At 34.2% G+C, this 72,089-nt stretch overlaps 2 protein-coding genes and 1 pseudogene across 2 annotated transcripts; 1 reads left to right on the top strand and 2 right to left on the bottom strand.

Annotated features, from left to right (window-relative positions):
• Positions 1 to 25,675: 25,675 nt before the first annotated feature.
• On the bottom strand, positions 25,676 to 26,942 carry LOC120122109 (annotated as a pseudogene).
• A 739-nt stretch (positions 26,943 to 27,681) lies between these two features.
• Positions 27,682 to 29,212, top strand: LOC120122083 (uncharacterized protein At4g15970-like). The gene is made up of 4 exons (XM_039141324.1): positions 27,682 to 27,982; positions 28,087 to 28,449; positions 28,529 to 29,010; positions 29,154 to 29,212. The coding sequence occupies exons 1-4, from the start codon at positions 27,827 to 27,829 to the stop codon at positions 29,161 to 29,163; spliced, it is 1,011 nt and encodes a 336-aa protein (XP_038997255.1). The 5' UTR covers positions 27,682 to 27,826; the 3' UTR covers positions 29,164 to 29,212.
• Positions 29,213 to 34,776: 5,564 nt separating this feature from the next.
• On the bottom strand, positions 34,777 to 40,109 carry LOC120122115 (microtubule-associated protein 70-2-like). Its single transcript, XM_039141352.1, has 11 exons — positions 39,657 to 40,109; positions 39,425 to 39,510; positions 38,239 to 38,304; positions 37,987 to 38,157; positions 37,704 to 37,874; positions 37,425 to 37,580; positions 37,176 to 37,322; positions 37,019 to 37,090; positions 36,413 to 36,928; positions 36,148 to 36,329; positions 34,777 to 34,957 (listed from the first exon to the last, which is right to left on the bottom strand). Exons 1-11 carry the CDS (start codon positions 39,913 to 39,915, stop codon positions 34,918 to 34,920), a joined length of 1,866 nt encoding a protein of 621 aa, XP_038997283.1. The 5' UTR covers positions 39,916 to 40,109; the 3' UTR covers positions 34,777 to 34,917.
• Positions 40,110 to 72,089: the final 31,980 nt, after the last annotated feature.

Raw genomic sequence — 72,089 nt, 5'->3', positions numbered from 1 at the left:
TAACTTTTAGTTGATAGTCATCTTCCACACATTTCGTATACAAAGCTATCTTCAAGTCTTCCTTTGTATCAAAACAATCATCTTTCTTGATACGAATAATTTTTTTGTTACAATCAACTGCTATCTTTACCAACTCTTCTTCCGGTATCTGAAGTAATTCTGGCATATTCCAGTTATACTCCCGTGGCATTTTCTTCGGGGACTTTTCTTTGGGGATTCCTTCTTCTTCTTTTTTCTTTTTTAGGGTTATATGAATTACAGAATGGATGTTCAATATGTTCATTCACAGTAAGTTGCTCCTCATTATCATCAACAACATCTTCCTCGGCAGCGGCTGTTTCATTATCAAAATTTGGGTATTGACCAATATCAAAATCATTGCACGCAGAGTCTGTTTCTTCTTCTGAAACATCATCAAAATCTGAGTATTGACCAAGATCAAAGTCTGTGTATTGACCAAGATCAAATTTTGAATACTAACTAGTACTCACAATTTTTTCTGTTGGCTCATCATCGTCTAACTGGTCAGTACGAAAACTGGAATTTGGTGCTGAAAGTTGATTGGGATTTGGATTAGGGAAAGGTTGTGGGGTTTGAGATTGTGTTTGGTATTGGAAATGTGGTGAAACAAAATTTGCTTGGTGATGAAATTGTGGTGGAACCATTAAATTTTAAGCACCATAAACTATGGTTGAAAAACTTAGTTGATTACTACCCGCTATTGACCCAACTTCACTACTTTTAGGTTCAACAACATATAATGTAACATCATCTTGCGAAACACTAATGTAAGCAATGAATCGTTCAACATCTTCATTATCGGTTAATAAATAAACTTTATCTTTTCTCTGATAAGATAGCCTAAATCCACTTAAGGGCTCTAAATTCAATTTATTTGCAACACGTAACATTAGAGTTTCATAAGTTAACTTTTTTAATGACAGTTTTAGTTGAAGATTCATGGGTAAAGGCATATATATTGTAAAACACCACGAACATTCTCCCATGACCCTCCAAAACACAAATCTATCCAAACATGATCAACATTAGATGATTTCATTATTGTAAATTAATTTACTAAACAACCGAGATGCGAAACTAAAACTTGTTGCCGGATGGGGAAGGATATCGTTGGATATAGGAACGGATGTCACCGGAGAGAGTGATAGATGGAGATGGAATGAGTTACGATTTAGGGATTTAGGTTATGAGTTGCTGCTGCTGCGTAGTTATATACCCAAAACATTTGTGTTGCGAAACTAAAACCTGTTGCGAATTTGAAATTCAGCGTTGCGACAGTCAGAATCGCGTTGCGATAGTCAGAATCGTGTTGCGATAATCAGAATCGAGTTGCGATTATGTATTATCGCGTTGCGATAGTAAGAATCGAGTTGTGATTATGTATTATCGCGTTGCGATAGTCAGAATCGCGTTGCGATAGTCAGAATCGTGTTGCGATTATATATTATCGCGTTGCGATTTACATATTCGCATTGTGATTTTCTAAAATCGCAACGTGAATTTGGAAAATCGCAATGCGATAGTCAAAATCGCGTTGCGAATCTGGAAACTGATTTGAGATACTAGAGATCGCGTTGGGATTTAGAGATCGCATTGCGATTTTGTTGGCCATTTTGGCAAATCAAAAAAAAGTTGGTCAAAATCGTATATTATAAGGAATTTTCGGTCACTGAGGTTATTTTCTCTTCTTTTAATACTTAAAGCATTGCTTTTATTTTTGATTTGCATCTCGTAAATATTTTACTAAACTATTAAAATTTATTTTTGAATTAATCTAAAAGTGTTGATTTTTAAATATGTGGTATCATGGATTTTGTCGTAACGTCTAGGTCGAGTTTAGGATATTACACTTCTATATTTTAAAATTTTATCATTTTAATTTTCGTTATTCTCTTAAATTGTTAGTTTTTATTCTAAAAATGTTGTATTATTTTCTTGTTACCATGATATGATAACAATTTAACAATAATTTATTGTAAGAGGATCAAGCTAGAGTTTAGGACTAGAGGTGAAAACCCTCCTGTGCATAAGAATCAGGGTAACGGTTCACGAGAATTTGAGGATAGTGATGTTGAATATTTGGCATGCACCAAAAGTAGCATGCAAATGTTGAAAAAAAATTAATCAATCCACCAAATACAATTGTCAAAAAGGCAGTACACAATTGTTAAATTTGGACAATGGTTAAATCTTAATTTTAGTGATTGTAATTTAGGGTATTTACAAATTAGTCCTTAAGCTTCAACTATAAATACCCTAGTTCATTTAGCTTCAAAATCATCCCAAATCATTCTAGCTTTCTCTCAATACTAGAGAATTTAGAGAGTTTCTTGAGAGTTGTTTCTCCTTTTTATCAAGAGAGAATTATCATTGTTTTCTCCTTGGTAGATCGAGAGAGGTTGTAATTCCTATTTTCGCATAGTGAAATTCTTCTACCGTTCCCCCTGGTTTTTACCCTATATTATTTAGGGGTTTTCCACGTAAATTTTGTGTCTTCTTTATCTTTATTTTTATTTTCTCAAATTTTCAGTTGCGATTTTGCTCTATCCGATAGCCGTATTCCGCAACAATTGGTATCCGAGCCAGATTTGAGTGTGTAATATCTGCTTATTGTCTTTGTGGTTACCACCAAAAGGTGGATCCTCCAACATAAGAAAGTAAGCAGGTATTACCCATTCCTTGAAGGTTCCAGAGAACTATTCATGATAGTTAAATAGTGGGAGCTATCTGTAATAGAAGCTATGAAAACGAAATTTGATATTGAAAAATTCAATGGGAGAAATTTCTCATTGTGGAAATTGAAGATGAAGGCTATCATGAGGAAAGACGGTTGTCTATCATCTATCAGTGAAAGGCCGGTAGATTTCACAGATGACAACAAATGGATCGAAATGGACGGGAATGTTATGGCAAACTTTCATCTAGCATTAGCAGATGAAGTATTGTCAAGCATCGAGGAGAAGAAGACAACTAAGGAGATATGAGATCATCTCACCAAACTGTACGAGGCCACATCGTTGCACAATAAAATTTTCCTTAAGAGAAAATTGTACACTCTCTGTATGCCAGAATCTACTTCAGTGACGGAGCACTTAAATACACTGAACACTTTATTTTCTCAGCTTACATCCTTAAGCTGTAAAATATGAGAACAAGAACGTGTTGAACTTCTACTTCAAAGTCTACCGGATTCGTATGATTAACTCATCATCAACTTGACAAACAGTAATGTCACCAGTCTAGTCTTCGATGACGTTGCAGCTTCTATTCTACAAGAAGAAAATCGGCGTAAGAATAAGGAAGAAAGACAAGTAAATCTGCAATAAGCAGAAGCGTTGATAACGATTACAACGATGAGAGGGAGATCAACAGAACGTGGCCAAAGCAGCAGTCACAAACATGGTAGATCGAAGTCGAGGAGCAAGAAAAATTTAAAGTGTTACAACTGTGGAAAGAAGGGTCACTTGAAGAAGAATTATTGGAGTCTAAATAAAAACTCCAATCCACAAGGCAATACCGCAAACACTTCAGATGATGGAGATGCTCTATACTGTGAAGCGTCAACCACCGTGGAAGGTAGAAAGAGATATGCAGATATATGGTTCATTGATTCGGGAGCAACATATCATATAACCTCAAGAAGAGAATGGTTACATCATTATGAACCTGTCTCAAGAGGATCTGTTTATAGTTGCAATGATCATGCCTTAGAGATCATTGGCGTGTGAACCATCAAATTGAAGATTTATGATGGAACAATTAAAGTTGTTCGAGATGTGCGATACGTGAAAGGCCTGAAGAAAAATTTATTATCCTATGGATTGTTGGATAATAATGCAAGCAAGATTGAAACACGAATCATGAATATGTTCCATGGAGCGCTTGTGGTGCTGAAAGGCGAAAAGATAGCAGCAAACTTGTACATGCTGAAGGGAGAGACTTTGCTAGAAGCAGAAGCCTCTATTGCCTCATGTAGTTCAGATTCTACAATGCTATGGCATCAGAAACTTGGACACATGTCAAAACAAGGAATGAAAGTCCTTGTGGAGAAAAAGCTACTTTCATGCTTAACAAAGGTATCACTTACTTTGTGTGAGCATTGCATAACAAGTAAGCAGTACCGGTTGAAATTCAACATGTCAAATTCTAGAGGAAAAAGTGTTCTAGAATTGGTTCATTATGACGTATGGCAAGCACCAATTACATCCCTAGGCAGAGCAAAATACTTTGTCTCATTTATTGATGACTACTCCAGGAGATGTTGGGTGTACCCTATTAAGAAGAAGTCAGACATGTTTTAAACTTTCAAAAACTTCAAAGCGCGGGTGGAACTTGATTCTGGAAATAAGATCAAGTGTTTTAGAACAGATAATGGAGGAGAATACACAAGCGAAGAATTTGATGACTTTTGCAGGAAAGAAGGCATCAAAAGACAGTTCACAGTGGCGAACACTCCTCAACAAAATGGAGTGGCAGAGTGGATGAATAGAACCTTGTTAGAAAGAACAAGAGCAATGTTGAGGGATGCAGGCCTAGAAAAATCATTATGGGCAGAAGCAGTCAATACCGCCTGTTATTTGGTTAATCGAGCTCCATCAACTGCTATAGAGCTGAAGACACCAATGGAAATGTGGACTGGTAAACTAACTAATTATTCAAACTTCCATGTATTTAGAAGTATTGTGTACGTGATGTACAACACCCAAGAAATCTCAAAGCTGAATCCAAAATCCAGGAAATGCAAATTCTTGGGATATGTTGATGGAGTAAAGGGGTATCACTTGTGGGATCCCACTTCCCGTAAAGTGATCATTAGCAGGGATGTTTTCTTTTTAGAAGATAAACTACAAAGAAAAGAAGATGATAATAGCGCTGAAAAGTCAGAGACTACACATATACATGTGGACAAGGAGGTTGAACAAGGAGATTCTTCTGAAGCAGAACCAGCACATGATGAACAAGAACTAGAGAGTTCTGAAGCTCCAACAACTTGTCAATCAGATCGTATGAGAAGACGTCCCAATTGGCACTCAGATTATTTTATAGAAGGAAATGTTACATACTGCCTTTTAATAGAGGACGGTGAGCCATCAACATATCAGGAGGCAATAAAAAGCTCATATGCTTCACTATGGATGATGACGATGCAAGAAGAAATCGAAGCCCTTCATAAAATTAATACATGGGACCTTGTCCCACTACCACAAGGAAGGAAGCCAATTGGTAAAAAATGGGTCTTCAAAATCAAACGAAATGGTGACGATCAAGTGGAGAGGTATCATGCAAGACTGGTGGTCAAAGGATATGCTAAAAAAGAAGGTATTGATTTCAATGAAATTTTTTCTCCTGTGGTTTGACTAACAACAGTTCGAGTCTTGGCAATGTGTGCTACATTGAACTTACATCTAGAGCAGCTAGATGTTAAAACAACTTTTCTTCATGGAAATCTTGAAGAAGAAATTTACATGCTCCAGCCTGAAGGTTTTAAAGAAAAAGAAAAGAAGAACTTGGTTTGCAGGTTGAACAAATCTCTGTACGGTCTAAAGCAAGCGCCAAGGTGTTGGTATAAGAGATTTGATTCATTCATTATGTTCCTTGGATACAACAGACTTAATGCAGACCCTTGTGCTTATTTCAAGAGGTCTGGTGATAACGATTTTGTTATATTGATGTTGTATGTGGATGACATGTTGGTTGTAGGACCCAACAAAGATCATATTGAATAATTGAAGGCACAACAGGCTAGGGAATTTGAAATGAAGGACTTGGGATCAGCAAACAAGATTCTAGGGATGCAAATTCACCGAGACAGAACTAATAGGAAGATTTGGCTTTCACAAAAGAATTATTTGAAGAAGATCTTGTCACGATTCAACATGCAAGATTGTAAGCCAATTTCTACCCCTCTTCCTATTAACTTCAAATTATCCTCCAGTATGAGTCCTAGCAGTGAAGAAGAGAGAATGGAGATGTCTCGAGTACCGTATACATCAGCATTAGGAAGTTTAATGTTCGTTATGATATGCACAAGACCAAACATTGCACAAGCAGTGGGAGTGGTTAGTCGGTACATGGCAAATCTAGGAAAAGAGCATTGGAATACAGTAAAGAGGATCCTGAGATACATCAAAGGGACCTCAAATGTTGCATTATGTTATGGAGGATAAAATTTACTTATCAATGGGTATGTTGATTCTCACTATACAGGGTATTTGGATAAAAAAAATCTACTACATGATATGTGTTCAAAGTTGCTGGTGGAGCTGTAAGCTGGGTTTCAAAATTGCAGTCAGTTGTGGCTACGACAACGTAGGCAGAATATGTAGCAGCTACACAAGCCAGTAAAGAAGCAATTTGGTTGAAGATGCTATTGAAGAAGCTTGGGAACAATCAAGAGTATGTCTCTCTGTTTTGTGACAGTCATAGTGCCTTGGATCTAGCAAGGAATCCAACATTTCATTCAAGGATAAAGCACATACGATTTCAGTACCATTTCATTCGTGAAAAGGTGGAAGAAGGGATGGTAGATATGCAGAAGATCCATACCAAAGACAACATAGCAGATTTCATGACGAAGGCGATCAATGTTGATAAATTTACTTGGTGTCGATCCTCTTGTGGCCTGTCAGAGACGTAAGCAACATGATGGTACAAGGTAGAAAGAATGGTGTGAAGATATGATTGTTCTAATCAAATCTTCAAGTGAGAGATTATTGAATATTTGGCATGCACCGAAAGTAGCATGCAAATGTTGAAAAAAAATTAATTAATCCACCGAATACAATTGTCAAAAAGGCAGTACACAATTGTTGAATTTGGACAATGGTTAAATCTCAATTTTAGTCATTGCAATTTAGGGTATTTACAAATTAGTCCTTAAGCTTCAACTATAAATACCCTAGCTCATTTAGCTTCAAAATCATCCCAAATCATTCTTGCTTTCTCCCAATACTAGAGAATTTAGAGAGTTTCTTGAGAGTTGTTTTCTCCTTTTTATCAAGAGAGAATTATCATTGTTTTCTCCTTGGTAGATCGAGAGGTTGTAATTCCTATTTTCTCATAGTGAAATTCTTCTACCGTTGCCTGTGGTTTTTATCATATATTATTTAGGGGTTTTCCACGTAAATTTTGTGTATTATTTATCTTTATTTTTATTTTCTCAAATTTTCAATTGCGATTTTGCTCTATTCGATAGCCATATTCCGTAACAAGTGAGACCCTTAGAATTGATCATGCTGGAGTGAATTGGGAATTACTTCGTTATCTTTGTCAGTCTAAAAGTGCTAGGAAATCCATTTCAATGGAGTTCTTGGCTACGGGGATGACTATATTTATGTGTAAGACCGGATCTGACTCTGCTAATGCTAAGTATTGGTTGAAGAAGCTGTAAAGTCTTTTTGTTGAGATGGATTACCCCTTTGATCGTAAGTTGAAGACTTATGTATCACTTTTGGGCATCAAAGCTCAAAATTAGTGGGAGGCTAAGGAGGATACAATTTTTTCCGGTCAGATCTTATGGAAGTATTTTTGTCAGGCATTTCGATAGTATCCGGTGAAGTGTCGTGATGATTTTCTGAACTTGAAATAGAGCAACATGTTTGCGAAAGACTCTGAGATAGAGTTTTGAGATTTATCAAATATACTTCGGGGATGATTTCTAATGAAAAGGACAATTGTGATTGGTTTCTAAAGGTCTCTGACCTACAATCCAGTCCGGTGTTGCTTTGGATTATGACACATTCAGTAAGTTATTTGCTCGAGCTAGGACTGATGAGAAAATTGAGCCACTAATGTTAATTTCTAAGTTCTAGAATTCTGATAGAGCCCGAAACCAACCAGAACCACCTACTCAGACAGGTCATGTTTAGAATCATTATCATTCTGACTTTGGGATGCCATATTTTAATTAATTGATCTGCCCATATTAAAAATATAGATAAATTGATGCCTAAATTGTAAAATATGAAAAAATAATTAAAAAAATAAAAAATTATATGTACATAAATAAATAATATATATATATATATTAATAATTATTAATAGTATGCATAAAACGTAAAAGATTAGAAAATAAAAATTCAAAAGAAAAATTAACATTAATCTATGCAAAATTAGGATTAAAGTGAAATAAACTTACAAAAATATTAGAGAAAGGTGCGAATCCAAGAGCAGATTGAAAAAATAAATAAAAATCATGAATAAAATAAACGAACTCTTACAAAGAGGAACTTATTTATAGACTAATGAAAAAACCTAAATTAAGGAATATTGCAAGAAATAAATTTAACTTAATCTACAAGATAAATTAAAAAAATAAAATCATATCTTAATTCATTTATATCTCTTTAAAAATTAAATAAATGATATATATAAACCCTAAACTATCTAAAAGATAAAATCTTATATTAATTTATATATTCTTTATTATTTAAATTTAAAATGTAATCTTGGGTACGCACATAAAGATCAAATATCGTCTCCGATACATCCCTAGAAATCTCTCCGATGTACCCAATTAATTTCAGTCGTACCCCTAAAACATGGGACGTCCCTATTTGTGGACACTCATTTTCGTCAGTTTTTTATTTTTATTTTTATTTTATTTTATATATATATATATATATATATTAGTATAGTATAATTTTTGAAAAATATTTTTTAGAAAACAATTTTTGAAAATGTATATATTATATAGTTTTTGGAAAACATTTTGAAAATATTTATTATATAGATTTTGAAAACATTTTGAAAATATATACATAATATATAGTTTTTGAAAACATTTTAAAAACTTATATAATATATAATTTTGAAATCATTTTTGAAAACTTATATAATATATAGTTTTTTGAAAACATTTTGAAAATATATATAATATATAGTTTTTGAAAACATTTTAAAAACTTATATAATATATAGTTTTGAAATCATTTTAAAAAATTATATAATATATAGTTTTGAAAACATTTTTGAAAACATATATAATATATAGTTTTAAAACATTTTTGAAAACTATATAATATATAGTTTTGTAAACATTTTTAAAAAAATATATAACATATAGTTTTAAAATATTATTGAATATATATATATATATTATATAGTTTTTGGAAATATTTTTATATAATATTATTATTATTTATTTTTTTGTTATATATTTTATTAATTAATTTTATTTTATTTTTATTTTTTTTCTAGAGTCCAATGCGTCAATAGTGGGTAAGAGCCTAAGTCAAGGTTCGGGTCTATAACAGGGTCTGACCCAACCCAAAAGGAAACTAGGGTTTCCAGTGTTATTCAACAGCGCCGCACGGAAACACGCGTGGAGCCATGCACCAAACAGCCAGTGGGTTTTCTGGTCGCACCAACGGAACTGGACCATCCCGTAGCGACTGGTATCACGAACGAGAAGATCGAAATAAGAGTCAAGTAACAACCACGACCCCGTCCCATTCGGGACTCAAAATAGCCAAGGCATAGGCTATAAAAACCACGGTGGAGGCACAACAAAGAACCAGAGATAATATCGAACCAAGAATGGGGAACACGAATCAACAATCGAAACCAAGAACCATCAACAGAAAATCGAGAGCACATGCATAACAAAAACATCGAACAACCGAGGGAGGAAAAATGAGAACCAAAATAGCAAAACCACAACACCAAGCAAAGAAATACGCAAAAAAATAGAAAGCCGAGCAAGACAAGAAGCAACCAAACCGACAATCATCGGAAAATGAAGGGTTACTGACGAAAAAGGGTAAAAGCTGAAACTTTTACCTTAGATCTATGATATTTGGGGTTCTTTAGGAGGAATCAAGCTTTGGATTTATGTTTAGGGTGTAGAGTATAACCTTTGGTGAGAGTTGAGGCCGGAGCGGCGGGTAGGCCACCGGACGGTGGCCGATCATCGGGAAAGGGGATAGACATTGAGAGAATTTCGGAGAAGTTGGGAAGATGAGTTTTGAGAGGTATGTTGAAAATGAATTAGAAATGATGTTTTTGAGTATTTATATACCAAGGACCTCTTTGCAATTAGAGGATTCTTAAATCCTTTCTGTCGTCCCTGTAGGTTTGAAGCGCATTGTAATTTGATCACCGTTTGTAATTTAGCTTCTGAATTTTCAATTTAATCCCAATTTATACTTTTTATATTTTTTGAATTAACCCTCTAATTTTTTTCCTTGTAGTTCATTTTTAGCATTAATTTCAGTCCAATTTAATTCAATTTGGTCCTTTTATTTATTTATTTTATTTATTTTGGTTTTTTGTTAATATTTATCCTTTTAACATTTTTTAATTTCAATATTTAACCCTAATTTATTATTTTTATTTATCTTATTTCATTGTTTTTTTATTATTTATTATTTCTACTCAATTTTATTTTTTTATTTATCTTTTATTTATTTATTATTATTATATTAGTATTTTTTATTATTCTTTTTTCATTTTAATTTTAATTTTTATTTTTACAATCTAATATTTTTGACTTTTAGGGATACTTTTAATAGATCAAAGGTAATTAATTTGAATTGAATTTTTAAATTTAAATTTAAATTTTCGCAAGTAAAGACAACCGACAAATTAATTGGTACCGAAAGAGCAGTACAAGGGTGCTAATCCTTCCTTGACTGTAACCGAATCCCGAACCCGACACATTTCTGGTAAAATGCAGATAAAGTAAGATGGTGTCCGATCCACCTAAATGTTTTTAAAAATGATCGATGGCTACTTTAACCACATTTTTCAAGTCGAAGCCCAATTTCGGGCCCACCTAAAAGACGGTTGCGATAGCTTGACGGCTCCACTGGGGACATGTAAGTGAGTCAGGCCGAAATTAATTTCCGGTTGTCTTTTTGAGCGCAAATTGCAAATTTTAATTTTAATTTATTTATTCGATTCCAATTGTTTATCTTTGATTATTTTTCAAATAAATAGTTGTAATGATGTTTTTTAATGATTTCAAATCTTTAACGTTTTTCATCTAAGGCTCTATACCCGAGCTTTGAATCCTTTTAAGTGGTGTGAAAGCGACAGCTTAGTGGGAATTTATTCTCTGTATGGGCCTAGAAAGTAACCTTCGGGATTCATATACCTTATGTCTTCGTGTGAATTTATTCATCGTGCGGGCATAAAAGAATATATCATCTCTAGTTTAACTCAGTCCACATAAGCTTGTAATGGGCTTAGAACTAAGGGTCTGGAAAGCCCAATGGGGCACCAGCAAGGAGAACTCGGGTACCTTCTTTAGAACCTAAACCGGGAGACTACAAGGAGTTAGTGCCCACCCCAAAATCTCATTTCAAACCCTAGGCTATTTCGAGATTATTTCCTGCTTTATTTTCTGATCAGAGCATGTGAACTAGAAATTTATGTGTTTAGGACTTGTTCAAAATCAACTTGCGAGATAGAGATCATGTCCGGGTAGGAATAATAAGCAGGTGGGGTAGATATCATGAGGGGTAGACTTTTATTTTCATTATTTTGATTATTATCCTTACCTCACTAACTCTTTTCATTTTTGTTCTCTTTCATTTTATTTTCATCATTCAAAAGAGATGTTGATCCACCAAAAACGTGTTCGTTAAATGTAAATAATTTGCATTAATGGACAAAGGGGTTATAATACAAGAGATGTAAAGCTCAGAAGTCCGGCTATGGTCAGAAAATACTCATAATGGAACAGGTTTACACCAAGCACATCAAAAGTCAACTTTTCCAAAATAGATTGGCAAAAGTTATAGGGGTAAGATGAGAAAAAGGTTACTGACCTGGGGAGTCCCTTCAAGGACAACAAGAACAAGATGGCAAAGCGATAGTTGAAACTGGAGGCCATTTTTGACGAATTCAAGAAACAAGAAGATAAACTTCGAATAGTTCCTATCGATAGAGGGCTCCAATGGTGTTTCCGTTAGGGAACAACTCAACAGAGAGTGAACACTAGAGATGAAGCTATTCGAGACTTCTTGGGACAAGTATAAAAAGCAACTCAAAGAGGCCGAAACAGTTCGACAGGGTATTTAATCGGATGAAGGTAGAAGATGAGTCAACCTGTTAGAAGTTGTTCAGGGTCTAGAAGAATATACCTTTAAAATGTTTTTTGTCTCTTAAGAAGTAATACTTTTTTCCCCAATAAGGATTATTTATAATAACAGACGTGTTTTTGGATCAATGCCTCAAACATTTCAAGCATTATGCATTCTTTCATATTTTGCATTTTTTTATTTCATTCACATTAACTAACAAGAGATATCTCACAAAAAGGGAACAAACACTGGACATACTACCTCGAGATTGGACATACCCGTTCAAACAAAAAGGAAATAGAAGCTAAGATTGCTCGACTTGAAGAGAACATGCTTAGGTTACGAAAAGAACCAGAAGAAAAAATAAATAAAAATCAACAAAATACCTTGGATTCTATCACTAGGAACCAAGACTTATTGGTTGACCAGATTATTTCAAGGTTGTCTGACCTAAATCGAATGAACACCCCTGGGGTAAGGGCATCTGAGAGGGTAGCTGTACCACCTACTCCACAGTTGGTAATTTCACTTGGAATCTTAATAGGACATCAAGGGGATTCATCTGCCACAAAAGCACAGGCCTTTGTAACCAGCCTTCAGATTATCACCATATTCCGAGGTTTGGTGAGGAAGTTAAAACAAAGATGGTAGAAACGACCATTAAACAATGAGGTAGGTCGAGTCGAAAACCTCCCCTGAAGAAGAAAGAATGAGATATCATCAACATTTTCAACGCTAGTAAAGACGTTACAATCTCCAAATAAAAACCAATTACAGCTGTACCGTCAGGTACTTCTAGGAAAGATTCGAGAGAATCAAGGAAAAAAAAGAAAAATGAGCATTTCGATCCCATTCCCATGACATATAAAGTGCTTTACCAATAGCTGTTTGACACACATGTGGTGTCTCCATATCCAAAGAATCCTCTAAAGCCCTTTACCCCAGGTGGTATGACGAAAATTCTCACTGTGAATATCATGGCGGTGTTCCGGGGCATGCTAATGAATACTACCTCGCCTTTAAGAGGATTATCCAAAGAATGCACAACATGAGCTAGATTTATTTCAATAATTCAAAATCACTTGACGTTGGACAGAACCCTCCGTCTAATCATCAAGAGAATGAGGAGAATGCAATCACCATAGAGAATGGTAAAAAGGCCAAAACCACAGTCTCCGAAGTGAAGTCACCTCTTGCTTGGGCATGGATAAATGATAAATGCAGGGTTTCTTACACCACATCCTAGCACATCAGATTCCACAAGTGGCAGTCATTACTGTTATCACAATGAATATGCACATGATGTACAAGAAGCCATGAAGAGTGAACCAATTGAGAAATGGGGAGCAAGTGCAGATGAAGGCCCTAATCCAACTAATGGGGCATCCTAATGAGGCTTTATTCCATTTTGCAGCATCCTATTTGAACTTTGTTTTTTTTTACTTTCTCATATTTCTTCTTGTAACTTGCTTTTGAACTTTCTCATATTTCATTTTATAAGGACATTTCAATGAATTTATGTTGAGCATTTAATCAAATTTACAACTTGAAATTCTTTGCATATCAAATGAGTTAAGAAACTTTGTAAATGATCAGAGTTATAGATCTTTAATAAAGATACGTGATTAAAATTGGTAAAATAATTACCCTTGAGTTTACCCCAGAAGATACACTCGAACACCCTATCCTACTATTGCAGGGACCGATATAGCCTTGTCCTTTCATAAGGGAATGAACAAGAGGCTTGGTATTAGGTATGTATAGGAGTGGACAACATAGGGCATCTCTTGTGTATAACATTACTGTAGTTTTATTAAGGACATTAAATGATGATTATAATCTTTATAGATGAGATAGTCGAGTAGGTGAATCTAGTTTAGGGTTGTTTCTTGGAAATTGAACTCTAAAGATGAGATTCCTTGACCTTCAACAAACACCAAGACTATAACAGGTTCCTCTTGAAAAACTTAAGAAATTGGATCCGTATACCCAGATTATAATATTATATATACAATAAAGCTTGAGTTGTTCCTCTAAAGTAATTGGTTAAATGCCCCGGCTTTATGGATAAGATTCAGCTAGCCTAGTAAAGGTGATTCTAATATACAATAAAGCTTAATATGTCCCTCTAAAGCAATTGGTTAAACGCCTCGACTTTGTGGATAAAATTCAGCTAGCCTGATAAAGGTGATTATAATATTGAGCTGTCCCTCCAGAGCAATTGGTTAAACACCCCGGTTTTATGGATTCACCTAGCCAAACAATGGCAAATTAAATCTAAATAAGGAGTTTCGGTAAAGATTGACTAAGGGATTTAAGGAACACCTGTTATAGTCAATTTCACACGAGCACTCAGGAATTTCATTCTTAGACCGATATTTCTGCACTGCCTTTGTTAGAGAAGCTTATAAAGCTTGAACAAATGGAAGATTTTAGAGGACCAAAATAGAAGGTCTAGTAATTGATTATGCTAGTTGCGCCATTTTGTCCGCATCCGATTAAAAGGCCAAGCCGAAAAAGGGGGCATGTTGTGATGTTTAAAAAAGAAATGACATATTGGTGGCCAAAATCTTAGAAAATAGGAAGCCAACCTGAAACCAACACATCAACTTGGACATTTGTCAAAGAGTTATAACTCTGAAAGTATTAAAGAGCTATTAATTCATTTGATTTTCTGTGAACTCATGTTTATGATTTGATTCGATTGTGAGCCTGAATTAAGGGACAATGCTTTACAAGATTCTTATATTCTCACATCCTTTTTCCCTCCTAAAATAAGAGAAAGAAAATAAAATCATTTTCAAACAGGACAGTCTCAAATGTGAATGGTCCTGGAAGCTGTTGAGGCTCATTTTGCCTTAATTAAAGAAAGAATAAACAATGTCAAATTTCAAGCATTTCACATTCTGGAAAGCAATCAGTCTGAGTGATCAGATGGAACTTGTAACACTCCCTTGTGACTTTATCAGCAACCCGAGAAGAAAATGGGGCATTGTCGATTATAAGGACAAGACCAGTAGACAAAAATGAGGCTCTATCCAGGAGACAAAACAAGAACTAATTCATATTGCATGCATCTTAGACATACTTAAGAGCATAACATTTATCATTTTTCGCATACATATTTTTTATAGCTTTTAGAGTCATGTTTCGACTTCAAGAGGAAAAATACTCGATTCAAAAGCACCTTTAAAGATCGATGGTGATTGCTTAACTCAACAGCGAGAAGCTACACCTCAATCAACTTGATATATTGAAAGATCGACAATCAACTTCAGACGGGTTCAAGAGCCAATTCAGAGCGGATCCAATTCATCTTAACTCAAACGACGAGTGGCTATTTTCCAGTTAAAATTTCAAGCCAGATTTCAATTCCAAGACAGATGATATCCAACTGACAGACTACCTCACTTGTCTTTCTCACAAGGAGAAGTCACTCGAAGAACATCCCATGTGGCTTTCCCGTGAAGGGGAGTCATCCAAAGATCATCTCACCTGGTTCATACCTGCAAAGGGGAACCACATGAAGAATATATCACTTGGTTTTCCCGTGAAGGGGAGTCATCCTAAGATTGTCTCACCTGGTTCAGACCCGCTAACGGAAACCACCTGAAGAATATACCACTTGGCTTTCCCATGAAGGGGAGTCATTTAAAGAATTATGACCGGCTTAGACACGTGAAGGGGAGCCATTTTTCACTTAAAGGAACTATTTGAAGCATAGCTCAAGGCGAGAAGGGCTATCTGTCAACAAAGACCTTCGAGTTCGATTACATTCAGCTCAGAGGCATATCAAATTTACAGCATAGCTCAAGGCGAGAAAGGCTATCTGTCAACAAAGACCTTCGAGTTCAATTACATTCAACTCAAGGACATATCAAATTAACATCATAACTCAAGGCAAGAAGGGCTATCTGTCAACAAATACCTTCGAGTTTGATTTCATTCAGCTCAAGGGCATGTCAAATTTACTGCATATCTTAAGCCGAGAAAGGCTATCTGTCAACAAAAAACTATCGAGTTCGATTCCATTCATCTCGATGACACATCAACCACATGGTAGCATCGAGAAACAACTTTCTGATTAAAGCCGAGGTCTTTAAGTTAAGAAGAAGATTTGGGGCAACCTCTCAGCTTAGTACGACATAACTCAAGGCGAGAAGGGTTATCTGTCGATGAAAACTTTCGAGTTCGATTCCATTAAGCTCGATGACGTATCAACTACTTTCCAATTAAAGTTTAAACCGAGTTCTTTAAGTCAAGAAGAAGACCTGGGTTAGTTGTGCTTTAGTGACAAGAAACCATCTTCCAGCAGCATAACTTAAGTCGAGAGAAACTATCTGTCAACGAAAACTTTTGAGTTCGATTTCGTTCAGCTCGAGGGCCTATCAACCACATGGTGGAGTCAATGAACTATTTTCCAGTTGAATTTTCAAACCAAGGTCTTTAAAACGAGAAGAAGACCGAAGTTGACTACGATTTGGCAACGAGAAGCCACATTCTGATTCAAATTCTGAACTACGGCTTCAATTCCATATAGTTTCAAGACGGACTCGACTTCGCGACGGAGGAGTTATCCGCAACTCAATTTGACAGGGAGTTATTCCTAATTTCAATATCAGAGTCAATTTCAACTACACAAAGGATAATATTAGACTCAGGGACCCCTTCATACCGAACGAAAATTTATGTCATTTTATCTTTGTCCTATTATTCGTTACACGAAAAAAAAATAAAGAGGGGCAGTTGTAGACACTTATTTTCGTCCAGATTTTTTTATTTTATTTTATTATTTTTTATATATATATATTAGTAGAGTATAATTTTTGAAAATATATTTTTAGAAAACAATCTTTGAAAATGTATATATTATATAGTTTTTGGAAAACATTTTGAAAATATATAATATATAGATTTTGAAAACATTTTAATATATATATATATATATAATATAGTTTTTGAAAATATTTTAAAAACTTATATAATATATAGTTTTGAAATCATTTTGAAAACTTATATAATATATAGTTTTTGAAAACATTTTGAATATATATATAATATAGTTTTTGAAAACATTTTAAAAACTTATATAATATATAGTTTTGAAATCATTTTGAAAAATTATATAATATATAATTTTGAAAACATTTTTGAAAACATATATAATATATAGTTTTAAAACATTTTTAAAAACTATATAATATATAGTTTTGAAAACATTTTTTTAAAATATATAATATATAGTTTTAAAATACTTTTGAAAATATATATATTATAAAGTTTTTGGAAATATTTTTATGTATATATATTATTATTATTATATTTATTTATTTGTTTATTATATATTTTATTAATTTATTTTATTTTTATTTTTGTCCACGGTCCAATGCGTCAAAAGTGGGCAAGAGCCCAAGTTAAGGTTCGGGTCTAGAATAGGGCCTGACCCAGCACAAAAGGAAACTAGAGTTTTCAGTGTTATTCAACAGAGCCGCAAGGAAACGCGCGTGGAGCAACGCGCCAAATGGCTAGCAGGTTTTCTGACCACACCAACAGGATTGGGTCATCACGAAGCGATCGGTATCACGAACGAGAAGATTGAAACAAGAGTCAAGTAACAACCTGGACCTCCTCCCATTCGGGGCTCAAAATAGCCAAAGCCGAGGCTATAAAAACCACGGTGGAGGCACAACAAAGAACCACAGACAATATCTAACCAAGAACGGGGAACACGAATCAACAATCGAAACCAAGAACCATCGACAAAAAACCGAGAGCACATACATAACAAAAACATCGAACAACCGATTGAGGAAAAATGAGAACCGCAATAGCAAAACCACAACAGTAAACCACAACACCAAACAAAGAAATACGCAAAAAATCGAAAGCCGAGCAAGACAAGAAGCAACCAAACCAACGACCATCGAAAAACGAAGGGTCTCTGACGAAAAATGGTAAAAGCTGAAACTTTTACCTTATATCTATGGTGTTTGGGGTTCTTTTGAAGGAATCAAGCTTTGGATTTGCGTTTAGGGTGTAGAGGAGAACATTTGGTGAGAGTTACGACCGGAACAGCATGGAGGCCATCGGAATGTGGCTGACCATCTAGAAAGGGGAGAGACATTGAGAGAATTTCGGAAAGGTTGGGAAGATGAGTTTTGAGAGGTATGTTGAAAATGAATTAGAAATGTGGTTTTTGGGTATTTATATACCAGGGACCTCTTTGCAATTATAGGATTCTTAAATCCTTTCCACCATCCCTGTAGGTTTGAGCGCATTATAATTCGGTCACCGTTTATAATTTAGCTTCCGAATTTTCAATTTATTCAATTTAATCCCAATTTATACTTTTTATATTTTGCGAATTAACCCTCTAAGTTTTTCCTTGCAGTTCATTTTTAGCATTAATTTTAGTCCATAAAGTTCAATTTAATTCAATTTGGTCCTTTTATTTATTTATTTATTTATTTTCTTTTGGTTTTTTGTTAATATTTATCCTGTTATCATTTTTTAATTTCAATATTTAACCCTGTTTTATTATTTTTATTTATCTTATTTCATTTTTTTATTTCTACTCAATTTTATTTATCTTTTTATTTATTATTAATATTATTATTTTATTATTTTTTATATTATTATTTTTTCATTTTCATTTTTATTTTTACAATGTAACTTTTTTGACTTTTTAGAGATACTTTTATTCGATCAAAAGTAATTAATTCGAATTGAATTTTTAAATTTTAATTTTAATTTTCGCAAGTAAAGGCAACCGACAAATTAATTGGTATCGAAAGGGCAGAACAAGGGTGTTAATCCTTCCTTGACTGTAACCGACTTCCGAACCTGACACATTTCTGGTAAAATGCAGATCAGGTAAGATGGTGTCCTATCCAACTAAATGTTTTTTAAAATGATCAGTAACGACTCTAACCACATTTTTCAAGTCGAAGTCCAATTTCAGGCCCACCCGAAAGACGGCCGCGACACTATTACATACCCAAACTATACCATCACATACCAAATCAAATACGTATAAGGTACTTGGTATGATACTAAATTGTCATACCCGTGCTAAATAGATATACTAGAGGTGTCGAGTTCCCTTATAGGCATGAGATGCATGATGATGAAGAAGAAGAAGAAGAAGAAGAAGAAGAAGAAGAAGAAGAAGAAGAAGAAGAAGAAGAAGAAGAAGAAGAAGAAGAAGAAGAAGAAGAAGAAACACATGGTATTTTATTTATTTTTTAATTTTCAACTATTACTTCCGTTAATGAGTTAACGATAGTTAACGATCGAAGGACTAAAATTGAACGAACCAAAAACATAAGAGATTATCCATATAGTTTCCCCTTAATTTAATTAAATATTTAATATTATTTTAAAATATTTAGTAAGTTATTAGAATAAAAATATAATAAAAACATACCTATAGAAAATTAAAACCATTCATCATAAATATCTTCATTAAATAAAATAAAGAAATATCTAAATATTTTATTATAAAAAATACAGTTGGGATTTTAAAAAACTTAAATAAATAGAATTGATTAAAATTAAGAGAAATGTCTAATTTAAATATAATCCAAATTGTTGTACCATGGACTGAAATGAAATGATGTGAAACTAAAATGTTGGATTATTGTACGTCTTTTTTTAAAAAAAATAATATGTTTGTTAGTGAGCGATAGCGACAAGCATGATGATCACATAATAAAGTAGACACCAAGATTTTATATAAAAAATATTTTAAAAAATCTACGGGCAAAAGAGGGCGAATTTTTACTAATGTTAAAAGTATAAAATCCTCTTAAACAATTTATATATAACTCTAATAACTGATATTTGCTTATAGAATTGACTACTAGATTATAAATGGGACTTGTTAAATGGAAGAAATATACCCAAAGTAAATTTTCCACTTTCAATCAATATAAAATATAATAGATTTTTTTACTTTCGATCAAGCTAGATTTTTTATTTTTCCTACATAATTTAAATCAGATTAAATTCGAGTTTAAACTTTAACATTTATCTAGCGTTTCATTTTTAAAACCCATTTGAAGAAATTACTTATTTCAAGAGTTATTTTGTTAAAAATAATTGAAATAATCTAATAGACTAATATTTAGAAAATCTAATAGTCAAAACTTTCACGTGTCATTTTTAAAAAAAATTATTTAATGCTTTTTTTAAAAGTTGATGGAAAAGTATGAGGTTTGTTGTTGTTGTTTTCCTCGTCATTGTCGGTTGAGATTGAATGAACAATAATTAGTTCTAACTTTCGGTTGAACTGAAGTTGGCTATCTCGGGAAATTATCACGTGTGACAGACTTAATATACGGTTAAAAAATGTGTTACCTGTTTTATTATTATTTAAATAACAAAACAGTAAAAAATTTATCGGAAACATTATTATTTCTACCGATTTTGTTATTATTGGACGTTTTAGTTATTTTTTCTATCGATTTTGTTATTGTTGTGCACTTTCAAATGTTAAAAAATATTGATGTTTTAGGTAGAAATAATAATGTTTTAGGTAATTTTTTTACCGTTTTTATTATTTAAATAATAACAAAACCGATAACACTTTTTTTTAATTATATATTAAGGGTGTCGTATTATAGAACTTCCATTCTTTCCCTACCTCTAACAGTTTCAAACTTCAGCTCATTCTCTCCTCTTTATGTTCCTTTGCCATCTTTTATTTTATTTCGGTTATATGTCTCCCAAAACTTTGATGCAATTCCTCCGTGCAACTCTTATTTTCACTGTTGTCACTGCAAAGTGGATTATGAGTTGGATTTGCATCCACAATGGGAACGGTGCAAACGATTGTCTTATCATGGATTTTGAACACGGTAAATAGGGAACATTCTACTAGGATAGTCTTTAATTTAAGTGCAACATCAGTTTGGAGAGATAGCCACAATTAATCAAGGGGATTCAACTATTTCAGTATATTTCACTCTTCTCAAGCTCCTTTAGGATGAGAACAACTCTCTTGTTTCATTTTCTGCATGTGAGTGTGAAGTATCTCTGTCGAACTTGCTGCATCTTGGTTAGCAAAAGCTATTTCAGTTCTCGGTGGTGTTGAATGAAACCTACTCATCTATTCATAGCCAAATTCTTCTTATGAAACCCCTCTCTTCTGTGAATCAAGCTTATTCTATGATAGTGCAAGAAGAATCACAAGAAGTCATCTCTCTAGAGCGCCAATTTCTGAGGTGACTATTATGTTTTTAAATAGCTATAGTGTTTCTGATCGAGGAAGGAAAAATGTTGTTTATGAACATCGTAAGACTAAAGGACATCATAAGGAGTTGAGTTATCGACTTATTAGCTTTCCCTTGGAATTCAAATTCACAAGGAAGAAGGGGGACTCAGGTTGCCGACTAAATAACAAATTCGAAGTAGTTGAGGCATAGGAACACAGTTTCCTTAAGACAGATTTTCGACCACTCCTTGATGTTCAAGATCTTTGCCCGTCTATCTCCCAAGTACAACAACAAGATGATCACGATACAGTAGCACAACTGCAACTATCACGAACTATAACTTGTCTGAGACAATCATCGAAAAAATAGAGAAAAAGAAAAGTTTTTGAGTTGTGTAGTAGGTTTACACAGTATTTATAATGTTTACACATAAGAGAATAATTGGAAACAATATATTATGAAAAGTAAGGCTATTAATTAGTATTAGAATAAAATAAAAAATAATCAATTAATACCACTTTAATTAGAATATATTTGTGAACCGCAAGTTATATCATATTAATATTTGAATTAAAAAGAAATAACATAATATCCTTTTTAATTCAGAATATTCAAAAAAAATGTTACACGTCGTTCAAGTGCGCCCCTAACCCCGATGGGTTCGAAAGACTTAGATTTACACCTCTACACTTGCGCACGAGGCATAGTTTTAAAATAAACCAATTAATAATTAATAAGTTGGTTGATGTATATAAACCATTCAGATGCTTGTTATTCACTAATGTGATATATAAGACCGTTTTGAGCATATGAGATACCGTTGTAAAAATATCATGGAGTAGAATGTAAATCAGTATATTCATTATTCGAATCTCATCTTTACTAATAGAAAATATACCTCAGAGTTTCCAATTTATCACAATTTCTCCAACAACCATATCCATTTCTCACTGCTTTTTCTTTCTAGTTTGCTGCTCAGAAATGGGAAGCCATTCAACACCCCAAATTCAATTTACATCTCCCAAAATGTGCAGTATTGTCAAGCTTCCATTTTCATTAGATCTCATGTTTTTTTAAAACAAATATCACCTGATCCATCAAAACAGAGCATGTTTGTTGCGTTGAGATGGAGACTGTGGAACACCCATTAATCAACAGACAAGAAATCTTTAATGAGGGCAATGGAGACCAACTAATCTTCAATATTACATTGTTTGTAATGATGATTCATATTCATAGTAAAAAAAAAACCAAAGTATATAAAGACTACATCTTGATTACATTAAATCATATAACAATATGAACAAAAAAATAATGAAGAAACAAATACCAATTATTTCTAATCATAGCATGAAATTAGAAGAAGAAGGCAGTGGGAATCTAGAAATGAGGAGGAGCTACATAGCCCAGGAAAGGCATTCCACAAGAAGATAATTTAAAGTCATAATAATCCTCATGGAATGTATCTTTGAGCATGTGAAACCCATGCTTGAGAATCGAGGAACATAATAATTATATCGCCACCACCAAGAGAATCAAATAAGCGCGAAGCATGTATATTCTCCCGCAACTCTTCTTTAATCTAGACAAATAGAAAATAACATAAATTCTGGGGATTCTTTAGTGACCTTGGGTTTTATAAAGATGAAGAAAAAAATTATAGAGTGGGTTTTAGATCTGGAAGAGGGCAAAAAAACATTAGATGGAAAGGGATGAAGAAAAATGAAATCTTGAAAAATAAAGACGTAGGGATTGAAGAAAAATAATGGGGCTTGACGAGTTAAAGGAAAGGTGGAGAATGCACAATAGAAATTGAAGAGAAAGATATATAAAGTAGTTGTCTTGTGGGCAAACGGTGTAGGGATTGAAGAGAAATAATGGGGTTTGAGAAGTTAAGGCAAAGATGGAGTATGCACAATAGAAATTGAAGAGAAAGATCCATAAAGTAGTTGTCTTGTGGTCAAAACTGACATGTCACTACACCATATAGGTTTTTAGCTGCGTTTTTTAGTTCTATAGCGGTGTTTTTCAGCGCTGCTGAAAACTTTCCCAGCGTATGTAAAAACGCCGTAAGAAGTGCCCTACAACTAACGCCACAAAAGGTAGCGGCGTTTGTGAACAAAAAACGCTGCAAGAGGCGATTTTCTTAAAAACGCCGCAAACGGTCAAGCTCAATAGCGCCGTTTTTAAGAAAACGCCGCTAAATACCTAGACTTTAGTGGCGTTTGATTTCTAAAATGCCGCTACATGTTATGATATTTAGCGGCGTTTGTTGTAAAAAACGCCGCTATTAACTATTCATATAGTGCTTTTTTACAAACGCCGCAAATGTATGGTTATTAGTGGCGTTTACTTCACAAAACGCCGCAAAATAACCTAACTTCTGGTGGCTTTTATTTACAAACGCCACTATAGTTAATTGATTTCGCATATATCATTTTCTACTTTATTACGCAAATTTAATATTCTATAGCATTATCTAATAAAAATAAACTTAAAAAGTTTAATTATAACACCAATTATGTAGAAAAATAAATCAAAAATTATAAAATTAAATTAAAATGTAACATAGTTCAACATTGTTCACTAGAATTTAGTCTAAGTTCTTTATCTTTCAATTAAAAAAACATTGTTCACTAGAATAAAAACAATCTTCTAGTTGCAATTTGAATTGATCTGCAACTTCAGTTGATTCTTTTCATCATGAATGTACCTTCAATTCAAACAACAATGAAAACAATGGATTCAGAGACAATATATATTCTACTTCTTGGAATTCACAGATTCCCCTAGCAGCTTATACACATCACCTGGTTCTTCAAGCTTTTGATCCTGAAAAATAATAAATGGCATGGATATAATTAGACAGATAACAGCTAAAACAAACTCCCCATTTTTCTTTCAAGCAGGAAAGCAAGATTAAAAATTCACCATGATTAAAAATTTGCGGTGTTAGGGTGTGGTCCAGTGTTTGAAGTCGTGGTGACTTCAAAGTTGAACACATGATCTCCAGGTCAGATCAAGAACCATACTATAGCTTCATCTCTTAAGATTCTAAAACATGATCTCCATGTAGTTGTAGCCTTTACATTCCCACACTCTTTCATGAATAGTATTACTAATTTCCAGAAATGTTACGAAAAGGTACCTTTTCTGCAGGCCAGAATCTTGGTGAGTTATATGAGTTAAATCATTGGAAGGGGCATTATTTTAAAGCGTCCATTGAAAACATCCAGATTAAATTAAATATTAAAATACCTTGTTTTTAAATTCAAGAATCAAATTCAGCTTTAATTTTTGTGAAGAACGCAATTTACATAACAATTCAAGTTCCCCTTGCTTAAAGGTTTTCTCAAATTAAGTTCCATTTAATTAAAGATGCTTACATAAGACACCAATAAAAAATAGCATAGAATGAACTTAGTAGAATATTTAAAAGAAATAATTAATATTATATAAAGCAAAGAATGAAGTACCTTAGACCAGATATAGTCTTTCTTTGTCTTAATAAGCCTAATTCACTGGCTGCAACCGAGGTAGACCTGTCACCTTCAACCATTCTGTTATTTCTCAGGAATCTACTTCTTAGTAAAGACTGCCAAAATAGGAAGACAAGGGAGATAATTAATGCCAGTAAAACAAGTCCACATTTAGAAATGTAAACACCAATATGGAAGAACACCCACAAAGTTAAATTTGAAATTAAGAAGTTTATGCCAGATAAAAATGCCAAGCTAAACTACAGTTGCCTTCAAACAAATGGAACATCTAAAGGATACATAAGCATTTTTAATATTTCTAACAACCTTTTAGCAGACATTGGCAGCCGTGAGTAGTTCTTATAAAAAAATTGACAACAGTCAATAGTTAGCCTAATTGCCTAATTTCCAGAGCAAACTACAAGCTAAAAAAGTGACCTCGATATCAATAAGAAGATAAAAAGGTAAGTAGTTGGGATAGTGACGCTTCCATGTTGTACTTAAGACATAAAATCAGAAGTCTTCTCTTAGTTCAATGTAATAGCATTCTTGTTTTTCATTCAACATCTGTCCTGGTTAGTATTATGTATACACACTCTTTCTACACGTCATAATATCACAAATATTATTTCAAGAAATTTTACAGGAAAGATACTAATCCATAATGACACATCTAATACCGCTTTTAGAGGATGTATTAAACCTAAAAGTTGAGCTTTGTCATAGCAAGAAAAACACATGTAAATTACCAATGAGAATCTATAAAGACTAAAGCAAACAAATTATCATCTACGGTAAATATAGTTTTCTTCTCTTTTGTTTGATATCTAGGAAGAATATAAAATGAAATATGAACAATTAAAGACACCAACCACCAACAAAAAATGGCTCAACATTTTGTTACAACCCGATGCTCCAACAACCCCTGAAGCTCTGATTGCCTTTCTCTCTCTGCCTTTTTGAGCTTATCAAGCAGGGCCTGTCGACCATATAATTTTCGAATGCCCCTATGCAAATGCTCGGTTCGACCTTCAACATGGTTAACCAGCAATCCATTAAGAATTCGTTCAATTTGACCACCACCATCAGCAGCTTGCTCTTCCCTACTGTCCATTCAAGCACCTCTCCCCTGGCTATTCATTTGCACCCACTCCCTTATAATTCTGACTCTCTCCTGCTCAGTTTCACCAAGCCACTGGGCCCTTGAACTCCATTAAGCAAACTTCAATCCCTGTCACTTATAAATAAAAACAGAACTCGAGAAATTCATTATGAAACCAAAATTTGAACGCCATACCGAGATCATCGAATTCTCGCTCAAGAATAGCAAGATGCAATCTAAGACCTTGTAGACGCCCTCTAGCTGCAATTGCAATTGACGGCGGCATATGCAACCGTAGTTCAGTATGACCCAAAAGTGCACTCGCTGCTGCGGCATGGGCTTGTGCCTGAGCTTGAAGTTGTTGACAGGTAGCATACATTCTTAACATTGTTTCCATAAAAACACACCAACAAACAACCAAAGATGCATGAATAGAGTAATATAAAAACCCCTTAAATTAGTTCCAAAGAAGCAAATACCAAAAGAAATTTAACTACTTGGTGAAGCAAATTACCAGAAAATTAGGTGATATCTGTTGCGAATTCAAAATCATGAATAGCAGAAGGATTGTAGCAACAAGGAAAATATTCAAAAAGAAGAAGACAGGGAGAAATAATTAAGATAAACACAATGATAAACAAGTACCTGTAACGAGAAACGCAAGAGAGTGGAATTGACCGGACTTCCTGCATTGATACGCTAAGAACCGATTAACTTAAATCAAAACATACTTACTGGAAAAAATGAATTAAAAACAATAGAGAATGAACAAAACATAACTGAAAATCAAAAAGCCTGGCCTTTTAACCTCAAGCCAGAATAATCAGTCCGCCTCTCTGGAATAATCATTGGAAATCCACAGTCCGCCTCTCTAGAATAATCTCTGGAAATCCACTCTCTATATCTGATCTAGTTCCTCGGAAGACGAAACTCATCGTTTTAGAGATCCTGGAGCCGCGTTGAGAAAACCTAGGATCATCCTTAAAGGAAGGGAAAAAGGAATGGATTTGCCACCAAACAGCAAACAACAAACGGTGAAGGGACCGAAAAGGTTAGGGAAGCAGAAAAGGTGAGATCGGCGATAAGCAGAAAAGGTTAAGGAAAATGAAAGGTGAGATCGGGCTGGAGGGAGATAAAAATTTTAAAATTTGCGGCGTTTTTAAACTCAAAGGCCACAACTAAATAACCCTATTGTTGAAACCGAAAAAACGTCATTATAGATAAATTTTATTGTAGTATTTTTTTACAAACGCCGCTAAAGTACTAATCTGTCACGGCATTTGTTAAGAAACGCCACTATAATGAACCTATTGCGGTGTTTGTATAAAAACGCCACTAAAGTACTAAACTGTTGCGGCGTTTGTTGAAAAAACGCCATTATAGATGAACCAAATTGCGGCATTTTTATACAAACGCCGCTAAAGTACTACAGTTACTATTTTGTGGCTTTTGGAATGTAAATGCCGCTATATGTTTATAGTTAGTGGCGTTTACTCTCAAAACGCCGCTAAAAACGTCGTCGTAGAACAGTTTTGGTGTAGTGTGTCAGTAGTTAATGGGTTATATAAGTTTTCCGTCACACAAGTTAACGATGTTAACGTCGAGTGACCAATTTGTTATAAATTGATAATGTTAATAACCGATTTGTTATAAATTAATTGTGTTAGTGACCAACTTTTTAGTTTTGAAACTTCAGACGAGAAATCAAAAATTTACTCAAATATTAGTGACTATTTGCGTAGCTTACACTTTTTCTTTTAATTGACCAAGAACTCGGAAATCTGAACAGCCTGTAACTCTTTAGTCTTCGTCTTCTGATTTTTATTCTTAGATAAAAATCAATGGACAAGTTTGAAATTGTTGTTGTTGTGGTTGAGATTCTTCTAGACATCAGTTTGTCCAAACTTTATAAGGTTTTAACGGGCGTCGGTTTCATCCACCTCTCTCCGTTGTACTCCTCTTCCGCCGTCTTTTCCTCTCATCATGTCTCCCAAAACCTCGATCCAATTGCGCCGTGGAGCTCTCTTTCTTACCTTCGTCACCCTTATCGCTTTGGTTCTTTACAGCGCCTCTGATTTGTCGTCCGGTTCCTTTTCTTCCTCCTCTATCCCTTCTTACCTCAACGACTCATCTCTTCCGGTTAGTTAAATTCAAACCGAATTCATAGCAACGACATCTTATTTACTTTTTGCAAATTCAAGTTACGGTCAACGGCGTCCTCATAGGATGTTTTATTACTGCAGGAATCGACCCAAGAGCTTGAAGAAATTTTGAACAATGCTTCCATGGTGAATAAGACTGTTATTTTAACGACTTTAAATGAAGCCTGGGCGAGCCCAGGATCAATTTTCGAGCTTTTCCTCAAGGGCTTTGAGCTCGGAGATGGCACGCATAGGCTTTTAGACCATCTGGTGGTTGTTGCCTTGGATCAAAATGCATACAATCGTTGTCTAATTGTACATAAGCATTGCTATGCTCTTGTCACCGAGGGTGTTGACTTCCACCAGGAAGCATACTTTAGGACCACGCAATACTTGAAGATGATGTGGAGAAGGATCGATTTCCTCCAAACTGTCCTCCAGCTGGGTTATAGTTTCGTCTTCACGGTACGGTACTAATTAATACCATATACATATATATTTCTGGATCTGCATAATTAATGCATCTATGGGTTTACTTCTCCAGGATGCCGATATCATGTGGTTTCGTGATCCATTTCCACGCTTCTTTCCGGATGCTGATTTCCAGATATCATGCGACAAATTCTTTGGCAGATCCGATGATATGGAAAACAGACCTAACGGGGGATTTAACTACGTAAAATCTAATAATCGGACGATTGCATTCTACAAATTCTGGTATTCTTCAAGAAAAATTTATCCAAAATATCACGATCAGGACGTTCTGAATAAGATAAAGTCGGAGCCTTTGATCAGGAAAATGGGATTGAAGATACGATTCTTGGATACGGCTTACTTCGGCGGTCTCTGCCAACATAGTAGAGACTTGAATGTGGTATGTACAATGCATGTAAATTGTTGTGTTGGAATGGATAGAAAGCTACGTGACATGAAAATGATGCTTCAAGACTGGAGGGCATTCATGTCGTTGCCTTTGGATTTAAAGAACCAATCAATCATCTCTTGGAGGGTTCCTCACAGTTGCAGGTAACACAACTCCTGTATAACCTCTGTTAGGAAGAAATATGGTTTTCGTAATGATATTCTACTAGATGTAGTGATGGACTCTTTTGATTGAAACAATAATTGATCATATTTATTGACATTATTTTAACTGATGATTCCGATAGGAAACATTGAAGGTGCACTGGGTTTCTTGGACAGAGCCAACGCCCAACCTGTCGAGGTAATTTAATGATTTGTTGGATATTACTAATCTAATCATTAGGGATTTTAATCAGATTATTTGGGTACCTGTCAAGATGATCCATTATACTTATATTTTTTTTATAAATAAACTATAAATTTACTCATTAAACTTTACCATCTTTCCTATTTCACTCACTATACTTTAAAATTTTTAATTTAATAACAAAATTTTATACATTAATTTTTTTATCACTCAACCGTTAATTTTATAATACTGTTATGGCGTAGTTTATTTTATTATTAAAAATCAATTAGATAAGATTTATATTTAATAAATTATGTATCAATATTTAAAAAGTTAGATTTTAGGGTGAAAATCTTTAACCCTCAAAGCTTTATCCAGTAAGAAAAAAATGACCGAAGAAAAACCATTCATGGAGCTTGTATCTGCTTAGTCCCCTTTATCATCTCTCTCAGATAAAGAAACTATCATATAAATTTTTTAATGGGCATCTGTCACTTCTATTTTCTTTTACATTCCATTTTTTAATTTTTAAAATGAAATGCTATTGAACATCTTTAGATAATTTGATATACTAAAACGGAATTATTTTTTTAATAAATTTTAAGATTATATTCGATTCGGTTATTTGAGTATATAATTTTTTTAATTCAAAAACTCCATTTCACTCCTTACTTTATTAGAAAATTGAGTTATATATTGTAAATAATTTGAAAACAATTTTATATAGGGTTTCAAACTTTAATTGAGTCAAAAATTATTTTTAAACCTAACAGTACCGATGTTATTCATATGGTATCGATGCTAATAGCTTAAAAGTACACTGTAATACCAATATTGCTCATAGCAGTACCGATACTCCTTTGTTTTTGCAAATTCCAGTAAACTGTTTTGATATCGATACTATATCAGTATCGATACTCCAAGTGGGAGTACTGATGCTTCTCTTATGTTTTTGAGAGATTCAAATTCTATTATACCATTTTGGTGTCGATACTCATCTAGTACTGATACTACTTATAACAATAGTACTGATACTCCTTTTATGTAGCACTGATACCCTTATTTCTCCAATAGCTATATCTTTGTGATTAATGTAGATAGTATCGATGCTCCAAGCATGAGTATCAATACCCAAGGCGTCTGGGCAACATTTATTGTGGGAACCTTCATCCCAACAACTCTATTAACTATCACAACTACCCAAACGACTAGAATTGATTGAACGGGTATAAAACAAGATTACAAGTTATATGTGAAGACAATAGATCAAAGAGAGCCAAAAGCAATCACATAGAGTAAAAAATTCAAGTCAACATTCTCAAATATTTTTTCTGCTTTCAAAAACACTTGTGTATTTCTTTGTTTTTATTTTCTCAAGTGTTCTATTTGTTTTGAATTGTGCATACACACTCCTTGTAACAGATTTTTCAAAGTTTACTATTTGTGATATTTTCTTGGGAAGGGTTGTAAACTTTAGAATTTGGGTATAAGTCTAAGTGTGTTGTAAGAATTACACCATGTCCCAAAAGGTTTGAACAAATTAGTGAATTTGTTGAAATTCTTAATCTGAAAGCTAAGGTAGTGGGTATAGACTTCATTGAAGAAGTTGAGCCACTCTAAAATTGCTTGTGTCGATTTTTCTTTCTTTCTTTTTTTTTTTTTGCAAAAAAAAGCTTACATCAATCTTTTAATTGTCAACTCACCCCCTCTTTGGCATTTCATTGGTTCGATTGACTCAATAATTGGTATCATAGCTAAACACATTAGAAGGTTTAATGGCCACCTCTTGAGAATATCCCAAAAGTATTCAATCGTCGTTTAAGTCGTAAATGACATCTACTTCAAACTTCAACATTGGTAGTGATTTTCATCCCATCAGTAAGTCTTCATACTTCAATGGAGCCAACTATGCTTATTGGAGGAATGGGATTAAACTCTTTGTTCAAACAAGCGATTACGGGAGCATAGAGTATCATGATGAGAGGCCATACTACTCCAACTAGAGATATGAAGGAGTGGAATGAAGAAGAAAAAATAGTCCAGCTCATTGCTAAGACCACACACATTCTATTTTGTGCACTTGGCCCGATGAATTCGAGAGAGTGTCATCTTTTTCCAATGACAAGGAAACTTGGGATGAGCTTAAAGTTACACATGAAGGAACAAATAAGGTATGAAAAACTAAGACTAATCTTCTCAATCATAATTATGAGAACTTTAAGATGAGACCAGATGAAGATATCAAAAATGGGATGAACTTTAAAATGACTGATAGACATTTGGTTATCATAAATGGGCATAAAGGATTTAGAGAGATTATCCCAAGTGATAAGTTGGTTAAGAAGATGATCTATAATCTTTCTAAATCGTGGCAATCTAAAAAGACCGTCATAGTTAAAGCAAAAAATCTAAAAACTCTCATATAGATGAGCTCGTTGGGTCTTTGCTTAGTCATGAGATAATGTGAAGGAAAAAGAATAGTATGAAAGGAAAATGAAGAAAATAAAGAAATGGCAAAAAAAAGAAGAAGATTGGAATTTCATTTAAATCTACCAAAGGTAAGAATGATTCGAATGAAGATGGTGAAGATAAAGAGATGACAATGTTTACCAAACAGTTCAAGAGATTCATGAGGTCCAATAGAGGAAAAAGGTTTCAAAGAAATAAGGGCTTCAAGAATGAATCCAAAGTGAATGACTTGTTGTTTGTTATAAATGAAAAAGTTGAGGCATATCAAATTCGATTACCTTTAATTAAAAAAGAAAGGGTCTAATAAGAAGAAACATAAGGTGCACATTACTATATGGATTGATAAAGAGTGCTCCGATGAAGAGGAGTAAAAATTTGTGTCTCATGGCCATTGAGGACGAGTCTAAGGTAAGCTCTATTTCATCTACATTGAATGAACATTCTTTTGATGAATTACAAGAGGCTTATGATGATTTAGCCTCGATATTTGAGATTATGCTTTCAAAACATAAGAAAAACATTTCAATATTGAAAAATGAAAATGATCTCTTATCCAAGACCAACAATGAATTTGAAAGAAAGGTCAAGAATATGCAAGTCAAACTTGATGAGTTTGAAAAGAAAAATCTAGACTTGCACAACATGATTTCAAAGGTTCATATTTATCATCAAAAGAAACTTGATGATTTTAAGGCTTCTTTTAACAAAGTTGGATCAAATCGTTTTGAAAAAGGTCAAACTTCTAAATCCAACTATGTTAGAAATAACTTTTGACCGTACAAACATAGATGTCCCTAAAGAACCTCAAATAAGAAAGTTGTTAGAAGCATATGGGTCCCCAGAGGACTAATTGCTACTAAGGACAAGGATATCCTAGAAAAATGGATATATTAGGGGACTAGATTATTGGAAACTAATGTCTTTAAACTCAAAAAAACTTGGGTACCAAAAATAAAAAAAAATTAATCTATGTTTATAGGCGGGGGAGCATTACTACAAGGAACAAATGTAAGTGCAAATTCATGGTACCTTGATAGTGAATGCTCAAGATATGTGACTAGTGATAAGAATCGCGTCAAAGAGCTCAAGCCTAAAAGTGGAGGAGTAGTAACTTTTGGTGAAAACTTCAAAGGCCACATAAAAGGAATCAATTCAATTGGTAACAATTCTTCCATACTAATTGAAATGTGTTATATGTCAATGAATTAAAGCATAATCTTCTTATTATTAGTCAATTTTGTGATAAAGGTTATAATGTTATTTTTGAGTCTAATGGTTGCAAAATTATTGATATGACTTCTGACATGATTATGCTTGTTGGATACAAAATATGAAACATTTACAAGATGCATTTAGATGATATTATTTCATCAAATAAATGCCTAGTAGCTAAAGATGAAAATGATCATGGTTATGGTATAAAAAATTAGACATTCTAGAATGAGCATATTAGATAAACTTGAAAGAAATGATCTAGTCAGAGGTTTACCAACACTAAAATTTGACTTAGATAAGCTAAGGGTAAGAGTAAAAGAGTTTCCTTTAAATCCATTCATGATGTTTCCTCTTGTAGAGTGTTGCAAGTAATTCATATTGATATATTTGGGTCTATTAGGACTATTAGCTTGGGTGAAAAACAATATGCTTTTTTGCTTGTTGATGACTACTCTAGATTCACATGGATTCTCTTTTTAAGTACTAAGGATGAAGCTTTAGATAAATTAATCACGTTTTCAAAAATAAACCAAAATGGAAAAGGCTACTCAATTTCTAGTGTTAGAAGTGGTCATGAAATCGAATTTCAAAATATTGGTTTTGATGATTTTTGCAACTCTAGTGGTATAAGACATAATTTTTTAACTCCTAGAAACCCTCAACAAGATGGAGTTGTTGAGAGGGAAATTAAAATTTTAAAGAAAATGGCTAGAACCATGCATTGTTAAAACAATTTGCCAAAATATTTTTGGGCGGAAGCCACAAACACTGCTTATTACATTTTAAATAGAGTAATGATTAATCTTATTTCAAAGAAAACTACATATGAACTTTTTAAAAATAAAAAGTCTAACATTAACTATTTTTACCCTTTTAGGTGTAAATGTTTTGTTGTAAATAATGAAAAAGATAATCTTGACAAATTTGATGCAAAAAGTGATGAAAGAATATTTCTTGGATATTCTATGAACTATAAAGCTTATCGAGTTTTTAATAAAAGAACTTTAGTGGTAAAAGAGTCTATTCATATTTTTTTTCGAAAAAACCCCCCTCCTAGGAAGTATTCTTGTGTTGATTGCGATAGATGTATCATAAACTCAAATGAGGTTGATGAATCATTACTGAGAGAAGTAAAGCATGAGCAAAATCAAGATGTTCTTAAGAATCTAACTCTAGAGGAAAGGGAGATCTAATACCCAAGGGAATACAACTAAGTCAAAAGTGATGGGATTTTGGGTGATCCATCCAAAGGGTAACCACTATATCATTTCTTAGAAATACTTGTAAATTTGTAGCATTTATCTCATGTATAGAGCCTAAAAGTTTTAAAGAAGAATTGTGATAAATGTGTAATAGATTTATAATTTTTAAAGTTTAACAATTTATCTCCTTTAGTTTTGATTTTATTCTTAATTCAAAATTAATAAAAATGATAGTAAATTTCAATAATTAAACATTCACAATAAAGTGAAGTGAGTGATGGGATAAAAAATGTTTAAAGTGGAGCAATGATATTTTAGCAACAATTATTCTGGTATCTGTCATTTATAATAGAGATTATCTTATTTAGTCTGATAATATCATTTATTTTAATTAATGTAATACTTAAATGTGTCACTAAATTCATGAAACTCAACATTTAGATATTTTAATTTGTAAGTTTATAGATTGTATTTATTTCAGAAAGTGCCATCACCAAAAGATTTTCAGCACTTTCTTTGAGAATATAATTTTTTGTATTTATACTAGTGGATATATGTGTTCGTAAGACATATTTTAATATAGTAAAATAAATGTAAAATAAAAAGGTAAAATAATCCATCTGTTTTGCTTTTCATTCATCTCTACGAATGTGAACTCGAAAGCATTCGATGATTTCATAGGTTCATCGGCATGCCAGTTATTACTTTATAATCCATCACCAAAGGAGAGGTAAAAGAAATATTTCGAAATACATATATGTCATAATACAAGGAACCTCGAGAAAGTGTGCGAATTTACTCTGCTCCTCCGGCTTTCGGAATTAAAATTTGTTGTTATTGAGTGCTGCGCGTTAATCCACTCCGAGACACATTTCTGCATAAATTTCAGTCCTTGTTAGCTGAAATCAACAAAACGTAAACTAGCAAGGTGACATTTCTATGTTAGGCAGAAAAGGAAAATAAGATTTCACTACAAATTGAAAATTACAATGAATTTTGAATCCCCAGTTAAATCCATAGAATGTCTTGCAATGTACACTCTAAACTGCGAAGAACACATGGGAGACCGGGAACCAAGTAAATAAAATTATACTCTCACACCTCAATTAGGAACTTTTCTTTAGAATGATTATGTAACAATCACAGGTAAAATCAATAGAATATCTAGCTATGCACATTCCCGTACACTAAACTGCAGTGAACAAAGAGATGATAAGTAAAACAAGAACTAAATTGACTCAGAGTTTTAACTAGGAAGTTCAGCTTTAGAATGATTATGTAACAACCCCCCGGTAAAATCTATATTAATCTTGCAATGCACGTGCACATACACTATAAACTGCAGTGAAGACCGATGAGGAGGCAAATTATCAACATTGAGTCATACTTGCCATTTGTTCTGCTAGAAGAGTACAAGACTACAAGTTTATGGCTTGGAGATGATTTTGCATTTTGCAAGCATAGATATGTTTGCATTTATGATGTACTCAAGTAGAAAATGATTCATTTTTATTATTAGCTTCTACAACTTCAGTTGGTTCACCGCGAGATCCCCCCCCACCCCCAACAGAAATGCCCTTTTGCCAAGGACAGAATAGGAAATCAGGAAAAGCTTGACAAAACATGTAGATCAGCTCCATACTTCTTTTTCTAAAAAAATAAAAAGGCATTATTTTGATATGCTAGATGACAGTCTACACTACAACTTCGATTTGATCCTGTGCAAGCTTGGGCCAACACAGTCATAGGTCCCATATCTTCTACTTAAGATGGAACTCATTAATGGGATAGTAATTTTATCCATCAGAAAACTATCTCATTTTATCACATGTAAATTTAGAGCCATCATAATACAAAAAAATATTAAACAAGTACGAACTTTGAAATTCGAGGTAAAAAGTAAATGCAAAAACATGAAGGGTTGAACAGAAAGGTGACCATGACCGCTAACCCCACAATAAGTGAAGGAAAAATGCAATCAACTAATAAATATACTAATATTAACCTAGAGTTTAGGAAAATGAGTAACATTAAAATCTGAACAGCCATAATAAAAAAAAGCACCTTCCAGAAAGCAGCTGAGAAGCAGATCCCTTGGAGTTACCAATCCGCTTGGCCCTATTTTCATGTCCTTTCTCTACACGCATAGCAGTAACTTCTTTCTCCATAGCAGCTACTTCTCTTCTCATCTTTTTAGCCTCAACTTCCATTGCTTTTGTCAATGTTTCCACCTTCTTAGCAAGCATCTGAAAAATGCTAGGATTACTAGAACACTTATCCAGAAGGATAAAATAAAATGGCATTGAGTCGAAGGAACACAAGGATTAACCTCAATTGCATCATCCTTATCCTTGAGGCTTTGATCTTTCTCATGACCAGCTTTCCTCAAAGCTATGACCTCTTTCTGAAGCAAATCATACAACACTCCTGGAACATTATCCTCTTTGCCAACTGGTTGGAAATCATCAGGATTTTCTTTATTTGGTGTGCCACACTCCTTGGTTCTTTCAGAAGGCTGGTTGAATGAAGTATTTGAGCCTGTTCCGTTTAAAAGCATTTTAGCCCTGTCTAATGATTTTGTTCCTCCGTCAAATGACTTAGATGTTCCTTTAGCATGCTTTAACACTGTACTAGAAGACAAAGAGGATCTCAGCTGAGAGCTTGTAGGTCTCTTAGATAAAAACCCATTGGATGCAAGTTTTGAGAAGCTGTCAGCTCCACCAAGTGACTGACGCCGAGAAGGCCCATTGCTCATGCTTCTTCCATCTGATGTACTGCGACTAACACTATTAGAAGATCCTCTCAAGCTATCTTCTAGAACTCTAAGACGCAATTGATACTTCTCCTGGCAAGTAAAGAAAAATAAGGCTCTTATTCAAAAAGCAGCAAAATAAACATAGAGATTGAATGCTAATAGTCACAATCAGAATATTACTTTCAACTGAGCTTCAGATTTTGCAGTACGCTCTGTTATAGCAAGCTTGTCCCGAAGTTGCTGCATTTCTCCCTGGAAGAAATGAAGTCCACAATGAATAGGAAGTAATATTTTAAGTGACTATAGTCTTAGTCAAGACGAAACTATGAACAAAAACCTGCAAAAATCTCCGTTCTTCCAACCATTGTTTTACGGGCATTACTTTGTCACTAGCATCTTTCCACTCATTTGCTACAACTGTAGCAACCCTATTGGCGGATACTCTTGCACGTGCCAGCTCTCGATCAAGAGTTTTTCTTTCCTCCTAGGGAACACAAAAAACATTCATTTTGAGAAGAGCTTTAAGGCTATATCAACAAAAAGAAAACTCGGGCAATCTTGGGGACTTAAACACTGGGCACATTACATTCATCTCCTGAACTTTTCGCTGGTAATCCCTAACAGCATTTGCAGCAGCACCGCCAGAAAGAACAGCCTCTTCCAGCTCCCTTACTGTTTGAGTAAGCTTCTCAACCTCAGCAACCTTTTGGCGATGCATTTTGTCCAATATTTTGTTCTCTTCCTACCTTACACAAGTTATGGATAAGTGACTTTATTCATAAATAGTTTACAGATTATGCAAAAAATATATGCCTCAACTCCTAATGCATCTAAAAATAGGAAACACCAAGAATGATTGGAAAACCTGGCAGATTTCAATCTGCTTCATCAACTCCTGGTTTTTGTTTTGGAGATCATCCACCATGGATGCTTTGGTCAATGAAACTTGTACAGTTCTTTCAGCTTCAAGTAAAGCTGCTTCTTTTGATTTAGTTAGACGATCAAGGGCCTTGTTATCATCTTCAAGTTTTACAATCTGCAAAGAGAACCAAAAGAACTAGTCAGTAAGAAACCATCACACAAAAGGTGCGGACAATCTCCAACTACTTAATGTGACAGACCAATGGTTCAAAAGATTTAAGAAATACCTCTTGCCGAGCAAGCTTCAGCTCAGCCTCCAAGGGTGCAAGAATTGCTTCAATGGGAGGCATATCATCATCCTTTTGAGCAGCATGAACCCTCCGCAAAGTCGCCTCAGCTGCAAATTGGGCAGCCATGGATGCCTTCTTCTCATCAGTTATTTTCTTGATTTCAAGATTCTGCAAAACTTGTTTATTAACTAAACATAGAAACACAACCACCAAAAACATTAATGATAGGAGAAATCCTCTAAGCAATACCTTGCTTTCAAGAAGAGATTGTGTCAATTTAAGCTTCTCTTCCATTCTTGAGAGCTCATCAGTGAGCTGTGATACAAAAGATAAACAAAAGACAAACTCAGAACCCATCTCAATCACAAAAAAATGTTACAAGAATTCCAAGTTAACGTAAAACCATATGTCATACATATCCAAAACTGCAACAATCCCAAGTTAATTTTATATATTGACTGACTACAAAAGATCGAAAAACTAAGTTTGATGCAATAGCATTGGCAAGTTTAGAAAAGCCACAAAATACATACAAGGACAAGTTTTCCTTGACATGAATAATGAGCAATTGTAATATACAGGTGTAGCAAGTCATAAGACAAAGTGGGCAATTAACCAATAACAATCATGAGATCAAATACTTCTACATAAATATAAATGGAGGAACAACATTTAATCTAATAGGAAAACTATGAAATGAGTTCTAGATTACAGGTAGACATGAAATCTTGCAACACATTTAACAAAGAAAAGCCAACAAATTTAACGGACAAGACCTAAGCAACCGAACATATGCAAAGCAGTGCAATTAATTTGTCTTAATCTTCGATTTAAAATAAGCACATACAGATACTACAAGGCAATCTGAAAATGAAGTTGGATAAAGTACCAAAAATGGATTCATTATTTTTGATGAGACAGCACATCACTGATCTTACAAAAATTACAAAGTAACAAATAACAATGATGAAAATTCCACCCAACATGACTTTGACATAACAGTACATCTATCTTGTATTAAAGAAAAGTATATCCCAAAGGCCGGGAAACCAACATTCCAACAATCAGAATGAACATAGTTTCACTGTCAGCAATGAATGTACAGGCAGAAACAGTGATTTACATTTAAAAATACAGTATCTACTCTTCAGATACAAACAGCTCCATCTTCCATCAATTTATTATTTTTTTAAAGTATCATCTCTAAACTTTGAAGAACTCCCCACGCCCAACCCCCAAAAAAGAGCAAACATTACTAAAGGGGAGGAAAATGTCATACATAAATCGACAAAATTGTAGCAAATTACAGAAGTTTTCAAAATAAATTACTACTTTAACAATCAGTGTTGCTAGTGTATTCACCATCAGTGAACATTCATTTCTTACATAATTAAAACCTTATATTTTTCAAAATAATATAAAAAATTCAATCAACCTCTTCAACAGCCTTTTCTCTTTGCCTTTCAGACATCCTCAGTGCCTTAATTTCTGCTTGTGTTTCTCCTAGTTCTCTATCTTTATCTGTAACCCAATACAAAAAAAATGGAATGAACAAAATAAAATACGGTTAACTGTAAACTAAATAGCAGCTAAATTGGACCAAATCAATTTTTGTTTGTTTTTTTTGGGGGGGGGGGGAAGCAACTAGATTGAGCCACATTTCTGACCTCTTACTTCGTTCTCCAACCGATTAAGCTCCACTTTCACCGGATCCGACCCGTGAAGCAGCGTAATGAACTCATTATCCGCATCGAAGCTAGGTCTAACAGGTCTCCTCCTCGACGAACTTTTCCCTCCACTCTCCTTGAACGTCGCCGACACTGTAAGCGGCGGAGCTACTCCCGTCGTGGTTGACGCCATCTTCACCGGTGACTCACTCCCCCCATTGGTCCCTATCTCCGCCGCTCCTCCGGCAACCTCTTCCATCTCCGATCCAAATCCTTGTTCTCACCACTTCTTCAAGCACAAAATGCAAACAAACCAAAAAAAAAGAAAGAAAGATATCCAGAGAGATTTGTTTCACATAAAAAACATGAAGTAGATCAAATGCCAAGGAATCAGGATCAGTTGTAATACAGCTGTTAAAAAGATTTGAAGCTACAGAGAAAACGAATTAAGCGAGAGTGAGGAATGGAAAGAGAAAGCAATGGCGACTTCTTTATTAGTATTATAATTCTCTCACTAGATTGTTTGATTTTAAATCTGGTTACACTAAAGTGTGATTAGGCAAGGCAATCCACTTTTAATTGTGTAGACTATGAGCGTAAATGAGATGGGTTGTCCTCGATTTAAATTTTAAAAATTTAATATTGAGTTTAATTCAATTTTAAAATTATTAAATTTAATTCAAATTTAAAATTCAATTCGAATTAAAAAAAATTTAAACTCAAAAAATTATAAAAAATTCTCACTTTCATTCTTTTAAATCTCAACCATTTAATCTTTTAGTTTAACTTCATAAAAATAAGGGACTGTTTGTTTACTTTAGAATGATTAAGCGCTGAATGATTCAAATGCTGAATGATTCAAGGCTCTGTATCAATTAGCTCTTAATGTGACATGCTGTTTTATAATGACTCTGGATCATTTAGAATGAACTCTGTACTGAATCATTCAGCACTATTTTGTTGAATTAGTCAGCACTGAATCATTCAGAGTGAGAAACAAACAGTCTGAATACTAAACGTTAAGGTCAGCGTTGAATGGTTACATTCAGAACCAAACAAACAGCCCCTAAGTCCATTAAAGTAAAAAAATATTAAGGTGGCGTTGTTTTTATATATAAATTTTGAGTATAGAGAATCTTAATTTTCATGTCTATTGTTTTTCAAAAAGGTAAAAAGTATTAAATAATTTAGAGTTAATTGCATCATGTCCTCAACTTATAACCATCATTTTAAATTGGTCCTTAAATTTTGCAATGTTTCATTATCATCCTTAAACTATGATTATCATTCTTAGTTAGTCCCCAAACTTTTGAACATTTCAATCACATCCTTAAACTATAATCTTCAATCTAAATTATCCCCAAACTTTTAAATATTCTAATTTCATCCCAAACTCATCCAAATATGCAATTAGTTTCAACCATAGTTCAATCTAAATTTTATTTCTTTTTCAAACATATAATAATATAGTGATTTTATTAACAAGGGATGCAATTAGTATATGCGTATAGTTTGTGATGAAATTGGAATGTTCAAAAAGTTTAGGGACTAATTTAGAATGAAGGTCCTAGTTTGAGGATGATATTGAAATGATCAAATGTTTAAGGACTAATTTAGAATCCTATTCATATTTTAGGGATAAAATTGAAACATTTAAAAGTTTAAGGACCAATTTAAAATAAAGCTCATACTTTGAGGACATGTGATACAATGAATTCAATAATTTAAAAAGTTAAATATTATTAATAATTTAATTTGAAAAAAAATAAAGCTCATACTTTTGAACATTTTAATCTCATCCTCAAACTATAATCTTCAATCTAAATTGATCCCCAAACTTTAAATATTCTAATTTCATCCCAAACTCATCCAAATATGCAATTAGTTTCAACCATAGTTCAATCTATATTTTGTTTCTTTTTCAAACATATAATAATATGATTTGGCCTAACGATTTTATTAACAAGGTATGCAATAAGTATATGCGTATAGTTTGTTTGGGATGAAATTGGAATGTTCAAAAAGTTTAGGGAATAATTTAGAATGAAGGTCATAGTTTGAGGATGATATTGAAATGATCAAAAGTTTAAGGACTAGTTTAGAATCCTATTCATATTTTAGGGATAAAATTGAAACATTTAAAAGTTCAAGTACCAATTTAAAATAAAGCTCATACTTTGAGGACATGTGATACAATGAACTCAATAATTTAAAAAGTTAAATACTATTAATAATTTAATTTGAAAAATAAAATTTTTAATATATTATTTTTTGAGTTAATTACAAATTTTTTAAGTCGAATATCAAGTAGCCTGTATCAGTTAGTTAAGAACTCAAATCAAGTTCGAACTTAAATCAAGTTCAAACTTGAATCGAATTCAATCAATAGAATATTTATCAAACTTTAATAAAATCAAACTCAAGTATGTATCATCAGTTATATCTCATTTACAACTTGTAAACAAAGCTCTAAAGTAATTTGACTTTTTAATTAGAATGATTACAAAGTATTTTAAAACTCATAAAAGTTTCTTGTATATGAACTTTGGCTGTTAGGTTGATTGTTTATTAAAAAGGTATTTGAGATCTTTATTGCTGTATTTTTTTAATAAATTTTTATTCAAAATTTTTTGTAGTTTTTAATTGTTTTTTTTTTCTTTTTTTGTATTTTTAAATAGTTTTTACGGCTATAAAATTACCTTTATATATATATATATATATATATATATATATATATATATATATATATGATGCATGTGATGTGAGAGAACTAGATTTATTAAGAATGTCATCATTTAAAATATTAAAATCTAAGATTGTACGTTATTCATTTTTTTCATCTTTGTTGATTGGTGGTGACATTAATTTTTATATTAATTATCAAATGTTGTAATTTTTTATTGTCCTTTTATTTTTCTTATATTACATCTTTTTTTTTTATTTTTTAATAAGTTTACTTGTATGACATGTTTTAATCTATCTTTATGGCACTTTGTTTTTGCATTTTGGCACGTTTTTCTGTTATTTGATTTTTATTTTCATTTATTTTTTCTAATGATTGATTTGATATTGTCACGATTAATAAAAATTACGCTTATCTATTAAATTTCGATACCCATTATGCATTCGTGGATAGCTTTTCACGCCGCTCGAGTCTGATTTGTAGTTTATTGGTGATCTTTCAATAGATTGATTTTTTTTGTGGTTTGTTTGTCGATGCAATCATATTTGTTTATATCTATCTTTGTTCGAGTTTCTTGGTTAGATTTTAATCTTTCCTAGTATGGTCCTCATGTGATATTAAGTTGCTAGTTTTGTTTTAATAATTATAAAAAATTGTCCTAATTATATGTTTAATTTAAATTATGATTGTAAATCTTTATTGTAATTTGTAATGTTCATATTTTAAATAAAATTAGTGACTCCTATAAAAAAGAAAATTAAGAACGTCAAATTAACATGTTTGAAAGCATTTTTGTACATTATTATTACGTAAGTATCGCATTTAGACTTGACATGCTAACTTTTTTTTGTCATATATGCTTTTTGATGTTTTATTTTTAATAGTCTAAGGTGATTACAAATTGTGGCACATGTAAGCCTAGACCTACCTAGGTCATTGCCCACCCTATTCCTCAAAAAGTTAGAATCCCATTCAAATAAAATGGATAAATGATACTGATGCCCCTTAATTTTTGGATAGTTTGAATTTGGTTAGTGATTTTAAAAAAGTTACATTATAGTCACTTTTGTTTTCGATCTACCTTATTTTGACCACTGGATCATTGATTCTTGTTATTTTACTAACGTGACATGTTACAAAAATGGTTAAATTTTAATTAACCCTTAAATTTTAGATTAAAAACTAGTTTAACCCTAAAATTTAGATAAAATATTAATTTAACCCCAAAACTATAGATAAAATAATTTATCTAAATTTTAGGGGTTAAATCAATACTTTATTTATAGTTCAGGGCCAAATTAACATTTGTCTAAATATAAGGTTAAAGTTAAAATTAAACTATTTTTACTAACGTGTCACATAAGTAAACTAACAAGAGTTAACGACCAGTGACCAAAAGATAATAAATGATAATGTAAATGACCAAAATATAAAAAATTTCAAATCATTGACCAAAATAAGACATGCCAAAAAGAAAAGGGATTATTAGTGTAGTTAACCAGTAAAAATATATGAGTTATGTTAAAAATTTATATCAGTCAAGTTGATATAATTTTTCTAGATTCAATCAAATATATAGATACTCATATAATATTATTACTTTTTTAAATTAAAAACTATATATGAAGTATGTTAGATAAATATTTATATAAGCCCAGTGGATGAAACTTTTATGGATTCACCACTGTTACAAGTTAGTATCAGTTAATAATATTTTTCTTAATCATTGATTAAACACACCCACAAATGCAAATGCAACTGCTTAAATACAAGATCTCTAGAAAGAATATTCTTTGGAACGAATTTTCAGATCATGATTCGCGATGATATTTTATTTGGTTCCTTAATAATTTTTTAATAATTTATTTAAATATTCATTGTAATTTTATATATAATAAGACTAACTTAAGTACTTGATGACCATGAATATTAGTCTGTTAATTATGTAGAGACCTAGTTAATAATGGGCAGCAATTAATATTTTAGTTTTTATAAAACTAGGACTAAAATTTTAATAAACCAACCGTGTGAAAGTATAATAATGAAAACATATATTAAAACGATAGTTGTTCTTTTTCATTGGGTTTCATGAGTTTTTTTTTATTTACTTTTCTCTTTATTTTCACTAGTTTTACTTTTCTTTCTCAACTTTCAGTCATTTGGTCTTCCCTATCTTCTTTTTCTTCCTTTATCAAAATATCGACCAGAAGAAATATATTTGTTCCACCGTTGATGATCGACAACATTGTCTCTTACACCATTTCTATTACCTTCTTTGCACCCCTTTTCCACTATTTTCCTTTGTTTTGCTAAACTGTGACCCCTCCTTCCACCCCTTATCCCTCATAACACTTCTCCATATCTTCCTATGCTTTTGTTGTTATGGGTTTTGGAACGATACTTAACAATTTGGCACACAAACGAATTTTGAATTGGATCAAACGAACGAACCCAAACGAGATTCGTGGGGTTAGGGGCGAATTAGGTAACACTGGTTTGAAGTGAAGATGGTACTTACATGAAGGCTACGGTAAAGGGGAGACAACGCTATGCGCTTCTTTTGAGTTTGAGAGAGAAGGTCAAAACCTAGGGCTTTGACAGAAAATTGATTGGGTTTTCTTTTGATTCATGTTTTCTTTTCTATTTCTCTAATTTTCTTTCATATTTGTGTGTTGATTCATTACATATGGAATTGAGTTTGATTATGAATTTTCAATTTTCTTTTATTTTTTGGGTTTTCAATTTTAAAGGGTAACTACAAATGTATGTGTTGATTCACCACTGATTCATTTATTTTGTAACTTAAAATGAGTCATGGATACTTTGTTAACAAAATCACAACCACTGTAGTCTCATGCATGTTGTTAAGTTATGATAAGTTTATGTAATATAGTAATGTGAGAGTTTTTATGTATGCTATGTTGACTTTATGAGTGATATGTTAATTTATGATAATTATATGTGACATATGGTACTATGAGTATGTATTGTTGCCCACTATCCAATTTGATTTATATTTATTGAATGTCACTTATAGGTTCATCGAGATTAGATATATTCAAAAATACGTCTAATATTATTCTTTGAGTTCTCTGAAACAAGATGTGATGAATGATTATGGAATCTATTATTCTTTAACTAAATGTGGCACGGCTAAGGAACATGCCTTAGAACTGATTCAAGGTAAATTGAAAGAACAATATGGAAATATCTATTTGCTTGAATTAAGGAACATAAATGTTGGAACTACAACTATTTGCAAACTAGATAATAGGTTGTTTTAAAGAATGTTTGTTTGTCTGTCATAAAGCTTGCAAAAAGGGGTTCAAGGCAGGTTGTAAAAGGATTATCAGCCTTGATGGTTGCTTCTTGAAGGGTTATTATGCGAGTTACTTACTAGCAGTAGTTGGTATCGATGCTAATCGTGGCATCTATTCCATAGTGTATGTTGTTGTGGAAAGTGAGAACCAATATTCTTGTTTATGGTTTTTTGGAAATTCTCGAAAGAGACTTAGAGATTGAGAACTCATACGGATGGTGTTTCATGTCTGATAGATATAATGTTATGCTCTTAACTTTTTAATTCATTATAAATTTATTCTATATTTATAATAATTATTTATTAATTTATGCTCTTATTTTGTAAGGACTTATTGAAGCCGTGGCAGACTTATTCCCTAATGTTGAAGTCAGAAATTGTGTAAGGCATATTTATGCAAACTTCAAGAAAGTTCACAAAGGAAAAACTCTTAAGGATGCACTGTGGAAGGTTACTGGAGCAACTTATGACATAGAATTCCAAGTTGTAATAATGAATTGAAAGCTTTAACGATACTTTTGAGTGGATGAAGGATCTTAACCCTCAATAATGGTCCAAAGCAAGGGACAATATCATTTGTTAGCAAGGGACAACGTTCAAAACATAATAGTGTTTATATATATTACTTTTCCATAACTCCTAACAAATTTTATGTTGTGTAGACCATTTTGGAAGCAAGGGACAAGATCATCCTTACTATAATAAAGCTTATTCGAACCAAAATTATAAGGAGAATTTGCAGATATAAAGCAGCTGAAAAGGCTAATGAACCATTATGTCCAAATATCTAGAAGGTGAACATTATAATTGAACAAGCAACAAGGTAAAATTGTTTGCATGTAAATTGTTATTGTTGAACATTATGTAAACTATTATAATTATTTGCATTTAAATTGTTGCTGATGAACATTATGTAAACTGCTAACATTATTTGCATGTAAACTGCTAACATTGTTTGCATGTAAACTATTGTTGATGAACATTATATAAATTGTTATAATTTTGATAATTATATTGAAGATGTTGAATGTTGTGTTGTGTAAACTATTATAATTGTTTACATGTAAACTATTTTTTTATTGATTCATACAGGTGTTGGGTTATACATGCTGAAGGGTTGAAATAACAAGTTGAATCTTGGCCAAGACACCAACATATGGTGGACATGGGCTCCTACTCTTATCTTTATAGGAAATGGGACTTGATAGTCATATCATATATCCATGCAGTAGCAATCATGCAACTGCATAATTGATCGCGTGTGTGATGTATGTGCTATGGCATGTAATTTTGTGCAAGTATACACAATCGATGCAAGTAATACAATAGTGAGTGAGTATTACAGGGATTAGAAGGAATTTTAAGCAGGCTATAGCGAAAAGTGTCACGAACTAAATCTAAATATGTATATAATGGTATAAACAAGTGAATGTAATGTTATGGCAGATATTTATAAGGTGTATGGAAATGCTATGGCAAGTGATGGAGTGAAGTGGAATGAAATTGTTTTTGGAGAAAGTTTGACTATATAACAATATGCGAGGTAAAGTTTAAGTAAATTGCTAAAGGATGCTAAAACAAAAGTAAATTGAACTTTGGAAAATAAGATAAGACTGACTACCTCAAACAATCAACCTTCTCTAAAGGTAATTGGCTAGATTTTCTATGGCAATTAATATTCTATGCCTAGAATGGTTTATGCTCCTAAGAGTATGTTGCCTTACATTATTTACTAAAAGTACTCCTAAACTATATCTAGGAAGGAACCTAATAAAACTAATGCTACGGTAATACCTCTCAGTGTGAACTGCAACATTGGCCTATCGAATAAGTCCTATCCCTTTTAGTCATTTGAAGCATTCTCCTTATTTCTAAGGCAGGTTAGAACATCGCCATCTGTTTAACTCTCTTGTTCATGTGGATCTAGCCTAGCTCTCTCGATACTAGGCATGTTTGCTATAGCAAATGACAATCTCTCAAAATCTCTTACAATGCTAAGCGCAATACTTAAAAACAATGAGCAAAAAAAATTTAAACATAAAAATACATCTAACCATTCATTAACATAAAATATAAATAACCAAAACAAATCCAACACCAAATAATTTAGTTTATGGCATGACTAAGTTCATTCAAGATCATTCAAGTTTAGTAAAAGCCCAAATAAGATAAGAAAATAGAAGAACAATGAGAAGAACACTCCCAATGAGCTGTTACCGTGATATTTAGCTCCATTGTCATGCATTGCCTTAGCAAGTTAGCCTCTCTCAAGGTCCTAGCTACTACCCCTTAGATAAGAAAATGTAGGGTACTTTGGTTTTTATAGAGGGGGAATCCTTTTAGGTTTTGGGCCCTAAATTCCCTATATACCCAAGGTTTCATCATCCTCACATGAATAAGTGGTTAGGATGATTGGTGGTCCAAAAAATTGCAGCAAGGACAGTGAGTCACGTGTGGCAAAGATATTTTTGCTATTTTGTCTTTCTTGCTCTAGATTCTACTATCCATAATTACTACGACATTTCTTTCTACTAAAAGTTACAACAAGCATCCAACAATTGATCTGGCATCTCTTTGATCTTTCCTTCTCCAAATTGCTATAGCGGCTACATCTTCTCCTTAAGCTTTCATCACCTGCACAAAAGCAAGACCTTTCCCTTAGCAACCCTAGTTTCCAACAAATAAATGTTGCAGTAAGTAATTACCACCAAATGCAACTACATGGCCTAAATACAATCTAAATGCTATGACATGAGCTTTTAAACAACCAATAACCTAAGTAAAAAGGAATATAATACAACCTTTCTATGGGGTTATCATACCCCCAAACTTAAGTTATTGGTTATCCTCAAGCAATGGATAATGATCATAAAAAAATAATGCTATGGTAGAAGTTGAGTCAAGGTAGTAATGTTAGGATAAAATTTCATCCCTTAGAAGTAATTGGCTTCATCATGCTAGACAAATCAATATATCAAGAATGTTTCCCTAGAGCATAACCCTTTGTATATGTGTATACGTGATTGTATCCAGTCTATGCTTAACGAAGTTAGAAAATTTCTAGGCATGCTCCCTATTCTGCTTTAGCATTTATTTACCCATTGAGCACACAATTACTCCTATTTCCATATGCAATGCTATGGGGGAGTCAGCCTATCATAACTACCATCCCATATTCTAGATGAATTGGAGCAAACATTCCATCCTTGAACTAGTCAGACAGAGTCATCCCGTGACTATTTTCATTCACTTGTATACTATAGCTGTCAATTATTAAAATACAATATCCAGACTATAGCAAAGAGGAGTATCTCTCTATATTTATGTTGAAGCCTTTATTCACAATTCAACAAAATTCATAAATATAAGGAAGTTTATTTAAGCATTAAACATTAAGCTCATTATTCAACAAGTTATGCTGCAACATGCATGAGTTCTTTCATAAAACAATTTCTAAGTTCCTTAAGAATACAAATCATACAGTCGTGTATCCAAATAACACAAAAATAAAGCTCTAAAGTTGGTCCTATCAATCCTAACAGTCATGTACATTCAATTACAACCATGTAAAAAATTATCATCATCAGGAATCCTTAACTTAGTAAAAAAAAACTAAATCAACCTAACTATTGCCATCAGAAAATTTACTAACACTATCAATGTAAATGCTTATATATAGACAATAACTTCCCCAAACTTGAAGGATGCATTTCCCTCAATGCATGACTACTAAATTAACTAAACTAAATGAATGCAAATCCAAAGAGAGGTACCTCATTGTGGTGGTGGTGTTTTGTTCCCAGTACGCCTGGTGCGTCTCTTCTTTAGGGTGGGTTCTTCAGGTTTGGTTTACTCGATTGTATTTTGGTGTTGTGGCTTTAGATACCACGGCAGACAGTTCACATGCACACTTGAATAAATAAATCAAACTATACAGACCATCGTTTAAAATAAGTTACGACTCGAAGGTACAAAAAGAGTTCTACAAATAAACATGCCCTTTAAAGGATAATCTTGAGATGTACTCTGCACTAAAACTTGATCTGGTTCTGTACTGCTCAAAAGGTTCCTCGATTTCTCTTCTACTAACTTGCGTAAGAAACAAATTCCAAATGTTGAGCTAACTATCCCAGTGCCACACTAACAACTAAGCCATACTAAAACTATTCATCAAATGCTCAAGCTAACAGGTAAAAGCAATAGTGAGCATACTCGTATATTGCACTCTCTACTATGTGGTAGACATCATGGTGCGGCTGAGGGTTCTACATCTTGATGCTCATGCACCTCTCTAATCTACCAAAGATGTGGCCCATAATCTCTACATCGAACACAACAGCATCAACTAACCCACCCCTCGCGAGTGTCTGACCTCGACCCTAGTTAGTTAGTTTAAAGTACCTCGCGCACTACCTAAGGATATCCAGACTGATTCTATTGCTTGATACTAGTATCATTTACTAAAGTGACCCGAGTGTCCTGATCGTTCCCCATTGTACATACAAGGCTAGTTTTATACAATCCTAGCAGTTAATGTTTCTATTACTCTGATATAAATTAGTGTTATCACTTGAAGTCTTATTTTATGTTATTCAAAGTGTATGGGAACCTCGAGTTTGATCCCTTAATCCTTGGATTAAGTATCCAAAAAAATTCATGGGTACCGATACTGACCATTCAATATCAATACAAAACCTTCAGTATCGATACCCACATGTTGGTATCGATACCCCGAGACTGATAAAGACTATTTGGGTAAAGTAGTATCGATACTCTAGGCTGAGCATTGAATCTCTAGTATTGAGGTATCGTTACATGCATGATTATTGATACCAAATTTTGGTTCGATGTTTTGAAAAATACCCCGTATCGATACCACTATAGGGAGTATCAATACTCCTACCCTGTTATTGATACTCTATAAATGAGTATTAATAATACCTCTTCAGATTTTATCTAGTTCTTATCTAAAAGATGAACAATATCGATATTGTTTTTACAATATCGAAACCATCTCTACGAAGTGCCTTTTTTGGCACAAAAATTCTCTTTTCACCTAAAAGGCCCCATTGAGGTTCATAATAATGTTTAAGTGTTTTATTTGATATTAGGGGTCATAAAGAAGGATTTGAAACATACTATAACACTAAAACATAAAATTTACTATGACATTGCTCACATGCTTCAACTTAATTTCTTAAGCTAGAACACATTTCCAATGACTCACTAGTGATTTGAAGAAACTATAAATGTGTTACCTTTCTTGTTTTGCTGCTAAAACTGCCCTCTAATAACCCAAGAGACAACTTCTGTTTTCTCTTGCCCTTGAGCTCTCTCATATTTCTTTCACTAGCTAAAGTAAGAAAAATAGACTACTAACTTATTTAGGAGTTTGGATTGAATTAAGAACACTTCCTATAGCTTGAATATACTAAAAATGAGCTTGAATCACTTAATTCTCTTAAACCTCCTTAAAACCCAGTTTTGGTTTCTATGGCTAAAACTTGTAATATGGAGTTTAATTGATACTATATGGTTGGGATTAATATTCTCACCTTGGTTTAACCAAACAAAACTTGAAATACTTAGAATCCTCACTTTGTAAAAGAATGAGAATAAAAAAAGATGAAGGGAAGAGGAATAGTGTTTGGTGAGAATTAAGGGGAGTGGTTCACGTAAAACATATAATATAAAGAAGGTTTTCAGCTTTTAAATAAGAAACGGGTAAATTACACTTTTAGTTCATCTTCTATTATCTCAATTTAAAAACCATCCCAAAGCTTAAACTCTTGGGCCCAACTCAAGCCCACTTTCAACCTAATTTGGTCCAAACTATAATAATAGGTCTTTTGGAATCTAAATATGGGTCTCGGGTTGACCCAACTACTAACACGGGATTATGGGCGTTAAAACTGTCCCCTCTTAATAGGAAATTTTGTCCTCAAAATTTACCTAAATATAAGAGATGTGGATACTGAAGTTGCATGTCTTCCTCGACTTCTCAAGTAGCTTTCTCGACTCCATAATTTCTCCAAAGCACCTTTACTAAGGGAATTTTCTTTCCTCAACTCTTTCACCTCTTTGGCTAGAATTTGGATCGGTTCCTCTTCGTAGGTCTTGTTAGGGCTCAACTGAACTTGCTCTAAGGATAGGACATATGATGGGTCAGAACGATAACTCCTTAATATGGACACGTGAAACACATTATGGGTGCGCTGCAACTCTGAGGGTAAAGCTAACTGATAAGCTACTTGTCCAACTCTCTAAAGCACCTCAAAAAGGTCGATGAAATATGGGGTCAACTTCTCTTTACATCCAAATCGAATAACCTTTTTCCACATAGACACCTTAACAAATACCTTGTTTTCCATAGAAAACTTTATTTCCTTATATTTCAAATATGCATACAATCTCTGCCTATCGAAGCCTCCTTCAATCTACTCTATATCACCCTGCCTTTTCTTTAGTTTCTCTAATCAGATCTGGTCCCACTATTTTTTCTTCACTAAGATCGGTCCAATAAAGAGGAGTTCTTAACTTGTAGTCGTAAAAAGCTTCATAGGGGTTATCTGGATGCTCGATTGATAATTATTATTGTACGCGAACTCCACTAAAGGTAGGTGATCCTCCCAACTACCCTCAGGATCCAAAACGAACATATATGAATATCTTCGAGAACCTGAATAACACATTATAACTAACCGTATGTCGGAGGATGAAACAAGACGCTAAAATGAAGTTTGGTTCTTAGAGAATAATGAAGAGCTTTCTAAAACTGATAAGAGACCTAGGGTCTATATATGAAATGATTGAAGTCAAGACTTCATGTAACCTCACTATCTCATGGATGTAGAGCTGTACTAACCTTTCTAAAGTAAAATTCATCCTAACCACTAAGAAGTGAGTAAACTTGGTCAACTGATTTATTATCACCCAAATTGCATCATACTTGCATTTCTTCATCGGTAACCCGGTTACAAAATCCATTGTTATTCTATCCTATTTCCTTTGAAGTATCTAAATCAGCTGAAGTAACCTCAATGGAACCTGATGTTTCATCTTAACTTACTCTCACGCTAAACATTTTGCAATAATCTCAGACACTTCTCTCTTCATGCCCGACCAAAAGTACATTGGTTGAAGCTCTTGGTACATCATGTTGCTACCAAGATGAACTAAAAGTGGATTATAATGAACCTCGTAAAGAATCTTATTACTAACTGATCAACATCGGGTACTTATAAATGACCCCTTAAGAAAAAAAACATCACCAACTTGCAACACAAATCCTAAGGCCTTGCCTTAGTGGACTTACTCCACGCGAGCCCTTAGATATCTGTCTGAACTTTGCAACCTTTTTACCTCGCTCACTAACTCTGGTTCTACTCAGATCTCAACCAACAATACCCCATTACAAGATAAACTCAAGAACGCTAATAAGGCCCTCAGCTCTAATAATGACATTCGACTCAGCGTATCAGCTACAACGTTTGCTTTCCTCAGGTGGTAATCGATAACACGGTCATAGTCCTTTAATAACTCAACCCATCTATGTTGCTTCAAATTTAACTCTTTCTAGGTATGAAGATACTTTAAGCTCTTATGGTCGGTGAAGATGTGCCACTTCTCTCGAAACAGATAATGCCTCCAAATTTTAAGCGTAAAGACTACGGTTACAAGCTCTAAATCGTGGGTGGGGTAATTTCGCTCGTGAGGCTTAAGATGACATGGTGCATATGCCACTACCTTTCTATCTTGCATCAAATCATATTTGGGACCATTTAGCAAAGCATCGCTAAACACAATAATTTAGTCATTGGGGCTACTATTATCGAAAAGCCCTTTACAAAACGACGATAATATCTGGCACGACCCGAGAAACTACACACCTCTGTCACACTGTTTGGTGACTCCCATTCAAGTATCGCGTGAACCTTCTTGGGATCAAATCGAATACCATCTATTATACAACATGTACCAAAAATGAAACCTCAGACAACCAAAACTCGCACTTCCTAAACTTAGCAAACAGCTGATGGTCTCAAAGAGTCTGAAGGACTATCCCGATATGCCGATTGTGCTCATCCTCTGATCACGAGTATACCAAAATATCATCGATGAAAACCACCATGAACTGGTCCAAGTACAAGTGGAAAACTTGGTTTATGAGGTCTATAAATGTCGTCGAGGCATCAATGAGTCCGAACGGCATTACAGGGAACTAATAGTGTTGTGTCTTGTCCTGAACGTCGTCTTTGCTATATCCGCTTCTTTAAGCTTTAGTTAGTAGTACCGAATCTAAAATATATCTTGGAGAAAATACACGCTCCTTAAGTTGGTCGAAGAGGTCATCGATTCTAGGAAGGAGATAACAATTCTTAAAGGTCAACTTGTTTAACTGATGGTAATCAATGCACAGTCTCATCGACTTGTCTTTCTTCTTAATGAAGAGAATCGATCTACTAAAGAAGAAATAATTGGCCAGATGAAACCCTTCTCCAATAACAACTGGATTTGAGCCTTCAGATCTTTTAGTTCCATCGGTGACTTACGGTAGGGAGCATTGGACACCAGAGTGAACGTTGATTTACCTCTATACCAAACTCTAACTCTTAACCCTGACAATTCCACTGGAAATACATTTGGAAAGTCTTTAACAGTTTTTATATCCTTTATCCTTGGAACTGCAACTCTGGTGTCGACTATAAGAGCCAAGAAGGTTTTACAACCTTGATTCAACATTCTTTGCGGCTTAAGGGATGACATAACAGTTCGTGATGGCCGAGAAGCTCACAGCAATACACATAGGAGTTTTCCTCCACCCTTTTTGCTCCATTTCTCTTTTTATTCAATGGGTTGTATGGAACATTTTGTTCTTATGGATTATTTGAACCCCACCATGAACTAAACCTTATCTGGATGGATGATTAATTAGTTTTCTTTAATGAATGATTGATGTTTTATGTTTATTACTTTTTTTGTTCACTGTTTCGAATTACTTAAGATTGTAGGAGGCATGAGAGTGACCATTTCTTAAGTATATTACTTAGTGTTCGAGAGAAACTAAGTTAGGGATCCTTAGTGTTTAAGAGAAACTAGGGGAAGATCAATATGAATAATGGGTTTTAGCTAATAACTAGAACCTAATCTAACTTAATGTTCGAGAGAAACTAAGGTAGCATTTCAACAACTAATAGGAGTTGAGCTTATTCGATAGATTAGATGTTGTTGCATTAAGCCGAGAGGATTTGCCATTTCATTCTCATCTATCAGGTTCCATGACTAGTGATAGCATAGAGACACTCTTAGTGAACTCTATCGAGCAATTGAACCATAGAAGTTTAGACCATTCTTATAGTCAAGCATTAGGATTCCCATAAATCTTTTTCATAATAGCTTGTTTGTGAGAGGAATATAAAGTCATTTTAGTTCATTCCAAAGTTATCATTTTACCTTGCCTTGACATTTTTATTTGAATTGCTACAACATTTTCATCTACAAAACTGCCACATTGATATCACAATTTGCAATCACATTTTCACGATACCATCCACATACATTTTACTATACCTCGGCATTCTCATTTGTGCATACCACCACACTAACTATACTTAGATAATTTAGTTTTCATGCTTTAACTTCACTTGCAATTTTCTCAATCCTCGTGGGAACAATACTCACTAACTCTTTATTACTTGTGTGACACTGTATACTTGCACATATTTTGCATCCAATTTATAGTACTCTCAGAACGCAACAAGTTTTTGGCAATGTTGTCAGGGATTGACAATTGGAAGTTTGATAGTTTTGTTCTAGCATTTTTATTTTACTTCTTTTTTTCTAGTATAGTTTTAATTGTTATTATCTATAATTTTCTTTTTCAGGCTTTTCCATTGCATGCCTAGAAGGTTTGTTGATGAACCTCTTTATTCTCTAGTACCTGAGATTGAACAATTATTCCGTCGAAGAAGCCGTACTCAACTTTCTAGTAAAGTCATGAACAATGATCAAAACCAAAGAGTTCCACAAGTGCAAGATTCAACAGATCCAAATGATGCGACAAATCAGAATGCTAGAATTATACCTCAACCTCATGCTATTAGAGATCATTTAACTCCCATTTTGGATGATCTCTACCTTGGGATTGTATCTCTTGAGATTTAGGCAGCTTAATTTGAGCTCAAAAGAGTCATGTTCAACATGTTGAACTCAATTGGACAGTTTGGTGGCATGACTCATGAAGATGCCATGAAACACATTTGTAATTTCTTAGAGGTGTGTGATTCCTTCAAGCAACAAGGAGTGAATGAAGATATCTTGAAGATGGAATTATTTCCATACTCATTGTGTTACCGAGCAAGGGCTTGGTTAAGTAGAGTCCCATCTGGCTCAATAGAGTCACGGGTTGATCTATCCAAAAGTTTTTTACTACAATATAAATCCGCAAACATGAACACTCAACTCATAAATGAAATAACATCTTTCCTTCAAGCTAATGATGAGTCTATGTATCAGTGTTGGGACCGGGACCACTATAACAGATTGCTTTGCAAGTGTACTAATCATGGATTTCAAGATTGGACTCAAGTTGTGATGTTTTACAATGGAGTTAATGCACCCACCAGGATGATGTTAGATGCCTCGGTAAGTGGCATTTTTCTAGACAAGTCACATGAAGAGGCTTTTGACATTTTCAATAGGATTGTCAATAATGACTACCAATTTCCTTCTTCAAAGCTTGGAATAGGGAGAAAGAAACTAGGGACATTTGAGCTAGATGCTAAGGATTCAGTCTCCGTCCAGCTCTCAACTATCACTAATTTATTAAAGAATATTCAATGTTTCAGTAAGCTGAAACAAGAGAAGGTGGCTAGTTTAACATGTATGCTATGTTAGGTAATCACCATGAGAGTGAATGCCCAGAAAATTAGGAACCTATCAACTATGTGGATAATTTCAACCGAAGCAACAATAATAACCCTTACTCTAACACCTACAACAGAGGATGGTCTCAGCACCCAAATTTCTCATGGGGAAATCAAGGAGAAGTAATGCTAGTCACCCAGGCAACAAAATGTAAATTAGCCCCCATCATTTCAGCAAAATATGCCATGGCATAATCCTAACGAGGGGATGACATATTTATCAAATACAAGTTTTCTGGAAGCTACTATGCAAGAATTTATAGCAAGCACAAGGTCTATATTGTAAGAGCATTTTACAGCTATCGAGAATCAAGGAGTTTTACTATAGAGTCAAGGAACATTACTGTAAAGCCACAACTCATCTCTGTGAACATTAGAGGGTCAAGTTGGTTAAATTACAACAGCATTACAAGAACGACATCCATGTCGTCTACCAAGTGACATTAAGGTCACTAAAGTTCCTGGGAAGGAGCACTGTAGTACACTCACTCTAAGGAGTGGCAACCAAATTAATCAATAAGAAAAGTTTGGGGAAAGCCTGATGGTCCCACCCCATAAATGTACCAGCAAAGCCAGAACTAACACAAGAGATACTCGATGAGAAGGATAATGATGAGGGTTCAACAAGTGAACCTACTGAGTGAACAAACAAAAATGCAACAACAAAAGTAATTCCCACCCCATCAGTAGAAGAAGTCATACCCCCACTACCCTTCCCTCAAAGACTGAAGAAGCACAATGATGAGGTGCATTTCAAGAAGATTGTAGACATACTTGACCCGCTATACATTAATGTCCCACTCTTGGAAGCCATTGATCAGATGCCTACATATACAAAATTTCTTAAGAAAATTGCCACCAAGAAGAGAAAATTGGATAAGTATGAGATAATTGCCACAATAAGAGAATTTTGCTTTGTATTAAGTAAGTTGCCACCGAAGCAAAAAGATTCGGGCAATTTCATTATTCCATGATCTATAGTAGACAATTATTTTAGGAAGATGCTATGTAATCTTAGATCAAGTGTGAATATAATGCGCAAGTAAATATTCTTGAAGCTTGAGATGTTACACTTCTGTTATCTTGCAAATAGCCGACTGATCCCATGTTCATCTTGAGGGGAGAGTCAAAGATATCATAGTACGTGTAGATAAATTTGTGTTCACAGTTGACTTTTTATACTTGATTGTGAGGTTGATGCCACACACCTATAATTTTTAGGAGACCTTTCCTAGCTACTGGTCGCATCCTTATTGATTGTCAGAAAGGTGAATTCACAATGCGAGTAGCCGAACAAAGTGTGACTGTGAATGTCTTTTTTCTCTTAAGTATGTGGATGATGTTGAAGAATGCCAAAGCATTCTAGAAACGAAATCAATAATAAAAGAGGAAGCATAACGACTTTGCCACAATAATTTCATATAGCTGGACGATTATGAAAAGCTTATTGACGAGGAAACTAAAGAGGAGGCTGAGAATTTCCATTGAAGGTGTAACAGTCTAGCTTACTCTTAGCTAGACTAGGTGTATGCTTTGAACCTCTTGATTTCAATGAATTTATGCCTCTTAAGCATTCATTACAACATACACATACCTTAGAGCTAAAAACTTTACCACATCATCTTAAATATTCTTACTTGGGTGATAGTGATACTTTAACTGTGATTATTTCTTATAGTTTTAATCTTGACCAAGAATAAAAGTTTGTTAAATATTTTCTTCACAGCATAAGAAAACATTATGCTGGATCATAGCAAACTTGAAGGGGATAAGTTATACCATATTCATGACAAAATCCTACTGGAAGAATGTCATGGAAATTTCATAGAGCCACAAAGAATACTCAACCCTATTATAAAGAAGGTGGTGATGAAAGAGAATATCAAATGGCTTAATGCTAGAGTTATCTACCCTATATCTGATAGTTCATGGGTGAGCCTAGTGCAATACGTCCCCAAAAAATGAGGTACGAATGTGGTAAGTAATGAAACTAATAAGCTTATACCCACACACACAATCACTGGATGAAGGATTTTCATGGACTACTACAAGCTGAACAAGGCTACCAAAAAGGACCATTTTCCTCTACCTTTTATCGATTAGATGCTTGATCGATTGGCGGGCAAGGTATATTATTACTTTCTAGATGGATATTCGGGTACAACCAAATTTCCATACCATCGGAGGACCACGAGAAGACAACATTCACATGCCCATATGACACTTATGCTTCTAGGAGGATGCCCTTTAGCCTATGCAATGCTCTGAAAACTTTTCAACGATGTATGCAAGCCATTTTATCTGACATGGTCAAGGACTTCTTGGAAATATTCATGGATGATTTCTCCGTTTATGGAGACAACTTTGAGAAATTCCTTGACAATCTATCAAAGGTTCTCAAGTGATGTGAAGAGGCTGACCTTGAGCTAAATTGGGTAAATGTCACTTCATGGTTATTGAGGGCATTGTGTTAGGTCATAAGATTTCAAAAAAGGGTATTGAGATGGATAAAGCTAAGATCGAAGTGATTTAGAAGTTGCCTCCACCAACCTCTGTCAAGGGCATTAGGAGTTTTATTGGATACGTTGGTTTTTATAGGAGATTCATCAAGGATTTCTCCAAGATTTCCAAGCCCTTGTGCACCTTGTTACAACAAAATAAACATATTTTGTTTTATAAATTTTACAATGGCACATTCACAGAATTGAAGCAAAACCTTACCTAATCATCTATTATTGTTCTGCCCCAATTGGACGTCTCTATTTGAGTTGATGTGCGATGCAAGAAACTATGTCGTAGGAGAAATTCTAAGGCAGTGTCAAGGTAGAATCTTCCATGTTATATATTATGCTAGTTGTATTCTGAATGCTGCAGAACTTATCTATACTACCACTGAGAAAGAATTACATGACATGGTATTTGCATTTGACAAGTTTAGGTCATACTTTATAGGCACCAAAGTTATAGTTCACACTGATCACTGAGCTATAAAAATACTTAGTGAACAAGAATGATGCCAAGCCTAGACTTATTAGGTGGAAATTACTACTAAAAGAATTTGAATTAGAGTTTGTTGATAGGAAAGGTACTGAAAATCAAGTTGTTGATCATCTTTCTAGGTTAGAGAACAATTCTACATGCCATGACAAATTATAAATTAAAGAGGAATTCCCTGATGAGAAAATTTTACATGCCATGACAATTCCATGGTATGCTGACATTGTTAATTTTCTTATTAGTGGTATTTTGTCTTATGACATGAATAGCCACGAAAAGAAGAATTCAAGCACGATAAAAGATTTTATTTTTGGGACAAGCCATACTTGTTCAAGTAATCTGCTAACTAGATGATCCGAAGGTGTGTCCCCGAAGATTACCAGAAGGACATTTTACACCATTATCACATGGGTCCATGTGGAGGCTAATTGAATGGTGCAAGGACTGCTGCAAAGGTCCTACAATCATGCTTTTATTGGCCTACCCTCTTGAAGGATGCCCATGAATTTTACAAGGCTTCCGAAAGATGCCAACACACAAAAAATATCTCCAGACGACATGAAATATCATTGAAAAATATCTTGGAGATAGAGCTTTTTGATGTATGGGCATAGACTTTATGGACCCTTCCCATCACCATTTGGAGACTTATATATTATGCTGGTAGTGGACTAAGTTTCCAAGTGGGTTGAAGAAATTGCAACACTAATGAATGATTCAAAAATTGTTCTTAAGTTCCTTCACAAGAATATCTTTGCACGATTTGGAGCACCTAGAGTTATAATTAGTGATGAAGGCACCCACTTTGAAAATAAGGTAATTGCCAAGGCATTGCAAAGATATGGGGTGTGACATAAAATTTCCATGGCATAACACCCACAGACAAATGGACAAGCTGAAGTGTCAAGCCGCGAGATCAAGGGAATCCTTAAGAAGGTGGTGAACACTAGGTGGAAGGACTGGTCACCAAAGCTTGATGAAGCACTCTGGGCCAACCACATAATAATTAAAACTCCGCTAGGGATGTCTTTTTTTAAGTTTGTGTATGGAAAAGCCTACCATATCCCTGTTGAGTTAGAACATAAAGCTTATTGGGCTATTAAAAAGCTCAATTTTGATGCACAATTATCTATTGAACAAAGATTACTGGAGCTCAACTAAATGGAAGAGTTAGGGCACAAGAATATGAAAATGCTAAGCTATACAAGGAGAAGACCAAGATGTGACATGATTAAATGCTTGTGCCATAACATTTTCATATTGGTCAGCAGGTACTCCTTTATAACTCAAGGTTGAGGCTCTTTCTTGGTAAACTTAAATCGAGATGTATGAACCCTTTGAAGTGCACCAAGTCTATCCTCATGGAGTTGTAGACATCAAGAACATAGACAATGGGATTTTCTTCAAAGTCAATGTCCAGCAATTGAGTGCTCTATTTGTAAGACACCTGAGTTGCTCTCTTAAGCATTTTGAAAATGCCACTGTGTGTTGGATTTACTCATGTGCATAAATAAAACGTGTTGTTTAGTTTATTTTATTTTATTCAATTATTTTTAGTTATTTTAAATATGTCCCTCATTTTTTAGGGCTCATAAATGTTCCATGCATGAGGGTGGCGGCTGCCGTACACTAGGACAAAGAGAGGGACAACCCTACTATTAAGGTTTTGGTTAGCAAAAGACAAAAAAGAGAAAGGACTAACTTTTCATTTTTTAATTTTATCTATTTATTTATTTTCTCTCTCCTACTTTTTATCTTTTCGTTAATTATTTTCCATCATTATCCCCTTACAAAAACCCTTCCACATGTTTTCCATCATTAAAGCCACCTTCCCCCACCATTTTTTTATTTTACTTTTGCACTCTCTTTCCCCTTTGTTATTCTTCATCAATTCATCTTCCTCGTTTTTTTTCTTTCACGCCAAAACTCCCCCATAACCATTAAAGCTCCATTTTTTCATATTTTTTCCTATTTTTTCCGCTCAAAAGAGCTACAATGGTGCACACTCGTCATTAAAAAAACCCTCAGAAATTCTAAGATGATGAGGTGAAAGAATGGTTTCAAAAGATAAAGAACCAATGAGTTTTCTTTGAGCAAGGATTTGTCTTCACTGATGAAAAAATGGTGACATTAAGCTGGATATCATAGAGATTGTCACTCAACACCGCTGGTAGAAGTTTGCATGATATCCCAAGCCTGTCACTGCTTCCATTGTCAGAGAGTTTTATGCTAATATCGTCGACTCTGACCAACATTCAATTTTTGAGAGAGGTAAGTATATATGTTTTACATCCTTTGCGATTAATCGATACTTTAAATTACAGGGCGTTATTGATTATCATACTCAGTTTGAAGGGGTGGCTAACAATGAGACCTAACAATGCTTGATTATCAAACTCAAATTGGAATGGAAAGCAAGCAAGTCGACGGTCGATAGGTAGAGAAAGGCTTCAACCAAGAGCCAAGTTGTGGAACCACTTTATGAAGCACAAGCTAATACCAATAGCCCACAATACTACTGTCTCACTCCCTCAGATGATGCTCTTGGAGTCAATACTTGTGGGGTAATCGATTGATGTGGGCAAGATTATTTTCAGACTAATACATATTTGTTTGAAGCGGTCAGCTAGTGCCTTAATCTTCCCTAGTCTTATCAGGACTCTTTGTCACAAGAAAAAGGTCGAGGAAGACCAATTTGATTAAATCTTTCCCAGGTTAACAGGCATCACAAGAGCAAAGCTCCCCATTCTTTTGGGGTTAAGTGACAAAAAAGCCAAGGACATGATGAAAAAGCCTCCAAGTCCGATGCAAATCAATATGCCACATCAAAGTTGGATGCTTTCAAAGATTTAGTACAACAAAAAAGAGAATAGTTGGATGACCCAAGTGGTGATCTCAAGACTTTCTTTTCTTATATCAAGCAAAGAGACGTGCTCATGGCATATGTATACAAGGAACTACTCCCAAATTTAGTCTTTTCGGACATGATCTTGCCTTCATCTGAGGACGTCGTGGTATTTCCAAATGTCACCTAGTAAGATGCTATGCCCAACCCGCATGATGATGTCCCCTGCAACACGGTGCCTGAGCAAAAATTTGAACCCCAACCCCAGTCCCAAACCGAGTCTGATCGATCTAAGAGCCTTACATTGCTGATGAGCCCTCGAGTGAGATACCAAGCTAAACTGAAATACCGCAACAACCTTTGTCGCGCAGGACTAGAAGACGCCTGAAGAAGACTATTGGGCATATAGTGACCCTGACTGCCAAAGTTCTTGATGGTACGAGCACCCCACTTACTGACCCCAAATCAAACCTTGAGTTAAACCCTACCCTGCTAGAAAACGCACCAGGCGTAGCATAACCACCACGACACATTACCATCTTAGATAAGTAAAGGTACGTTGCATTGCATTGCATATCATGTAGTTTAGTTTTTAACTTGGTTTATTTTATGCATTGAGGATAATGCATCCCTCAAGTTTAGGGAAGGTAGTGTTCTCATTAGGTCATTTTGCATGATAGTGTTAGCATAATTAATTTACCATGGCATTAGTAACAATTAGGATAACTTGTTAGGAATAAGTAGATAATGCCCTATGATGATGAATTTTTATGGCTATTATGAACTTAATGTACATGACTTTGGAGTTGTATAGGATTTTCTCTAGGAATTGTTTGTTGTTTTGCTTTTAATTGTTACACAATTGTATGCTCTTTATGCTTAGAAATTTTAGAATTTTTTTAGGAAAAAAAGCATGAATGCATTAGTGTGTATTAATGAGAATGAACTTAATTTCTTAAATTAAACTCCCTTATGTTTGTGAATTATGTTTATATGCGAATAAATGCTTCAGCATAATTGTATAGATACACTTATCTTTGCCAAGGCATTTCCTGGATACTATTTTTTAATAAATGGCAGCCATGACTATACGAGTGAATGAAAGTAGTCACAGGATGACTCTACTGACTAGCTTAGGGATGAAAGGTATGCTCCCATTCATCTAGAGTGTAAGATGGTATTTGTGATAGGCTAACTCCCCTCGTAACAGTGTAAAAAAATTTAAGTGGTAAGTAAAACAGAGTAACAAACTTGTGCTTAAATTTGAAAACATATTAGGCAGAATAGTAGTTTCTTTAGAATTTTTCTAACTTGACTAAGCATAGATTGGATACAGTATCACACACATACTCACAAAAGACCTTGTCCTAAAGTAATATTCTTGAAATCTCCATTTGTCTAGATTGTTGATGCCAATACATTTATTAGGGCTAAAATTTTATCCATTATGATTGTCTTAATTTTGAAATTTGCCATGACATTTTTATTTTGCTAACTACTATGCATTGCTTGAGGAGAAGCAATAGCTTAAGTTTGGCAGTATAATTGTCTTATGGCAAATGTAGGTTCATTTAGATGCATTGAGGAGCATATAATTGTATTTGGTGGTTTAAATTTGTTGTGACAAGTTATTTTGTAAATGGTGCTACTTTATGGGGAAGATCTGGTTTGGATGTTAATGTGCATGTTTTAGGAGCAAGGGTGTGCAAAGAAACTTATTGTGGCGAAGTGAAAAGAAACTTGTCGTGGAGTTTTTGGGCTTAGAAAATGACAAATAAGTTGAAGATATTTTCACACATGGCTAGATATCCTTTTCACCACGTGTTCTCTACTGTTAACCGCCTGTGAGGGGCCCACTACCATATATTATACTACCGTCCTCATGTGGGAAGTGTGGCTTAGGGTACTATTGGAATTTTGGCACAAAAACCTTAGTATATTCTCCTAGTATATATATAGAAGATGACGCCACAAAGAAGAGGATATTGTGGACAATCTCTAATTTCCATTTTTGAGCTAAAGAGGTCGCTGAAAAAAGCTTTTTCTTTTTTATTCCTTTTTATTTTACTTCGGTGTTCCTCTATTAAATAAGCTTGAGGGATTGGCGAGCTTGGCATCCGAGATGAGCAAGTAGTGCTAAGGCGGTTCATGGTTGCCAAAAAGCTAACGACAGCGTACGTTGGGAGTTTTCCTCCACTCTTTTTGCTTCATTTTTCTTTTTATTCAATGGGTTGTAGGGAACGAATTGTTCTTATGGATGATTCGAACCCCACCATGATCTAAACCTTATTTGGTGGGATTTATGATGGATGATTAATTTTTTTCTTTAATGAATGGTTGATGCTTTTATGTTTATCACTTGTTTTGTTCATTGATTCAAATTACTTAAGATTGTAGAAGGCATCAAAGTGGTCATTTCTTAAGTATATTACTTATTTTACGAGAGAAACTAAGTTAAGGATCCTTAGTGTTCGAGAGAAACTAGGGGAAGATCAACATGAACAATGGGCTTTAGTTAATAATTAGAGCCTAATCAAACTTAGTGTTTGAGATAAAATAAGGTAGGATTTCAGCCACTAATAAGAGTTGAGCTTATTCGATAGATTATATGTTGTTGCATTATGCCGAGAGGACTTGCCGTGGCATTCTCATATTTCAGGTTCCATGACTAGAGATAGCATAGGGACACTCTTTGTAAACTCTGTCGAGCAAGTGAACCATATAAGTTTAGACCATTCTTAAAGTCAAGTATTAGGGTTCCTTACTTACCCCATTAATCATTCCCATAATAGCTTGTTCGCGAGAGGATTATAAAGTCATTTTAGTTAATTCCCAATTATCATTTTACCTTGCCTTGACATTTTTATTCAAATTGCTACAATATTTTCATCTGCAACACTACCATCACAATTCACCATCACATTTTTATGATACCATCCACATACATTTCAGTTACCTCGACATTCTCATTTGTGCATACCACCGCACTAACTATACTTAGATAATTTTCTTTTTATACTTTAAGTTAACTTGCAATTTTCTCTAATCCTCGTGGAAACGATACTCACTCACTCTTTATTACTTGTGTGACTATTTATACTTGCACATATTTCGTGTCCAATTTATAATACTCTCATGACACAATAAGGACAAACCCCTACATGCCTCTGACGAAAAACTGAATAAGCAGGACAAGAATGTGCCCTCGATGAATCCCTAGAACTCTCCACTAATGTGGTAGCCAATGACCTCCTACATTAATCAGACATACTGTCTTTTCTGTTTGCATTATGAACTAGCCTACTAGACTGATCAGATGGGGTCCTCCAAGACCCTTGAGAATCCCTCACCCTCTTCGAAGGTGACTGTGGTGGTCTAGAAGACTCTATCGCTTCTCTAACCTTACCAGAAGTAGCACCTAAAACAGTAGAAATCCTCCCTAAAACCCTCTCTAAGGCCTTTGCCTAACGAACTAACTTGGTGAAGACTTTAGATGGATCATTGGCTAGATAAATGTGGATATCAAGGTAGAGGTCCTCCCTAAATCTCCTACGGTGATGGTACTCTGATGATATTATCTCTGGTGTGTACCGACTCATTCAAAGGAACTTTACTTCATACTCAAACACATAACGGTCGTACTAAGTCAAATGCATAAAATGGCCCTAAAGTAATCCATGTGAACCTTCCCTATATAGGAAACACCTCCAAAAGTGTTCCCAAGTGGGTCGTTTTGGCTCTTTTGACATCTCAACTGCCTTCCACTAGTCGATAGCATCACCTTTTAGAAAAGTGGTGACACATTCAAACATATCCTCAAGAGTGAGGAGCAACTGATGAAGGGTCCTAAGGGTCTCTCTCAGCCACTGATCGGATACTACGAGGTTATCATCTCCTGACCTGAAAAAGTTTGTGGTTCGATACCTTTAGAGCCTCTCAACTGGGGACTCCTATAGAGTTACAGTGGATGGGGTTGGTAGAACTGGTTGGGTAGGTAGGGTGACAAGCCCTTAGGTATGTAGGGATGTAGGGGTCGAGAAGGTAACCTTTTTTAGGGATCTGAGAGCCCCCCTTAGGTGCCTAACTAGAGTTTTACAAATCATCTCTTAAATTGCTCACGAGGAAAGACCTGCTTTCTTGCCTAGCCTCCTGACTATGGCCTAGGATTTCATCCATAGCTAAAACTTTGAAATTAAAACAATAAAAATGAACCACTATTCCAAACAAAGAAGTACTTTTAACACCCTATAGGCATGTATACTCATAAATTCTTACTGACTCTGACCTTGGGTCATAGGAACGTCTAAACCTGATGCTCTGATACCACTAAATATAACACATTAATCCAGTGCAACATAAATTTGACCAATCAAAATAACACAAAAACTATCGGAATGGCTAACCAAAAATTTTCTTTACTTGCTCAATTAAAATAATTATTCGTAAATAATAATTATAAAATAAGCCACATATAATTTTAATAAAATGTTTTACATCATGATCTCCTAAATAAATAAATCAAAATATAAAATCATTATTTAAAATAAGTTACGACTCAAAGGTACAAAAAGAGTTTTACAAATACACATGCCCTTTAAAGGATAATCTTGAGACGTACTCTGCATTAAAACTTGTTCCAGATCTCTGCTGCTCAAAAGGTTCATCCACTGCTCCTCTACTAACCTGCGTAAGGAAACAAACTCCAAACACTGGCTAACTAGCCTAGTCCTACACTAACAACTAAGCCATACTAAAAGTGTTCATTAAATGCTCAAACTAATAGGTAAAAATAGTGAGTATACTCATATACTGCACTCTCTACTCTATGGTAGACATCATGGTACGGTTAAGGGTTCTGCATCTCAGAGCTTATACACCCCTCTAGTCTACCGAGGATGAGGCCCAGAATGTCTACATCAAACAGAACACCCTCGATTAACACACAACTTATGAGTGTCGGGCCACGACTCTAGTTAGTCAGTTTAAAGTGCCTCACGTACTACCTAAGGATATATAGAGTGATTCTATTGCTTGATACTAATATCATTTATAAAGTGACCTAGGTGTCTTGATCGTTTCCCGAGTGTAAAAATAAGGCTAGTTTTATGCAATCTTAGCAGTTATTGTTTTTATTATTCTTATATAAATTATTGTTATCAGTTGGAGTCTTATTTTCTGTTATTCAGAGTGTATGGACTACCTCAAGTCTGATCCCTTAATCCTATGGTATTGATACCCACCTATTGGTATATATACATCCAGACTGGTAAAGGCTATTTGGGTAAAGTAGTATCGATTCTCTAAGCAGAGTATCAATACTCTAGTGCTGAGGTATCGATACTTGCCTGAGCATCGATACTAAATTTTGGTTATGTTTTGAAAAAAATACCTTAGTATCGATACCTCTATGGGAAGTATCAATACTCCTACCCCGGTATCGATACTCTTTGAATGAGTATCGATACTACCTCTTTAAAATTTGCATGTTCTTGTCTGAAAGATGAACTATTCTTACAGTATCGATACCATCGCTACGAAGTACCCTATTTTGGAACGAAAATCCTATCCTTATACCCCAAAAGTCCCTATTAAGGTCCCCAACTAATGTTTAAGTGTTTTTTATATTATGGGTCATAAAGAAGGCTTTGAAACATACTATAACACTAAAATATAAAATTTACTATGACGTCGCTCATCATGCTTTAACTTAATCTATTAAGCTATAATACATTTCTAATGACTCACAAGTGGTATTAAGAAATTGTAAATGTGTTGCATTGCTTTTTTTGCTTCTAAAAATGCCCTTTAATCACCCAAGAGACAACTTCTCTTTTCCTCTTTCCTTTGAGCTCTCCCCTACTTGTTTCATTAGTCAAAGGTAAGAAAATGGATTACTAACTTTTTAGGAGTTTGGATTGAGTTAAGAACACTTCTTACATCTTGAATCAACTAAAAACGAGCTTGAATCACTTGATTCTCTTAAACAGATTTGGTTTCTATGGCTAAAACTTATGATATAAAGTTTAAATTGAAGCTATAAGGATGGGGATTAATATTCTCACCTTAGTTTAACCAAACAAAACTTGAAATGCTTGGAATCTTCACTTTAGAAATAAATGATAATGAAAAATATAAAGGGAATAGGAAGAGTGTTTGGTGATAATTAAGGGGAGTGGTTCATGTAAAACATATAATAGAAAGGGGGTTTTAGATTTTGAAATAAGTAACAAAAAAATTACACTTTTAGTCCCTCTTCTCTTATCTTAATTTAAAAATCATTCCCAAAGCATAAACTTTTGGGCCCAGCTCAAACCCATCTCCAACCAAATTTGGTCTAAACTATAATAATTATTTTGGTCTCTAAATATGGTTCTCGGGTTGCCCCGAACTACTTACCTGGGATTCGAAGTATTACAAATGGTGGGTCATGGGCGGGTCTGTAAGCTATAATAGAACAGCCGAGTGGGTTCTCTTCGATTTTTGTCAGGATTATCTTTTTGAACATTTCCTCTACCACCTTCTTCTTTTAGAATAAGGCTGTGATCAAGTTAAGGTAAATCAACGTACTCTTCTTCCTTTTAGCACAATACTACACTTGTTTGACATGACTTAGCCTATGTTGATCGGGCACCCAATGATGATCGAATGTAGAAGAAGCATCCGCTGCAGTGAAACTGTGGTATGGTGCGAGGTGAACATTAGTCTAGTTTTTAGGAAATGATTCCATACCTTAGCTTGAGGCTTTAGACAGCGCATTTTCATGCTCAGTTTACTGGGGGTGTCACATTTCCATTGCATTCATTAGAAGCAAAGATCTTCCAAAACTTCGTTGTAGGTTTCTTCGTCTACTTCAGTAACAAATTTAGCGTGGTAGTTTTTGGACATTCTCCAGCTCAAAGAATCAGTTTGTGGTTGTAGGAGTGAAATAAACTTTCTTTCACATCACCCAGATGGCATTGTTGGAAAGATCGGTAAGGGAGCATAGAACTCCCTCACCATTACTAAAGCGACATCACCCGACGATTAGCAAACACTTCCCACTTGTGTTACTCTATACACTCATCACCTCAAGGCCCAAATTATCTTCACCTTCAGTCGGAAAAACAAAGCCCTACTCAAAGTAAACTGTCTGGCACTTGATGTGCTAGATTCTCTCTTTTGTCACATCGTCTTTGAATTTTTTAATTAGAGTCTGCAGCGGTCATTAAGATGAAGATGCTATGTCGAAAACATTCGTACACCGTGCCATTACTGTTACAACAAAAGGAAGTAAAGAAAACAAAGAAAAGCTAGCGCGGTGGCTATGGAGGTTTACGTTGAAAGAATGAGAAATAGAGAGAAAACTAAAGAAATAAGAGTGAAGTAAAGAAAAAGAGATAAAAAAAGTGGGTGGTTTTTTATAGGGGAGTTAATGCAAAAATGAAAAAGTAAGAGAAAAGAAGGTAATAATTAGGTGAATATAATTGGTTGGTTTGAAAAGTTAAAAAGGAACAAAAATAATTAAAGGGATGTTTCCCCCTTTTTTGAAATCGAAACATAAAAAAATTAGGATTTATTTGTCTTATCTTTCAAGCCTTCTCCCTATGTTTCCACGTGTCCAATGATGAACTAGAAGACAAACTAAAATTAAAATCAAACTGAAAAAGAAAAAAAGAAATCAGTTAAGTTAAAAGAAAATATATAAATACAAATTACAGAAATAAAATGTTGTAACAAAAATTTTAAAGGGTAGAAAGTGTAAACTCTGAAATGTTGTGAAGGAGAAGTTATGACTTGTCTTGTAAGATCGGGACTCTAGTGTACACCTTGACGCGTTGTCCATTCACCTTAAAAACTGGTCCATCATTCATGTTCTTGATGTCCACGACTCTAAGTGGGTACACGTGATGAACTTAAAAGGGTTCAGACTAGCGGGACTTGAGTTTTCCCGAGAAGAGTTTCAGGCTTGAGTTGTATAAGAAGACCTATTGAACTTCATAAAATTAACGTGACCAAATATTTCTGTCGTGCTAACGTTTGGTCTTCTCTTTATATAGGCGAGAATTCTCATAAGCTTGAACACAGAATTCCTCCATTTCATTTAAGTATAGCAAAATTTTGTCACCAGCTAGTTGTGTGTCCATGTTGAGCTTCTTGATTGCCTAGTAGGCCTTATGTTCCAGCTCTATCAGAAGATCGCATGCCTTGCCATAGATAAGCTTGAAGGGTGACATCCCTAGTAGAGTCTTAAACACTGTGCGATAGGACCAGAGTGCTTCATCCAGCATTGGTGACCAATATTTTCTCTTCGAGTTCACCACCTTCTCAAGGATCTACTTGATCTCACTGTTTGACACTTCATCTTGCCCATTACTCTATAGCTGATATAATGTAGCAATTTTATGTCACACCCCATACCTCTACATTGCCTTAGCAATTAAATTGTTGTCAAAATGGGTGCCTTCGTCACTTGTAATGGATCTAGGTGATTCAAATCTCATGAAGATATTCTTGTGAAGGAATTTGAGCATAATCTTAGAGTCATTTCTTGGTATTGCCATGGCTTCAACCCACTTGGATACATAGTCCCCTGCGAGGAGTACGTAAAGATCACAAAATGATGATGGGAAGGGTCCCATGAAATCTATTCCCCACACGTCGAAGAGCTCTATCTCTAAAATGATTTACAATGACATTTCATGTCTCTTCAAAATATTCCCAGTGCGTTGGCATCTATCACACGTCTTGTAGAACACGTGTGTCTCTTTGAAAAAGGTGGGTCAATAAAATCCATATTGTATGACCTTTACAGCAGTCCTAACACCTCCAAAATGGCCTCTACATGGGGTGTTATGGCAATGAAATAAAATCTCCTTTTTCTCTTCTTCAGGGATGTACCTCCAAATCACTTGATCAGTAAATTGCTTGAATAAATAAGGCTAGTCCTCTGATAGTGTCGCACTTCATGTATGAACTTCTTTCTGCCCTAGCTATTTAAATCAGTAGGCAAAACACCACTGAAAATAAAGTTAACTATATCAACATACCACGAACTGTTGCTACAAATGAAATTTTCTTATCAGGGAATCCCGCCTTGATATCTAAATTGTCATGGCATTTATTTATGTTGTCTAGCCTAGATAGATGATCAACAACCTAATCTTCATTTCCTTTCTTATCTTGAACCTCCAAGTCAAATTCTTGCAATAAAAAAATCCATCTAATAAGTCTAGGTTTGGTATCTTTCTTGTTCAAGGTTTGGTATCTTTCTTGTTCACTAAGTATTTAATGATCGAGTGATCTGTGTGCACAATGACCTTGAAGCATATTAAATATTCCATAAACTTACAAATGCAAATACTACAACAAGTAATTATTTCTCAGTGGTTGTGTAGTTTATATGTGCTTCATTCAATGTGTGGCTAACATATTAAATGTCATGAAAAATTTTACCTCGTTTTTGCCCTAGCGCTGCTCCCATGGCGTAGTCTCTCGTATCCCACATCAATTCAAATAGAGCTGTCTAATCAGGTGGAAAATTATGGGCACTGTAACAAGTATTTTCTCTAGCTCCATGAATGTGATGTAACAATCTTTGTCAAACATTAAGGGTTGATTTTTCTCTATCAGAAGATATAGAGGCTTTGAAATTTCTAAGAAGTCCTTAATAAACCTCCTATAGAAC

Source organism: Hibiscus syriacus, unplaced genomic scaffold, assembly GCF_006381635.1.
Source record: "Hibiscus syriacus cultivar Baekdansim isolate YM2019G1 unplaced genomic scaffold, ASM638163v2 tig00110384_pilon, whole genome shotgun sequence".
NCBI lineage: Eukaryota > Viridiplantae > Streptophyta > Magnoliopsida > Malvales > Malvaceae > Hibiscus > Hibiscus syriacus.
Note: the sequence above shows the minus strand (reverse complement) of the source record. Positions and strands in the feature narration are given on the sequence as shown.

Excerpts from the sequence above, each read along its gene's own strand:
- LOC120122083 (XM_039141324.1), top strand. The coding sequence starts at position 27,827 with ATGTCTCCCAAAACCTCGATCCAATTGCGCCGTGGAGCTCTCTTTCTT. Across the intron at positions 27,983-28,086 it reads TCAACGACTCATCTCTTCCG|GAATCGACCCAAGAGCTTGA; the intron begins GTTAGTTAAATT and ends TTATTACTGCAG. Across the intron at positions 28,450-28,528 it reads GTTATAGTTTCGTCTTCACG|GATGCCGATATCATGTGGTT; the intron begins GTACGGTACTAA and ends TTACTTCTCCAG.
- LOC120122115 (XM_039141352.1), bottom strand. The coding sequence starts at position 39,915 with ATGGAAGAGGTTGCCGGAGGAGCGGCGGAGATAGGGACCAATGGGGGG. Across the intron at positions 37,875-37,986 it reads TGAAGCTTGCTCGGCAAGAG|ATTGTAAAACTTGAAGATGA; the intron begins GTATTTCTTAAA and ends TTCTCTTTGCAG. Across the intron at positions 36,330-36,412 it reads ATAAGGATGATGCAATTGAG|ATGCTTGCTAAGAAGGTGGA; the intron begins GTTAATCCTTGT and ends AGCATTTTTCAG.